The following is a 72,089-nucleotide window of genomic DNA, read 5'->3' on the forward strand; positions in this document are numbered from 1 at the left end:
ATGGACTCGAATGGAATGGATTCGAATGGAATAGAATCAAATGGAATGGTATTGAATGGAATCGAATGGAAAGGAATGGAATAGATTCAAATGTAATGGACTCGAATTTAAAGGACTCAAATAGAATGGACTCGAAAGGAATGGTCAGGAATGGAATTTATTCGAACAGAATGGAATTGAATGGAAAGCAATAGTATGGAATGGAATCGAATGGAATGGAATAGAAATGGAATTGACCGGAATGGAATGGAGTGGAATAGAAAGGACTTGAATGCAATGGATTGCAATGTAATAGATTCAAATGGAATGGGATCGAATGGAATGTAATCAAATGCAAGAGAATCAAATGCCATGGAATGCAATAGAATGGAACACAATGCAATGGAATAGAAGGGAATGCACTGGAATGGAACGGAGTGGAATCGAGTGGAGTGGAATCGAGTGGAATGGAATCGAATGGAATGGAATCAAATGTAATAGAATCGAATGGAATGGACTGGAATGGGATGGTCTCGAATGGAATGGACTGGAACAAAATGGAATCAAACGGATAGGAATGGAATGGAATGGAATGGAATGGACTCGAATGGAATGGAGTCGAAAGGAATTGAATAGAACGTAATGGAATCAAATGGAATGGAATTGAATGGAGACGAAAGGAATAGAATGGAATGGAGTGTAATGGACAGATATCGTATGGAATGAAAGGGAATGGACTCGAATGGAATGGTCTGGAGTGGAATGGACTGGAACAGAATGGACAGAAGTCGAATGGACTCGAATGGAATGGAAACAAATGGAATGGAATGGAATGGAATGGAATGCAAAGGAATAGAAGGCAATGGAAACAGATATAACGAAATGGAGTGGAATGGAGTGGAATTGGAATAGAATCCAATGGAATGGCATCAAGTGGAATGGAATGGAATGGAATGGAATGGATTCGAAAGGAATGGAATGGAATGGATTCGAATGGAATGGACTTGAATGGAATAGAATGGAATGGAATGGCATTGAATGGAATGGAACGGAATGGAATGGATCCAAATGTAATGGACTCGAATGGAATGGAAACGAATAGAATGGACTCGAAAGAAATGGCCTCGAATGGAATTTATTCGAATAGAATGGAATCGAATGGAATGAAATAGTATGGAATGGAATAGAATGGAATGGAATGGAATGGAATGCACCAGAATGGAATGGACTGGAAGAAAACGGACTCGAATGTAATGGATTGCAATGTAATCGATTCGAATGGAATGGAATGGAATGTAATGGAATAGAATTGAATGGACTGGAATGGAATGGACTGGAACAGAATGGTCTCGAATGTAAGAGATTGCAATGTAATTGGCTTGAATGGAATGGAATCAAATGGAATGTAATCCAATGGAATGAATGGAATTGAATGCAATGGAATGGAATAGAATGGAATGGAATGCAATGGAATGGAACGGAGTGGAATCGAGTGGAATGGAATCGAATGGCATGGATTTGAAAGGAATGGAATCGAATGGAATGGATTGGAATGGAATGCACTCGAATGGAATGGACTGAAAAATAATGGAATCAAAGAGTTTGGAATTGAATGGAACGGAAAGCAATGGAATGGAAGGGACTGGAATGGAAAGGAGTCAAGTGTAATGGAATTGAATGGAGTGGAATCAAATAGAATGGGATTGAATGGAATCAAAAGGAATAGAAAGGAATGGAGTGTAATGGAAAGATAACGAAAGGAATGGAATGGAATGGAATGGACTGGAATGGAATGGACTCGTATGGAATGGACTGGAGAGGAATGGACTCGAATGAATGGAAAAGAATGGAATGGAATGGAATGGAATGGAATGGAATGGAATAGAATGGCATGGAATGGGATAGAATGGAATGGAACGAAATGGAGTGGAATGGAGGCAAATGGAATAGAATCAAATGGAATGGCATTGAATGGAGTGGAATGGAATGGAATGGATCCAAATGTTATGGACTCGAATGGAATGGACTCAAATAGAATGGACTAAAAAGGAATGGTCTCGAATGGAATTTATTCGAATAGAATGGAATCAAACGGAATGCAATAGAATGGAATGGAATCGAATTGAATGGATTTGAATAGAATGGACAGGAATGGAATGGACTGGAATAGAATGGACTCGAATGTAATGGATTGAAATCTAATTGATTTGAATGGAATGGAATCGAATGGAATGTAATCAAAAGGAATGGAATGGAATGCAATGGACAGGAATAGAATGGAATGCAATGGAATCTAACAGATTGGAATCGAGTGGAATGGAATCGAATGGAATGGAATCGAATGGAATGGAGTCGAATGGAACGGACTGGAACAAAATGGAATCGAACGGAATGGACTGGAACAAAATCGAATCGAAAGGATAGGAATCGAACTGAAAGGAATGGAATGGAATGGAATGGAACAGAATCTAAAGGAATGGAGTCGAATGGAATGGAATCAAATGGAATGGAATTAAATGGAATGGAATTGAATGGAATCAAAAGGAATAGAATGGAAAGGAGTGTAATGGAAAGATATCAAATGGAATGGATTGGAATGGAATGGAGTCGAATGGAATGGATAGGAATGGAATGGACTAGTTGGAATGGAATGGAGGCGAATGGACACTAATGGACTGGAAACGAATGGAATGGAATGGAATGCAATGGAATAGAATGGAAAGGAATGGAATGGAATGGAATCGGATGGAATGGAAGAGAATGGAGTGGAAAGCAATAGAATCAAATGGAATGGCATCGAATATTATGGAATGGAATGGACTTGAATGTAATGTAATGTAATGGAATGGAATGGTCCCAAACGTAATGGACTCGAATGAAATGGACTCAAATAGATTGGAATCGAAAGCAATGGTCTCGAATGGAATTTATTCGAATAGAATGGAATCAAATGGAATGTAATAGTAAAAAATGGAATCGAATGGAATGGAATCGAATGGAATGGATCAGAATCGAATGGACTGGAATGAAGAGGACTCGAATATAATGGATTGCAATCTATTTGATTCGAATGGAATTGAATTGAATGGAATGTAATCAAATGGAAAAGAATTGAATGCAATGGAATGGAATAGAATGGAATGCAATGGAATGGAAAGGAATGGAGTGGAATCCAGTGGAATGGAATGGAATGGAATCAAAGGAAATGGAATCGAATAAAATGGACGTGGGACAAAACGGAATCGAATGGATTGGAATCGAAAGGAACAGAATGGAATGGAGTGTAATGGACTCAAATGGAAAGGAGTTGAATGTAATATAATGTAATGGAATGGGTTGGAGTGTAATAGAAGGATATCGAATGGAACAGAATGAAATGGAATGGACTCGAATGGAATGGACGGGAGTGGAATGGAAACGAATGGAATGGAATGCAATGGAATAGAATGGAATGGAATGGAATGGAATGAAAGCAATAGAACGGAACGAAATCAGATGGAACGGAATGCAATGGAATGGTGTCGAATGGAATAGAATCGAATGGAATGGCATCAGATGGAATGGAATGGAATGAACTCGAATAGAATGGACTCGAATGGAATAAAAAAGAACGGAATGGCATCGAATGGAATGGAATGGAATGGCATGGAATTGAATGGACCCAAATGTAATGGACCTAAATGGAATGGACTCAAAGAGAATGGACTCGAAACGAATGGTCTCAAATGGAATTCATTCAAATAGAATCGAATCGAATTGAATGAAATAGTTTGCAATGGAATCAAATGGAATGGAAGCGAATGGAATGGAGCAGAAAGGAATGGACTGGAATAGAATGGACTCGAATGTAAAGGATTGCAATGTAATAGATTCGAATGGAATGGAAACGAATGGAATATAATAAAATGGAAAGGATTGGAATGCAATGGAATGAAATAGAATGGAATGCAATAGAATGGAATGGAGTGGAATCGAGAGGAATGGAATTCAATGGAATGGAATTGACAGGAACAATATGGAAATGAACGGATTGGAATCACAAGGAACGGAATGGAATGAAATGGAATGGAATATACTCAAATGAAATGGAACATACACGAATGGAATGGAGTCAAATGGAGTGGAATCAAATAGAATGGAATCAAATAGAATGGAAATGAATGGAATCAAAAGGAATAGAATGGAATGGAGTCTAAGGGAAAGATATTGAATGGAATGGAATGGCATAGAATGGAATCAAATGGAATGGACTGGAATGGGGCGGACTCTAATGGAATGCACTGGAGTGGAATGGAATTGAACGGAATGGAAAAGAATGGAATGGAATGGAATGGAAGGGAAAACAATAGAATGGAAAGGAATCGGATGGAACGGAATGGAATGGAATACAGTCAAATGGAATAGAATCGAATGGAATGGCATCGAATGGAATGGAATGGAATGGATTCGAATGGAATGGACTCGAATGGAATAAAATCAAATTGAATGGCATCGAATGGAATGGAAATTAATGGAATGGACACAAATGTAATGTACTTGAATGGCAATAAATCAAATAGAATGGAATTGAAAGAAATGATCTCGGATGGAATTTATGCGAGTAGAATGGAATCGAAAGGAATTCAATAGTATGGAATGCAATTGAATGGAATGGAATCGATTGGAATGGACTGGAGTAAAAAAGAGTAGAATGCAATGGATTGCAATGTAATTGATTCGAATAGAATGGAATCAAATGGAATGGAAACGAATGGAATGCACCGGAATGGAATGGACACGACTAGAAGGACTCGAATGTAATGGATTGCAATGTAATTTATTCAAATGCAATGGAATCGATTGTAATGTAATCTAATTGATTGGAATGGAAATCAATGGAATCGAATAGAATGCAATGCAATGGAATGGAACAGAGTGGAATCGACTGGAATGGAATCAAATGGAATGGAATTGAAGGAATGGAATCGACTGGAACGGACTGGAATGGAATGGAATCGAATGGAATGGACAGGAACAAAATGGAATGGAATGGATTGGAATCGAATGGAACGGAATGGAATGGAATTGAATGGAATGGACTCGAATGGAATGGAGCCGAATGGAATGGAACCGAATGGAATGGAATCCAATGGAATGGAACTGAATGGAATCTAAAGGAATAGAATGGAATGGAGTGCAAAGTAAAGATATCGAATGGAATGGAATGGAGTGGAACGGACTCAAATGGAATGGAAATAAATGGAATAGATTTGAAAGGAATAGCATGGAATGGAATGGGATGGAATGGAATGAAATGGAATGGAATGGAATGCAATGGAGTCAAATGGAATAGAATAGAATGGGATGGCATTAAACAGAATGGAATGGAATGGACTCGAATGGAATGGACCCGAATGGAATAGAATAGAATGGAATGCAATCGAATTGAATGGAATGGAATGGTTTGGAATGGAATGGAATGGACCCAAAGGTAATGGGCTCGAATGGAATGGACTCAAATAAAATGAAATCGAAAGGAATGGTATCGAATGGAATTTATTCAAATAGATTTGAATCGAATAGAATGAAACAGTATGGAATGGGATTGAATGGAATGGAATCGAATTGTATGGACCGGAATAGAATTGACTGGAATAGATTGGAATGTGATTGATTCGAATGGAATGGAATCGAATGGAAAGTAATCAAATGGAATGGAATGGAATGCAAAGAATGGATTAGAATGGAATGCAATGGAATGGAACGGGACGGAGTGGAATTGAGTGGAATGGAATCGAATTAAATGGAATCGAATGGAATAGAATCAAATGGAATGGACTAGAATGGAATCAACCTGGGACAAAAAGGAATCCAACGAATTGGAATCGAATTGGAAAAAGTGAAATTGAATGGAATGGACCCGAATGGAATGGAGTCGAATGGAATGGGATGTAATGGAATGGAATCAAATGGAATGGAATTGAATGGAATGGAATTGAATGGAATTAAGTATAGTGGAAAGATATCGAATGGAATGAAATGGAATGGACTCGAATGGAATGGACTGGAATGGAATGGACGAGAATGGAATGGAGTGGAATTGACTCGAATGTAATGGAAACGACTGGAATGGAATGGAAAATAATATAATGGAATGGAATCGGATGGAACAGAATGGAATGTAATGGAGCCGAATGAAATAGGATCGAATGGATTGGCATCAAATGGAATGGAATGGAGTGGAAAGGACTCAAATGGAAAGGATTCGAATGGGATAGAATACACTGGAATGCTGTCAAATGGATTGGAATGCAATGGAATGGAATGGACCCAAATGTAATGGACTCAAATGGAATGGACTCAAATAGAATGGACATGAAAGGAATGGGCTCAAATGGAATTCATTCGAATAGAATCGAATCGAATGGAATGCAGTAGTATTGAATGGAATCGAAAGGAATAGAATCAGATGGAATGGACCGGAATGGAATGGACTGGAATAGAGCGGACTTGAATATAATGGATGGTAATGTAATTGATTCGAATGGAATATAATCGAGTGGAATGTAATCCAATGGAATGGAATGGAAACCAATGGAATGCAATGGAATGCAATAGAATGCAATGCAATGGAATGGAATGGAATTGAGGGGTATCATGTGGAAGGGAATCGAATAGAATGGAATTGAATAGAATGGAATCGAATGGAATGGACAGGAATGGAATGGACTCAAATGGAATGGACTGAAAAAAAAGGATTGGAATGGATTGGAATCAAACTTAATGGAATGGAGTGGAATGGATTGGAATGGACTCGAATGGAATGGAGTCGAATGGAAAGGAACCGAATGGAAAGCAATCAAATGGAATGGAATTGAATGGAATCAAAAGGAATAGAATGGAATGGGGTGCAAAGGAAAGTTATCAAATGAAATGGAATTGAATGGAATGGAAAGGAATGGACTTGAATGGAATGGACTGGAGTGGAATGGACTTGAATGGAATGGGCTGGAGTGGAATGGACTTGAATGAAAAGGAAACGAATGGAATGGAATGGAAAGGAATAGACTGGAATGGAATGGGACGGAACAGAAAGGAATGGAATAGAATAGAATGGAGTTGAATGGAATATAATCGAATGGAATGGCATCAAGGGAATGGAATGGAATGGACTCGAATGGAATGGAATCGAATGGAGTAGAATCGAAAGGAATGGCATTGAATAGAATGGAATTGAATGAAATGGAATGGACCCAAATGTAATGGACTCAAACGGAATGCACTCAAATAGAATGGACTCGAAAGCAATGGTCTCGTAAGGAATTTATTCAAATAGAATGGAATCGAATGGAATTAAATAGTATTGAATGGAATCAAATGGAATGGAATCGAATTGAATGGACCAGAATGGAATGGACTGGAATAGAACAGACTCGAATGTAATGGACTGCAATGTGATTGATTCGAATGGAATGGAAACGAATGGAATGGAATGGAATACAAAGGAATGGATTAGAATGGAATGCAATGTAATGGAACGGAATGGAGTGGAATCAAGTGGAATGGAATCGAATAGAATATAATCGAATGGAATGGAATCGAATGTAATGGATTTGAATGGGATGGATTTGGGACCAAGTGGAATCGAACGGATTGGAATCCAACGGAACAGAATGAAATGGTATGGAATAGAATGGACCCGAATGGAACGGAATCAAATGGAATGGAATCGAATGGAATGGATTTGAATGGAGTGGATTGAATGGAATGGAATTGAATGGAATGGAGTGTGATGGAAGGATATCGAATGGAATGGAATGGAATGGACTCGAATGGAATGGACTGGAATGGAACGGTCTGGAATGAAATGGACAGGAGAGGAATGGACTCGAATGGAATGGACTGGAGTGGAATGGAATCAAATGGAATGCAAACGAATGGAATGGAATGGAAAGAATTATAATGGAATGGAATCGGATGGAACGGAATGGAATGTAATGGAGTTGAAAGGAATAGAATCGAATGGAATGGCATCGAATGGAATGGCATCAAATGGAATGGGATGGAATGAAATGGAGTGGAATGGATTCAAATGGAATGGATTCGAATGGAATATAATAGAATGGAATGCCATCAAACGGAATGGAATGGAATGGAATGGAATTGACCCAAATGTGATGGACTCAAATGGAATGCACTCAAATAGAATGGACTTGAAAGGAATGGGTTCGAACGGAATTCATTTGAATAGAATTGAATGGAATGGAATGCAGTAGTATTGAATGGAATCGAATGGAATGGAATTGAATGGAATGGACAGGAATGGAATGGACTGGAATAGAGTGGACTCGAATGTAATAGATTGCAAAGTAAGTGGTTCAAATGGAATGGAATCGATTGGAATGTAATCCAATTGATTGGAATGGAAATCAATGGTATTGAATAGAATGCACTGCAATGGAATGGAATGGAGTGGAATCGACTGGAATGGAATCGACTGGAATGGAATCGAATGGAATGGAATTGAATGGAATGGAATCGAAAGGAATGGACTGGAATAGAATGGAATCGAATAGAATGGACAGGAACAAAATGAAATGGAATGGATTGGAATGGAATGGAATGGAATGGAATGGAATGGAAAGGACTCGAATGGAATGGAGTCAAATGGAATGGAACCGAATGGAATGGAATTTAATGGAATGGAAATGAATGGAATCTAAAGGAATAGAATGGAATGGAGTGCAATGTAAAGATATCCAATGGAATGGAATGGATTGGACTCAAATGGAATGGACTGGAATGGTCAGTAAAGGAATGGACTGGAGTGGAGAGGACTTGAAGGGAACGGTCTGGATAGGAATGGACTCGAATGGAATGGAAATGAATGGAATGGAATGGAAAGGAATATCCTGGAATGGAATGGGATGGAATGGAATGGAATGGAATGGAATGGAGTCGAATGGAATAGAATCGAATGGAATGGCATCAAGCTGAATGGCATGGAATGGACTCGAATGGAATGGACCCAAATGGAATAGCATAGAATGGAATCCAATCGAATAGAATTAAATGGAATGGATTGGAATGGAATGGAATGGAATGGGCCCAAAGAAATGGGCTCGAATAGAATGGACTCAGATAGAATGAACTCAAAAGGAATGGTCTCGAATGGAATTTATTCGAATAGAATTGAATCAAATGGAATGAAACAGTATGGAATGGGATCGAATGGAATGGGATCAAATCAATGGAATCGAATTGTATGGACTGGAATAGAATGGACTGGAATAGACTGGACTCGAATTTAATGGATTGCAATGTGATTGATTCAAATGGAATGGAATCGAATGGAAAGTAATCAAATGGAATTAAATGGAATGCAAAGGAATGGATTAGAATGGAATACAATGGAATGGAAAGGAACAGAGTAGAATCGAGTGGAATGGAATCGAGTGGAATGGAATCGAATTGAATGGAATCGAATGGAATGGACTCGAATGGAATTGATATGGGACAAAAAGGAATCGAATGGATTGGAATCGAATTGAAAGGAATGAAATTGAATGGAATGGACCCGAATGGAGTGGAGTCGAATGGAATGAGATCTAATGGAATGGAATCAAATGGAATGGAATTGAATGGAATGCAGTATAAAGGAAAGGAATGGAATGGACTTGAATGGAATGGACTGGAATGGAATGGACTAGAATGGAATGGACTGCTGTGGAATGGACTAAAATGGAATGGACTGGAGTGGAATGGACTCGAATGGAATGGAAACGACTGTAATGGAATGGAAAATAATATAATGGAATGGAATAAGATGGAACGGAATGTAATGTAATGGAGTCGAATGAAATAGAATCAAATGGAATGGCATCAAATGGAATGGAATGGAATGGAGTGGAATGGACTCGAATGGAATGGATTCGAATGGGATAGAATAGACTGGAATGCTATCAAATGGATTGGAATGGAATGGAATGGAATGGACCCAAATGTAATGGACTCAAATAGAATGGACTTGAAAGGAATGGGCTCGAATGGAATTCATTCGAATAGAATCGAATCGAATGGAATGCAGTAGTATTGAATGGAATTGAATGGAATGGAATGGACCAGAATGGAATGAATTGGAATAAAGCGGACTCGAATGAAATGGATTGTAATGTAATAGATTCGAATGGAATATAATCGAGTGGAATGTAATCCAATGGAATGGAATGGAAACCAACGGAATGCAATAGAATTCAATGCAATGGAATGGAATGGAGGGGAAACGTGTGGAATGGAATCGAATGGAATGGAATCGGATGGAATGGACTGGAATGGAATGGACTCAAATGGAATGGACTGAAACAAAATGGATTGGAATGGATTGGCATCGAATGGAACAGAATGGAGTGGAATGGATTGGAATGGACTCGAAAGGAATGGAGTTGAATGGAAAGGAACCGAATCGAAAGCAATCAAATGGAATGGAATTGAATGGAATTGAAAGGAATAGAATGGAATGGGGTGCAAAGGAAAGTTATCAAATGGAATGGAAATGAATGGATTGGACAAGAATGGACTTGAATGGAATGGACTGGAGTGGAATGGACTTGAATGGAATGGGCTGGAGTGGAATGGACTCAAATGAAAATGAAACGAATGGAATCGAATGGAAAGGAATAGACTGGAATGGAATGGGATGGAACGGAAAGGAATGGAATGGAGTGCAAAGGAAGATATCGAATGGAACAGAATGAAATGATTTGGAATGGAATGGAGTCGAATGGAATGGAATCGAATGGAATGGAATCGAATGGAATGGAATTGAATGGAATGGAATTGAATGGAATGGAGTGCAAAGGAAGATATCGAATGGAATGGAATGGACTCGAATGGAATGGACAGGAGTGGAATGGACTCGAATGGAATGGACTGGAGTGGAATGGACTCGAATGGAATAGAAAAGAATGGAATGGAATGGAAAGGATTATAATGGAATGGAATTGGAGGGAACTGAATGTAATGTAATGGAGTCAAAAGGAATAGAATCGAATGGAATGGCAACAAATGGAATGGAATGGAATGGAATGGACTCGAAAGGAATGGATTCTCATTTTATACAGTCGAATGCAATGGCATAGAATGGAATGTAATGCAATAGCATGGAATGGAATGGACACAACTGTAATGTACTCCAATGGAATGGACTCCAATACAATGGATTCTAAAGGAATGGGCTCGAATGGAATTCTTTCGAGTAGAATTGAATCGAATGGAATGCAATAGTATTGAATGGAATAGAATGGAATGGAATAGAATGGAATGGAATTGAATGGAATGGAAGGGAATGGAATGGACTGGAAAAGAGTAGACACGAATGTAATGAATTGCAATGTAATAGATTCGAAAGGAATGGAATCGAATGGAATGGAAACGAATGGAATGGCATTGAATGGAATGGAAAGGAATGGAATGGAATGGAATGGAATGGACCCAAATGTAATGGACTCGAAAGGAATGGACTCAAACAGAATGGACTCAAAAGGAATGGTCTCGAAGGGAATTTATTCGAATAGAATGGAATCGTATGGAATGCAATAGTATGGAATGGAATCGAATGGAATTGAATCGAATGGAATGGAATCGAATGGAATGGACTGGAATGGAATGGACTGGAATAGAATGGACTCGAAAGTAGTGGATTGCAAAGTAATAGATTTGAATGGAATGGAATTGAATGGAATATAATCAAATGGAAAGGAATGGAATACAATGGAATGCAATGGAATGGAATGGAGAGGAATCGAGTGGAATGGAATCGAATGGAATTGAATGGAATGGAATGCAATAGAATAGAATGGAATTGAATGGAATCGAAAGGAATAGAATGGAATGGAGCGCAATGGAAAGATATCCAATGGAATGGAATGGAATGGAATTGACTCGAATGGAATGGACTGGAATGGAATGGACTCCAATGGAATGGGCAGGATTGGAATGGACTCAAATGTAATGGAAACGAATGGAATATAATGGAACAGAAAGGAATAGAGTGGAATGGAATCTGATGGAATGGAAAGGAATGGAATGGAGTCGAATGGAATACAGTCAAATGGAATGGCTTCGAATGGAATGGAATGGAATGCACTCAAATCGAATGGACTCGAATGGAATAGAATCAAAAGGAATGGTATCGAATGGAATGGAGTGGAATGGTTTGGAATGGACCCAAATGTAATGGACTCGAATGGAATGGACACATATAGAATGGACTTGAAAGCAATGGTCTCGAATGGTATTTATTTGAATAGAATGGAATCGAATGGAATGCAATAGTATGGAATGAAATCTAATGGAATGGAAACGAATGGAATGGACCGGAATGGAATGGACTGGAATAGAACAGACTCGAATGTAATGGATTGCAATGTAATTGATACGAATGGAATGGAATAGAATGACATGGAATGGAAATGAATGGAATGGAATGGAATGGAATAGAATGGAATGGAATTGGATGGAACGAAATGGAATGCAATGAAGTCGAATGGAATATAATCAAAAAGAATGGCATGGAATGGAATGGACTCGAATGGAATAGACTCTAATGTAATAGAATAGAATGGAATGGCATTGAATGGAATGGTATGGAATGTAATGGACCCAAATGTAATGGAGTTCAATGGAATGGACTCAAATAGAATGGACTAGAAAAAAATGGTCTCCAGTGGAATTTATTCGGATAGAATGGAATTGAATGGAATGCAATAGTATGGAATGGAATTGAATGGAATGGAACCGAATGGAATGGACCAGAATGGAATGGACTGGAATAGAACAGACTCGACTGTAATGGATTGCTATTTAATAGATTCGAATGGAATGGAATCAAAAGGAATGTAATCAAATGGAATGGAATGGAATTCAATGGAAAGGAATAGAATGGAATTTAACGAAATGGAATAGAATGGAATTCAATGGAAAGAACGAATTGGCATGGGGTGGAATGGAATCGAATTGAATGGAATCAAATGGAATGGAATCGAATGGAATGGACTGGAATGGAATGGACACGAATGGAAGGGACAGGAACAAAATTGAATCGAACTGATTGGAAAAGAACCAAAATAATGGAATGGAATGGAATGGAATGGAATGGAGTCAAATGGAATGGAATCGAAAGGAATGGAACCGAAAGGAATGGAATTGAATGGAATCAAAAGGATTAGAACAGAATGGAGTGTAATGGAAAAATATCGAATGTAATGGAATGGAATAGAATGGCCTCGAGTGGAATGGACTGGAATGGAAAGCACTCAAATGGAATGGACTGGAATGGAATGGCCTCGAACACAATAGAAACGAATGGAATGGAATGGAATTGGACGGAATGGAATGGAATGGATTGGAAAGGAATAGAATGGAATGGATTCAGATGCAACAGAATGGAACGGAATGGAGTTGAATGGAATAGAACCGAATGCAATGCCATCAAATGGAATGGAATGGAATGGAATCGAATGGAATGGACTCGAATGGAATAGAAACGAAAGGAATGGCATTGAATGGAATGGAATGGAATGGACCAAAATGTACTGGACCCTAATGGAATGGACACAAATAGAATGGATTCGAAAGGAATGGCCTCGAAAAGAATTTATTGGAATAGAATGGAATCGAATGGAATGCAATAGTATGGAATGGAATCGAATGGAATGGAATCGAATGGAATGGACTGGAATGAAATGGAAAGGAATAGAGTGGACACGAATGTAATGGATTGCAATGTAATTGATTCGAATGGAATGGAATCAAATGGAATGTAATCAAATGGAATGGAATGGAATGCAATGGAATGGAATAAAATGGAATGGAATGGAATATAATGGAATGCAATGGAATGGAAAGAAGTGGAATCGAATGGAATGGAATCAAATGAAATGGAATCCAGTGGAATGGAATCGAATGGAATGGACTGAAATGGAATGGACTCGAATGTAATGAACTGGAAGAAAATGGAATCAAACGGATTGTAATCGAACGGAACAGAATAGAATGGAATGGAAGAGAATGGACTCGAACGGAATGGTGTCGAATGGAATGTAATCGAAAGGAATGGAATTGAATGGAGTTGAAAAGAATAGAATGGAATGGAATGGAATGGCATCGAATGGAATGGAATGGACTCCAATGGAATGGAGTCGAATGGAATAGAATGAAATGGAATGGAATGGCATCGAATGGAATGGATTGGAATGGACCCAAATGTAATGGACTCGACAGGAATGGTCTCAACTAGAATGAACTCGAAAGGAATTGTCTCGGATGGAATTTATTCAAATAGAATGGAAACGAATGGAATGCAATAGTATGAAATTGAATTGAATGGTAGGGAATCACATGGAATGGACCGGAATGGAATAGACTGGAATACAATGGACTTGAATGTCATGGATTGCAATGCAATTGATTTGAGTGGAATAGAATCGAAAGGAAAGTAATGAAATGGAATGGAATGGAATGCAATAGAATGGTATAGAATGGAATGCAATGGAATGGAATGGAGTGGAATCCAGTGGAATGGAATAGAATGGAATGGGATCAAATGGTATGGAATCGAATGGAATGGACTGGAATGGAAAGGACTCAAATGGAATGGACTGGAACAAAATGGAATCGAACGGAATGGAACAGAAAGGAATGGAATGGAATGGAATGGAATCGAATGGAATGGAGTTGAATGGAATGCAATCTAATGGAATGGAATCAAACAGAATGAAAGTGAATGGAATTGAAAGGAATAGAATGGAATGGAGTGTAGTGGAAAGACAATGAATGGAATGGAAAGGAATGGAATGGACTGGAAAGGAATGGACTGGAATGGAAAGGACCCGAATGGAATGGACTGGAGTGGAATGCCCACGAATAGAATGGAAATGAATGGAATGGAAAGAATTGGATGAGAATGGAACAGAAAGGAATATAATGGAATGCTATTGCAGAGAACGGAATGGAATGGAGTCGAATGGAATAGAATCGAATGGAATGGCAAGAAATGGAATGGAATGAAATGGAATAGAATGGAATGGAATAAAATAGGATGGAGCGAAGTGGAATGCAACTGAGTCGAATGGAATAGAATCCATTGGAATGACATCGAATGGAATGGAATGGAATGGACTTGAATGGAATGGAGTCAAATAGAATAGAATCAAATGGAATGGCATTGAAAGGAATGGAATGGATTGAGATGGAATGGACTCCAATGAAATGCACTCGAATGGAATAGATTCGAATGGAATGGCATCGAATGGAATGAATATGAATGTTGTGGAATGGACCCAAAAGTAATGGACTCGTATGGAATGGACTCAAAGATAATGGACTCGAAAGGAATGGTCTCCAAAGAAATTTATTCGAAAAGAAAGGAATCGAATGGAATGCAATATTATGGAAAGGAATCAAATGGAACGGAATTGAAAGGAATGGACCAGAATGGAATGGACTGGAATAGAACGGACTTGAAAGTAATGGACTGCAATGTAATTGATTCGAATGGAAAGGAATTGAATGGAATGGAATCAAAGGGAATGGAAAGTAATGCAATGGAATGGAATAGAATGGAATGCAATGGAATGGGACAGTGCAGAATCGAGTGGAATGGAATCGAATGGAATGGAATTGATTGGAATGGAATCGATTGGAATGGACTTGAATGGAGTGGACTCGAATGGAATGAACTGGAACAAAATGGAATCGAACGGATTGGAATCGAACAAAACGGAAAGGAATGGAATGGAATGGCCTCGAAAAGAATGGAGTCGAATGGAATGGAATTGAATGGAATGGAATTGAATTGAATGCAAATGAATGGAATTGAAAAGATTAGAATGAAGTGCAGTGTAATGGAAAGATATCGAATGCAATGGAATGGAATGGAATCAAATGGAACGGACTGGAATGGAATGGACTTGAATGGAATGGACCGGAGTGCAATGGACTCGAGTGGAATGGAAACGAATGTAATGGAATGTAATGGAATGAAATGGAAAGGAATAGAATGGAATAGAATCGGATGGAACGGAACGGAATGGAATGGATTTGAATGGAATAGAATTGAATGGAATGTCATCGAATGGAATGGAATGGAATGGAAAGGACTAGAATGGAATGGACTCGAAGGGAATAGAATAGAATGGAATGGCAGCGAAGGGAATGGATTGGAATGGAATGGAATGGACCCAAATTCAATGGACTCAAATGGAATGGTCTCATATAGAAGGGCCTCGAAAGGAATGGTCTCGAATGGAAATTATTCCAATGGAATGGAATCGAATGTAGGGCAATAATAGGGAATGGAATTGAGTGGAATCGATTTGAATGGAATTGACCCGAATGGAATGGAATGCAATAGAACAGACTTGAATGTAAGGGATTGCAATGTAATTGATTCGAATGGAATGGATCCAATGGAATGTAATCAAATGGAGTTGAATGGAATGCAATGGAATGGAATGGAACGGATTGGAATAGAGAGGAATGGAATCGAACAGAAAGGAATCGAATGGAATAGACTGGAATGGAATGTACTCGAATGAAATGGACTGGAATAAAATGGAATTGAAAGGATTGGAATGGAATGGAATGTAATGGAATGGACTCGAATTGAATGGAGTCGAATGGAATGGAACCGAATGGAATGGAATTGAATGGAATCAAAATGAATAGAATGGAATAGAGTGTAATGGAAAGATATCGAAAGGAATGGAATGGAATGGACTCGGGAGGAATGGACTGAAATGGAATGGACTCGAATGGAATTCACTGGAATGGAATGGACTCCAACGGAATGGAAACGAATGGAATGGAATGGAAGGGAATGGAAGTAATAGAATGGAATGGAATCGGATGGAATGGAATGGAATGGAGTCGAATGGAATAGAATCGAATGGAATGGCATCAGATGGAATGAATGGAATGGACTCGAATGGAATGTATTCGAATGGAATATAAAACAACGGAATGGCATCGAATGGAATGGGATGGAATGGTATGGAATTGAAAGGACCCAAATGTAATGGACATAAATGGAATGCACTCAAATAGAATGGACTCCAAAGGAATGGTCTCGAATGGAATTCATTCAAATAGAATCAAATCGAATCGAATGAAACACTTTGGAATGGAATTGAATGGAATGGACCAGAAAGGAATGGACTCCAATAGAACGGAGTTGAATGTAATGGATTGCAATGTAATTGATTCGAACAGAATGGAAAGGAATGGAATATAATCAAATGGAAAGGAATGGAATGCAATGGAATGGAATACAATGGAATGCAATAGAACGGAACGGAGTGGAATTGAGAGGAATTGAATCGAATGGAATGGAATTGAGTGGAACAAAATGGAAATGAACGGATTGGAATGGAATGGAATGGAATGGAATGGAATGGAATGGAGTGGAACATACTTGAATGGAATGGAAACAAATGGAGTGTAATTGAAAGGAATGGAATCGAATGGAATGGAATTGAATGGAATCAAAAGGAATAGGATGGAATGGAGGGGAATGGAAAGATATCGAATGAAATGGAATGGAATGGAGTCGAATGGAATGGACTGGAATGGAATGTACTCGAATGAAATGGAATCGATTTGAATGTAATCCAATGGATTGGAATGGAATAGAATGCAATGCAATGGAATGGAATGGAGGGGAATCGACTGGAATGGAATTGATTGGAATGAAATTGACTGGAATGGAATGGAATGGACTCGAATGAAATGGACTGGATCAAAATGGAATGGAATGGATTGGAATCGAAAGGAACGGAAGGGAATGGAACGGAATGGAATGGAATGCACTCGAATGGAATGGAGTCGCATGGAATGGAACCGAATGGAATGGAATCGAATGGAATGGAACTGAATGGAATCTAAAGGAATAGAACGGAATGGATTGCAATGTAAATATATCGAATGGAATGGAATGGAATGGAATGGACTCGAATGTAATGGACTGGAATGTACAGTAAAGGAATGGACTGGAGTGGAAAGGACTTAAAGGGGATGGTCTGGAGTGGAATGGACTCGAATGGAATGGACTCAAATAGAATGGACACGAAAGGAATGGTCTCGAATGGAATTTTTTCGAATAGAATGGAACCGATTGGAATGAAATAGTATTGAATGGAATGGAATGGAATGCAATCGAATTGAATAGACTGGAATGGAATGGACTGGAATAGAACAGACTCGAACGTTACGGATTGCAATGTGATTGATTCGAATGGAATGGAATCGAATGGAATGTAATCAAATTGAATGGAATGGAATACAAAGGAATGGAATAGAATGGAATGGAATGTAATGGAACGGAAAAGAGTGGAATCGAGTGGAATGGAATTGAATGGAATAGAATCGAATGGAATGGAATCGAATGGAATGGATTCGAATGGAATGGACTTGGGACAAAATGGAATCAAACGGATTGGAATTGAACGGAAGGGAATGAAAATGTATGGAATGGAATGGACTAGAATGGAGTGGAGTCGAATGGAATGGAATCGAATGGAATGGAGTTGAATGGAGTGGAATTGAATGGAATGGAATTGAATGTCATGGAGCGCAATGGAAAGATATCAAATGGAATGCAATGCAATGGAGTGGAATGGAATGGACTCGAAAGGAATGGACTAGAATCGAATGGACATGAGTGAAATGGACTCGAATGGAATGGACTGGAGTGAAATAGAGTCGAATGGAATGGAAACGAATGGAGTGGAATGGAAAGAAATATAATGGAATGGAATCGGATGGAATGGAATGGAATGCAATGGAGTCGAATGAAATAGAATCGAATGGAATGGAATCAAATGGAATGGAATGGATTGGAATGGCATGGAATGGACTTGAATGGAATGGATTCGAATGGAATAAAATAGAATGGAATGCAATTGAATGGATTGGAATGGAATGGAATGGACCCTAATATAATGGATTCAAATGGAACGGATTGAAATAGAATGGACTTGAAAGGAAGGGACTCAAATGGAACTCATTCGAATAGAATTGAATCGAATTGAATGCGGTAGTATTGAATGGAATCAAATAGAATTGAATCGAATGGAATGGACTGGAACGGAATGGACTGGAATAGAGTGGACTCGAATGAAATGGATTGCAATATAATTGATTTGAATGGAATGGAATCGAATGGAATGTCATCCAATGGAATGGAATGGAAACCAATGGAATGCAATAGAATGCAAGGCAATGGAGTGGAATCAGGTGGAATGGAATCGAATGGAATGGAATTGAATGGAATGGATTCGAATGGAATGGACTGGAATGGAATGGACTCGAATGGAATGGACTGGAATAAAATGGATTGGAATCGAATGGAACGGAATGGAGTGGAATGGAATGGAATGGACTCGAAAGGAATGAAGTCGAGTGGATTGGAACCGAATGGAATGCAATAGAATGGAATGGAATTGAATGGAATATAATGGAATAGAATGGAATGGAGTGCAATGGAAATTTATCGAATGGAATGAAATTGAATTGAATTGACTGGAATGGACTCGAATGGAATGGACTGGAGTGGAATGGACTTGAATGGAATTGGCTGGAGTGGAATGGATTCGAATGGAATGGAAACGAATGGAATGGAATGGAAAGGAGTAGACTGGGATGGAATGGAATGGAATGGAACGGAACGGAATGGAGTCAAATGGAATAGAATCGAGTGGAATGGCATCCAATGTAATGGAATGGAATGGACTCGAATGGAATAGAATCGAAACAAATGGCATCAAATGGAATGTTATTGAATGAAATGGAATGGAATGGACCCAAATGTAATGGCCTCGAATGGAGTGGACTCAAAGAGAACGGACTCGAAAGGAATGGTCTTGAATGGAATTTATTTGAATAGAATGGAATCAAATGGAATGAAATAGTATTGAATGGAAGCAAAAGGAATGGAATCGAGTTGAATGGACCAGAATGGAATGGACTGGAATAGAAAGGACTAGAATGTAATGGACTATAATGTGATTGATTCGAATGGAATGGAATCGAGGGGAATGTAATCGAATGGAAAGGAATGCAAAGGAATGGAATAGAATGGAATGGAATGCAATGGAACAGAACGGAGTGGAATCGAGTGGAATGGAATCAAATGGAATGGATTCGAATGAAATGGACTCGTGAAAAATGGAATCGTGACAAAATGGAATCAAATGGATTGGTATCGAATGGAACAGAATGAAATGGTTTGGAATGGAAGGGACTCGAATGGAATGGACTGGAATCAAAAGGATTCGACTGGCATGGATTGGAGTGGAATGGACTCCAATGGAACGGAAATGAATGGAATGGAATGGAACGAATAGAATGGAATGAAACCGGATTTAATGGAATGGAATGGATTGGAATCGAATGGGATAGAATCAAATGGAATGGCAGCAAATGTAATGTAATGAAATGTAATGGAATAAAACGGAATGGATTTGAATGGAATAGAATCGAATGAAATGTCATCAAGTGGAATGGAATAAAACGGAATGGATTTGAATGGAATAGAATCGAATGAAATGTCATCAAATGGAATGGAAATGAATGGAAATGAATGGAATGGAATGGACCAAAATGTAATGGACTTTAATGGAATGGACTCAAATAGAATGGATTCAAATGGAATGGTCTCAAATGGAATTTAGTCGAATAGAATGGAACTGAATGGAATGCAAAAGCATGGAATGGAATTGAATGTAATGGAATAGAATGGAATGGACCAGAATGCAATGGACAGGAATAGAATGGACTCGAATGTAATGGATTGCACTGTAATTGACTCGAATGGAATGGAATCGAATGGAATGTGGTCAAATGGAATGGAATGGAAAGCAATGGAATGGAATAGAACGGAATGCAATGGAATGGAACAGAGTGGAATCGAGTGGAATGGAATCAAAAGAAGTGGAATCAGACGGAACGGAATGGAATGGAATGGAGTCGAATGGAATAGAGTCGAATGGAAGGGCATCAAATGGATTGGAAAGGAATGGAATGGAATGGACTCGAATGGAATGGACTCGAATGGAATAGAATCGATTGGAATGGCATCGAATGGAATGGACACAAATGTAATGGACTCTAATAGAATGGTCTCAAATATAATGGACTCGAAAGAAATTGTCTCGAATGGAATTTATTCAAATGGAATGGAATCGAATGGAATGCAATAGAATGAAATGGAATCGAATGGAATGGAATCAAATGGAATGGAACGGAATGGAATGGAATGGAATAGAATGGACTCAGTTGTAATGGATTGTAATGCAATTGATTCGAATGGAATGGAATCGAACGGAAAGGAATGGAAAGGACCGGAATGGAATGGACTAGAATAGAACAGACTCGAACGTAATGGATTGCAATGTAATTGACTCGAATGAAATGGCATCGAATGGAATGTAATCAAATCGAATAGAATGTAATGCAATGGAATGTAATACACTGGAATGTAACAGAATGGAACAGAATGGGATGTAATGGAATAGAAAGGATTGGAATCGAGTGGAATGAAATCGAATGGAATGGACTGGAACGGAATGGACTTGAATGGAATGCACCGGAAAGAAATGGAATGGAAAGGAGTGGAATAGAACGGAATGGAATGGAATGGACTCGAATGGAATGGAGTCGAATGACATGGAATTGAATCTAAGGGAATCAAAAGGAATGGAATCAAATGGAATGGAATTGAATGTAATTGAAAGAATAGAATGGAATGGAGTGTAATGGAAAGATATCAAATGGAATGGAATGGAACCGAATAGAATGGACGGAAATGGAATGGACTCGAATGACATGGACTGGAGAGGAGTGGACTCGAATGGAAAGGAAATGAATGGATTGGAATGGAATGGAATGAATAGGAAGGAATGGAATGGGATGGAATGGAATGGAGTGGATTGGAATAGAATGGAATAGAATCGAACGGAATGGCATAGAATGGAATGGAATGGAATGGAATGGCCTCGAATTGAATGGACTCGAATGGAATAGAATAGAATGGAATGGCATCGAATGGAATGGAAAAGAATGGAATGGAGTGGAACAAAATGTAATGGACCCTAATGGAATGGACTCAAATAGAACGGATTTAAAAGGAAAGGTCTCGAATGGAATTTACTCCAATAGAATGTAATCGAATGTAATGCAATAGTATGGAATGTAATCAATGGTAAGGAATGGAATGGAATGCACTGGAATAGAACGGACTCGAATGAAATGGATGGCAATGTAATTGATTCAAAAGTAATGGAATCGAATGGAATGTAACCAAATGGAATGGAATGGAATGCAATGGAATGGAATACAATGGAATGCAATGGAATGGAACAGAGTGGAATCGAGTAGAATGGAATCGAATGGAATGGAATCTAAAGGAATGGACTCGAATGGAATGGAATGGAATGGAGTGAACTCGAATGAAATAGAATGGAGTGGAAAGGACACGAATGGAATGGAAACGAATGGAATGGAAAGGAAAGGAATAGAATTGAAAGAAATTTCATGGAACGGAATAGAATGGAATGGAATAGAATGGAATGGACTTGAATGGAATAGAGTAAAATGGAATGGAATGGAATCGAATGGAATGGAATTCAATGGAATCAAAAGGAATAGAATGGAATGAAGTGTAAGGGAAATTTATCAAATGGAATGGAATGGAATGGACTCCAGTGGAATGACCTGGAATGTAATGGACTCATAAGGAATGGGCTGGAGTGGAATGGACTCGAATGGAATGGAAACGATTGGAATGGAATGGAATAGAAAAGAATAGAATGGAATGGAATACGATGGAAAGTAATGGAATGGAATGGTGCCAAATGGAATAGAATCGAATGGAATGGCATCCATTCAAATGGAAAGGAATGGAATGGAATGGACTCGAATGGAATGGAATAGAATGGGATAGAATCAAATTGATTGGCATCAAATTGAATGGAATGCAATGGAATGCAATGGAATGCAATGGAATGGAATTGACCAAAATGTAATGGATTATAATGGAATGGAATGGAATGGAATGGAATGGACTCGAATGGAACAGAGTCAAATGGATTGGCATCGAATTGAATGGAATGCAATGGAATGGAATTGACCAAAATGTCATGGACTAGAATGCAATGGACTCAAACAGAATGGACTTGAAAATAATGGTCTGGAATGGAATTCATTCGAATAGAATGGAATCGAATGGAATGCAATAGTATGGAATGGAATCGAACGGAATGGAATATAATGGAATGGATCAGAATGGAATGGACTGGAATAGAATGGACTCGAATGAAATGGATTGCAATGTAATTGATTCGAATGCATTGGAATCGAATGGAATGTAATCAAATGGAAAAGAAAGGAAAGAAATCGAATGGAAGAGAATGGAATGAAATGGAATGGAATTTAGTGGAATGGACTGGAATGGAATCGAATGGAATGGAATGTAGTACAATGGAATGGAATCGAATGGAATGGACTGGAATGGAATCGAATTGAATCGTATGGACTCGAATGGAATGGAATAGAACAAAATGGAATCAAACGGATTGGAATTGAAAGGAACAGAAGGAACAGAATGGAATAGAATGGACTCAAATGGAATAGAGTCGAATGGAATGGAATCAAATGGAATGGAATAGAATGGAATGGAATTGAATGGAATTGAAAGGAATAGAATGGAATGGAGTGTAATGGAAAGATATCGAATGGAATGGACTGTAATGGAATAGCCTCCAATGGAATGGACTGAAGTGGAATGGACTCGAATGGAATGCAAAGGAATGGATTGGAATAGAATGTAATGGAATGGAAAGGAAAGGAAAAGAATGGAATGGAGTCTGATGGAACGGAATGGAATGGAAAGGTGTCAAATGGAATAGAATTCAATGGAATTGCATTGAATTGAATGGAATGGAATTGAATGGAATGGAATGGACTCCAATGTAATGGACCCGAATGGAATAGAATCAAAAGGAATGGCATCAAAAGGAATGGAATGGAATGGAACTGTCCCAAATGTAATGGACTAGAGTGGAATGGACTCAAATAGAATGGACTCAAAAAGAAAGGGCTCGAAGGGAATTTATTCCAATAGAATGGAATCGAATGGAATGCAATAGTATGGAGTGGAATTTAATGAAATGGAATTGAATGCAATGTACCGGAATGGAATGGACTGGAATAGAACGGATTCGAATGTAATGGATTGCAATGAAATGGATGCGAATGGAATGGAATCGAATGGAATGTAATCAAATGGAATGGATTGAAATGCAATGGAATGGAATAGAATGGAATGCAATGGAATGGAAGTGAGTGGAATCGAGTGGAATGGAATCGAATGAAATGGATTCGAATGGAATGGACTCGAATGGAATGGACTGGAACAAAATGGAATCGAACTGATTGGAAACGAAAGGAACTGAATGGATTAGAAAGGAATGGAATGGACTCGAATGGAATGGAGTCGAATGGAATGGAACCGAATGGAAAGGAATCGAATGGAATGGTATTGTATGCAATCAAAAGGAATAGAATGGAATGGAGTGTAACAGAAAGACATCGAATAGAAACAAATGGAATGGAATGGACTCTAATGGAATGGACTGGAATGGAATGGACTCGAATGGAATGGACATGAGTGGAAAAGACTCGAATGGAATGGAAATGAATGGAATGGAATGGAAAGGAATAGAATGCAATGGAATCAGATCGAACAGAATGGAATGGAATGGAGTTGAATGGAATAGATTTGAATGAAATGCCATCGAATGGAATGGAATGGAATGGATTGGACTCAAATGGAAAAGAATCGAATGGAATGGAATGGAACGGAATTGAATGGACTCGAAAGGAAAAGACTGGAATGGAATGGACTCGAATGGAATGAAGTGGAGTGGAATGGACTCGAATGGAATGGAAACTAATGGAATGGAATGGAACGGAATTGAATGGAATGGAAAGGAATGGAAAGGAAAAAATGGAAAACAATCTGATGGAATGGAATGGAATGGAAGCTACCAAAACGTAATGGACACTAATGCAATGGACACAAATAGAATGGACACAAAAGGAAGGGTCTCGAATGGAATTTATTCAAAAAGAATGGAATCGAATCGCATGTGATAGTATGGAATGGAATCGAATGGAATGGAATCAATTGGAATGGACCAGAATGGAATGGACTGGACTACAACGGACTCAAATGTAACGGATTGCAATGTATTTTATTCGAAAGGAATGGAATCGAATGGAATGTAATCAAATGGAATGAATTGCAGTGCAATGGAATGGAATAGAGTGGAATGCAATGGAATGGAACGGAGTGGAATCGAGTGGAATGGAATCGAATGGAATGGAATCAAATGGAATGCACTGCAATTCAATGGAGTTGATTGGAAAGGACTGGAACAAAATAGAATCGAACGAATTGGAATCGAACGCAATGGAATGGAATGGAATGGAAAAGAATGGACGTCAAGAAATGGAGTCGAACGGAATGGAACTGAATGGAATGGAATTGAATGGAATCAAAAGGAATAGAATAGAATGGAGCGTAATGGAAAGATATCGAATGGGATGGAAAGGAGTGGAAATGACTCCAATGGAATGGTCTGGAATGAAAAGGACTCGAATGGAATGGACTGGAAAGAAGTAGACTTGAATGGAATGGACTGGAGTGGAATGGACTTGAAAGCAAAGAAAATGAATTGAATGGAAAGGAATAGAATGGAAAGGAATATAATGTAATGGAATCAGATGGAACGGAATGGAATGAAATGGAGTCGAATGGAATGGCATTGGATAGAATGCAATGGAATGGAATCTAATGAACTTGAATGGAATGGACTCGAATGCAATAGAATAGAATGGAATGGCATCGAATGGAATGGAATGGAAGGGAGTGTAATGGAAAGATGTCAAATGGAATGGAATGAACTCGAATGGAAGGGACTGGAATGGAATGGACTCGAATGGAATAGATTGGAGTGGAATGGTCTCAAATGGAATGGAAACAAATGGAATGGAATTGAATGGAATGGAATTTAAAGGAATAAAATTGAAGGAATCGGATGGAATGGAATGGAACAGAAGAGAGTCCAATGGAATAGAATCGAATGGAATGACATTGAATGGAATGGAATGGAAAGGAATCGAAAGGAAAGGAATCGAAAGGAAAGACTCGAATGGAAAGGACTCGAATGGAATTGAACACAATGGAATGAGATCGAATGGAATGGAATGGAAGGGAGTGTAATGGAAAGATATCGAATGGAATGGAATGGAATAGAATGGAATGGCCTGGAATGGATTGGACTCCAATGGAATGGACTGGAGTGGAATGGACTCGAATGGAAAGGAAACGAATTGAACAGAATGGAATGTAATGCAAACAATATAATGGAATTGAATCGGATGGAAATGAATGGAAAGGAATGGAGTCGAATGGAATAGAATCGAATTGAATGACATCGAATGGAATGGAAAGGACTCGAAAGGTGTGGACTCGAATGGAATAGAATCAAAAGGAATGACATCCAATGGAATGGAATGTAATGGAATGGACCCCAATGTAATGGACTCGAATGGAACAGACTCAAATAGAATGGATTTGAAAGGAGTGGTCTCTAATGGAATTTATTCAAATAGAATGGAATCAAATGGAATTCAATAGAATGGAATGGAATTGAATGGAATGGAATTGAATGGAATGGACCAGAATGGAATGGAGTGGATAAGAACGGACTCGATTGTAATGGATTGCAATGTAATTGTTTCGAATGGAATGGAATCAAACGGATTTTAATCAAATGGAATGGAATGGAATAAAATGGAATGGAATAGAATGGTATGCAATGGAATGGAATGGAGTGGAATCGAGTTGAATGGAATGGAGTGGAATCAAGTTGAATGGAATGGAGTTGAATGGAATGGACTGGAATGGAGGGGACTCGAATGGAATGGACTGGAAGAAAATGGAATCAAACGGAATTGAATCGAATAGAAACGAATGGAATGGAAAGGACTCGATTGGAATGAATTCGAATGGAATGGAATTGAATGTAATGGAATCGAATAGAATGGAACTGAACGGAATTGAAAGGAATAGAATGGAATGGAGTGTAATGGAAAGATTTTGAATGCAATGGAATGGAATTGAAAGGACTTGATGGAATGGACTGGAATGGAATTGACTCGAATGGAATGGACTGGAGAGGAATGGACTTCAATGGAATGGAAACGAATAAAATTTAAATGGAATGGAATGGAATGGAATGGAAAGGAAAGGAACAGAATGGAATGGAGTCGGATGGAATGGAATGACATGGAATCGAGTCGAAAGGAAAAGAATCGAATGGAATGCCATCGAATGGAATGGAATGGAATGGACTCGAATGGAAAGGACTCAAATGGTATAGAATGGAATGAAATGGCAACGAATTGAATGTAACGGAATGGAATTTACCCAAATGTAATGTACTCAAATGGTATAGAATGGAATGAAATGGCAATGAATTGAATGTAACGGAATGGAATTTACCCAAATGTAATGGACTCGACTGGAATGGATTCAAATAGAATGGACTCGAAAGGAATGTTCTCAAAAGGAATTTATTCAAATAGAATGGAATCGAATGGAGTGCAATAGTATGGAATGGGATCAAATGGAATGGAATCGAATGGAATGGACCAGAATGGATTGGACTGGAACAGAACGGACTCGAATGTAATGGATTGCAATGTAATTGATTCTAATGGAATGGAATCGAAAATAATGTAAACAAATGGAATGGAATGTAATGCAATTTAATGGAATAGAAAGTAATGCAATGGATTGGAACGGAGTGGAATAGAGTGGAATGGAATTGAATGGAATGGAATCGAATGGAATGAACTGGAATGGAATGGACTAGAATGGAATGGAGTGGAACAAATTGGAATCGAACGGATTGGAATAGAAAGGAATGGAAAGGAATGGAATGGAATGGAATGGACTCGAATAGAATGGAGTCAAATGGAATGGAATCGAAAGGAATGGAAATGAATGGAATGGAATTGAATGGAATCGAAAAGAATAGAATGGAATGGAGTTTAAAGGAAATATATCGAATTGAATGGAATGGAATGGACTCGGATGGAATGGACTGGAATGGAATGGACGCGAATGGAATGGACTGGAGTGGAATGGACTCTAATGTAATGGAAACGAATGGAATGGAATGGAAGGGAAAAGAATAGAATGGAACGGAACCGAATGGAATGGAATGGATTCAAATGGAATAGAATCAGTTGGAATGGCATTGAATGGAATGGAATGGAATGGAATGAAATTAAATGGACTCGAATGAAATGGCCTGGAATGGAATAGAATCGAATGCTATGGCATGGAATGGAATGGAATGGAATGGACCCAAATGTAATGGACTCAAATGGAATGGAATCAAATAGAGTGGACTCGAAAGGAATGGTTTCGAATGGAATTTATTTGAATAGAATGGAATTGAATGGAATGCAACATTATGGAATGGAATCAAATGGACTGGAATAGAACGGACCCGAATGCCATGGATAGCAATGTAATTGATTCGAATGGAATGGAATTGAATGGAATATAATCAAACGGAATGGAAAGGAATGCAATGGAATGGAAAAGAATGGAATGCAATGGAAAGGAACAGAGTGAAATCGAGTGGAATGGAATCAAATGCAATGGAATCGAATGGATTGGAATCGATTGGAATGGACTGGAATGGAATGGACTCGAATGGAATGGACAGGAACAAAATGGAATCGAACGGATTGGAACCGAATGAAATGGAATGGAATGTAATGGAATGGCATCAAATGGAATGGAGTCGAATGGAAGGGAATCGAATGGAATGGAATCGAATGGAAACAAAAGGAATAGAATTTAATGGAGTGTAATCAGTGATATCGAATGGAATGGAATGGAATGGAATGGACCAGAATGGAATGGAACGGAATGGACTCTAATGGAATAGACTGGAGTGGAATGGACTCGAATGGAATGGAAACGAATGGAATGGAATGGAATGGAAAAGAATAGAATGCAATGGAATCGGATGTAACTAAATGGAATGCAATGGAGTCGAATGGAGAGGAGTTGAATGGAATAATATCGAATGGATTCGAATGGAATGGAATCGAAAGGAAAGAACTCGATTGGAACAGAATAGATTGGAATGGCATCAAAGGGAATGGAACAGAAGGTAGTGTAATGGCAAGATATCGAATGGAATGGAATGGAATGGAATTGACTCTAATGGAATGGACTCTAATGGAATGGACTCGGATGGAGTGGACTGGAGAGGAATGGACTCGAATGGAATAGACTGAAATGGAAGGGGCTAGAATGGTATGGACTGGAGTGGAATGGGCTCGAATGGAATGGAAAGGAATGGAACGGAATGGATTGGAATGGAAAGGAAAAGAATGGAATGGAATCAGAAGGAACGGAATGGCATGGAATGCAATCGAAAGGAATAGAATCGAATGGAATGCAATTGAATGTAATGGAATGTACTGGACTCGAAAGGAACGGACTTGTATGGAATAGAATTGAATGGAATGGCATGGAATGGAATGGAATGGAATAGAATGGAATGCAATAAAATGGAACGGAGTGGAATGGAGTGGAATGGAATGGAATGGAATGGAATGCAATTGAAAGGAATAGAAAGAATGGAAAGTAATGGAAATATATTGAATCTAATAGAACGGAATGGAATGGACTCAAATGGTATGGACTGGAATGGAATGAAATTGAATGGCATGGACTGGAGTGGAATGGTATGGAATGGAATGAAAAGGAATGGAATGGAATGTATTGGAATGGAAAGGAAAAGAAAGAATGGAAATGTAGGGAATGGAATGAAATGGAATGGAGTCAAATGGAATAGAATAGAATGGAATGCAATCAAATGGAATGGAATGCAATGGACTCGAATGGAATGGACTCAAATGGAATAGAATAGAATGGAATGGCATGGAATGGAATGAAATAGAATGGAATGCAATAAAATGGAATGGAGTGGAACCGAGTGAAATGGAATCGAACGGAATGGAATGGAATGGAATTGACCCATATGAAATGGAGACCAATGGAATGGAATCGAATGGAATGGAACTGAATAGAATGGAATTGAATGCAGTCGAAAGGAATAGAAAGAATGGAGAGTAAAGGAAATATGTCGAATGGAATAGAATGGAATGGAATGGACACGAATGGAATATACTGGAATGGAATGGAATAGAATGGAACGGACTGAAAAGGAATGGACAAGAATGGAATGGAAACAAGAATGGAATGGAATGGAATGGAATGGAATGGAATGGAAGGGAATGGAAAGGAATGGAAAGGAATAGAATGGAATGGAATCAGATGGAATGGAATAGAATGGAATAGAGTTGAAAGGAATAGAATCGAATGGAATGGCATGGAATGAAATGGAATGGAAGGGAACGGAATGGAATGGGCTCGGATGGAATGGACTGGAGTGGAATGGTCTCGAGTGGAATGGAAAAGAATGGAATGGAATGCAATGGAATGGGAAGGAATAGAACACAGCGGAATCAGATGGAATGGAATGGAATGGAATGGAGTCGAATGGAATAGAATCGAATGGATTGCCATCAAATGGAATGGAATGCAATTGACTCGAATGAAATGGACTCGAATGGAATAGAATAGAATGGAATTGCATGGAATGGAATGGAATGGAATAGAATGGAATGTAATTAATAAAATGGAAAAGAGTGGAATCCAGTGGGATGGAATGGAATGGAATGGAATGGACTAGAATGTACCCGAATTGAGTGGAGCCGAACAGAATGGAATCGAATGGAATGGAATTGAATAGAATGGAATTAAATGCATGTGAAAGGAATAGAAAGAATGGAAGATAATGGAAAGATATCGAATGGAATAGAATGGAATGGAATGGACTCAAATGGAATGGACTTTAATGGAATGGAATCCAATGGAATGGACTGGAGTGGAATGGACTCGAATGGAAAGTAAACGAATGGAAGGGAATGGAATGGAATGGAATGGAATGGAAAGGAAAGGAATAGAATGGAATGGAATCGGATGGAACGGAATGGAATGGAATCGAATCGAATGGAATGGACTCGAATGGAATGGACTGGAACAAAATGGAATGGAAAGGATTGGAATAGAAAGGATTGGAAGGGAATGGAATGAAATGGAATTGACTCGAATGGAATGCAGTCGAATGGAATAGAATCGAATCAAATGGAGTCAAATGGAATGGAATCGAATGGAAAGGTATGGAATGGAATCGAAAGGAATAGAATGGAATGGAGTGTAATGGAAATATATCACATGGCATGGAATCGATGGAATGGATTCGAATGGAATGGATGGGAATGGAATGTAATCAAATGGGATGGACTGGAGTTGAATGGACAGGAATGGAATGGAAAAGAATGGAATGGAATGGAATGAACTCGATTGGATTCTACTGGAAAAAAGTGGAAACGAATGGATTGAAATGGAATAGAACAGAATGGAATGGAATGGAATGGAATCAAATGGAATGGAGTCGAATGGAATGTAATCAATGGAATGAAAAAGAACGGAATGAAAATGAATGGAATTGAAAGGATTAGAATGGAATGCAGGGTAATGGAAAGATGTCAAAAGGAAAGGATTGGAATGGAATGCACTCGAATGAAATGGAATGGAATGGAATGGAACAGAATGGAATGGAATTGGATGGAACGGAATGGAACTGAATGGCGTCGAATGGAATTGAATCCAATGGAATGGCATTGAATGGAATGGAAAGGAATGGAATGGAATTGAAAGGAATAGAAAGGAATGGAAACGGATGGAATGGAATGGAATGGAGTCGAATGGAATAGAATCGAATGGAATGTTGTCGAATGGAATGGAATGGACTCGAATGGAATGGAAACGAATTGAATGGAATTGAATGGAATGGAATGGAATGGAAAGGATTAGAATGGAATGGAATTGGATGGAACGGAATGGAATGGAATGGAGTCGATTGGAATAGAATCAAATGGAATGGCATTGAATGGAATGCAATGGAATGGAATGGATTGGAATGGATTGGAATGGAATGGAATTGAATGGAATGGACTCGAATGAAAAAGAATAGAATGGAATGGCATCGAATGGAAGGGGATGAAATGGAATGGAATGGACGCAAATGTAAGGGATTCAAATGGAATGGACTCAAATAGAATGGACTCGAAAGGAAAGGACCCGAATGGAATTTATTCAAATAGAGTGCAATCGAATGGAATGCAATAGTATGGAATGGAATAGAATGGAATGGACCGGAATGGAATGGAAAGGAATAGAAAGGAATCCAGTGTATTGGATTGCAATGTATTTGATTCGAATGGAATGGAATGTAATCATATGGAATTGAATGGAATGCAATGGAATGGAATAGAATGGGATGTAATGTAATGGACCGGAGTGAAATCGAGTGGAATGGAATCAAATGGAATGGAATCAAATGGAATGGAATTGATTGGCATGGACCGGAATGGAATGGCCTCGAATGGAATAGACTGGAAGAAAATGGAATTGCACGGATTGGAACCGAACAAAATAGAATGGAATGAAATGGAATGGCCTTGAATGGAATGCAATCAAATGGAATGTAATCGAATGCAATTGAATGGAATCAAACGGAAAGGAATTGAACGGAATCGAAAGGAATAGAATGGAGTGGAGTGTAACGGAAAGATATTGAATGCAGTGGAATGGAATGGAATGGACTCGAATGGAATGGACTGGGATGGAATGGACTCGAATTGAATGGACTGGAGTGGAATGGGCTAGAATGGAATGGAAATGAAACGACTGGAACAGGATGGAATGGAACGGAATGGAATCGAATGGAAATGAATAGAATGGAAAGGAATCAGATAGAATGGAATGGAAGGGAGTGCAATGGAAAGATATTGAATGGAATGGAATGGAATGGAATTGACTGGAATGGACGGGAATGGAATCGACTAGAATGGAATGGACTGGAACAAAATGGAATCGAACGAATTGGAACTGAAAGAAATGGAATGGAATGAAATGGAATGGCCTCGAATGGAAAGGAGTCAAATGGAATGGAATCGCATGGAATGGAATGGAGTCGAATGGAATCGAAAGGAATAGAATGGAATGGAGAGTAAAGGAAAGATTTTGAATGCAATGGAATGGAATGGAACGGAATCGAATGGAATGGACTGGAAAGTAATGGACTCGAATTGAATGGACTGCAATGGAATGGGCTAGATGGAATGGAAACGAATGGAATGGAATGGAATGTTATCGGATGCAATGGAATGGAATGGAATGGAGTCGATTGGAACACAATGAAATGGAATAGCATCGAATGAAATGGAATGGAATGGAATGGACTCGCATGAAAAAGAACAGAATGGAATGGCATTGAATGGAATGGGATGGAATGGAAAGGGTTGGAATGGAATGGACCCAAATGTAATGGACTCAAATGGAATGGACTCATACACAATGGACTCGAAAGGAATGGTCTCAAATGGAATTTATTCGAATCGAATGGAATCGAATGGAATGCAATAGTATGGAATGGAATAGAATGGAATGCAATCGAATGGAATGGAATGGAATAAAATGGTCTGGAATAGAAAGGACTTGAATATAATGGATTTCAATGTAATTGATTTGAATGGAATTTAATTGAATGGAATGTAACCACATGGATTGGAATGGAATGCAATGGAATGCAATAGAATGCAATGCAAAGGAATGGAATGTATTGGAATCGAGTTGAACAGAATCGAATGGAATGGAATCGAGTGGCAAGGAATTGAATGCAATGGACTGGAATGGAAGGGACTCGAATGGAATGTATGGAAAAAAACGGAATCGAACAGATTGGAATCGAATGGAAAGGAATGGAATGGACTCAAAAGGAATGGACTCAAAAGGAATGGAGTTGAATGGAATGTAATCAATACAATGAAAACGAATGGAATGGAACTGAATGGAATCGAAAGAAATAGAATGGAATGGAGGGTAATGGAAAGATATTGAATGGAATGGATTGGAATGGAATGGACTCGAATGGAATAGACTGGAATGGAATGGACTGGAATGGAATGGACTGGAATTGAATGGACAGGAGTGGAATGTGCTAGAATGGAATGGAAACGAATGGAATGGAATAGAATGGAATGGAATGGAATGGAATCGAATGGAAAGGAATTGAATGGAAAGGAATCGGATGGAAAGGAACGGAAAGGAGTGTAATGGAAAGATTTCAAATGGAAACGAATGGTATGGAATGGACTCAAATGGAATGCACGGGAATGGAATGGACTCGAATTGAATGTACTGGAGTGGAATGGTATTGAATGGAATGGAATACAGTGGAATGGAAAAAAATAGAATAGAATGGAATCGGATGGAACGGAATGGAACGGAACGGAGTCAAATGGAATAGAATCAAATGGAATGCAATTGAATGGAAAGGAATGCAATGGACTCGAATGAAATGGACTCCAATGGAATAGAATAGAATGGAATGTCATGGAATGGGATGGAATAGAATTGAATGCAATAACATGTAACGGAGCAGAATCGAGTGGAATGGAATGGAATGGTACGGAATGGAATGGAATGTACCCGAATGGAATGAAGTCGAATAGAATGGAATCGAATGGAATGGAATTGGATAGAATGGAATTGAATGAAATCGAAAGTAATAGAAAGAATGGAGGGTAATGGAAAGATATCGAATGGAATGGAATGGAATGGAATGGACTCGAATGCAATGGACTGGAGTGGAAAGGACACTAATGGAATGGAAACGAATGGAAATAAATGAAATGGAAAGGAAGAGAATGGAAGGGAATTGGATGGAATCGGATGGAATGGAATGGAGTCCAATGGAATAGAATCGAATGGAAAGGCATCGAATGGAAGGGAATGGAATCAAATGGAATGGACTCAAATGGAATAGAATAGAATGGAATGGAATTTAATGAAAACGAAAGGAATAGAATGGAATGGAGTGTAATGGAAATACATCGAATGGAATGGAATGGAATGGAATGTACTTGAATGGAATTTACTGGAATGGAATGGACTCGAATGGAATTGACTGGAGTGGAAAGGACTCGAATGGAGTGGAAACGAATGGAAAGGATTAGAAGGGACACGAATAGAACGGAATGGAATTGGATGGAATGGAATGGAAAGGAATGGAGTCGAATGGAATGGACACTAATGGAATGGATTCGAATGGAAAGGACTGGTGTGGAATGGAATTGAATGCAATGGAAGCAAGTGGAATGGAATGGAATGGAAAGGAATGGAATGGAATGGAATGGAAAGGAATGGAATGGAAAGGAATGGACTCGATTGGAATGGAGTTGAATGAAATGGCATCGAAATTAATCAAATCAAATGGAATGGAACTGAATGCAATTGAAAGGAATAGCATTGAATGAAGAGTAATGGATAGATATCGAATGGAAAGGAATGGAATGGAATAGACAGAAATGGAATGGAAAAGAATGGAATGGAATGGAATGGAAAGGAATAGAATGGAATGAAATTGGATGGAACGGAATGGAATGGAATGGAGTCAAATGGAAGGGAATCGAATGGAATGGCAACGAATGGAATGGAATGGAATGCAAAAGACTCAAATGGAATGGACTCCAATGGAATAGAATCGAATGGAGTGGCATTGAATAGAATGGAATGGAAAGGAATGGAATGGAATGGAATGGACACAAATGTAATGGATTCAAATGGAATGGACTGAAAAAGAACGGACTCAAAAGGAATGGTCTCAACTGTAATTTATTCAAATAGAATGGAATTGAATGGAATGCAAGAGTATGGAATGGAATCGAATGGAATGGACTGGAATGGAATGGACTGGAATAGAACAGACTCGAGTGTAATGGATTGCAAAGTAATTGATTCGAAAGGAATGGAATCGAATGGAATGTAATCAAATGGAATGGAATGAAATGCAATGGAAAGGAATAGAATGGAATGCAATGGAATGGAATGGTATGGAATCGAGTGGAATGGATTGGAATGGAATGGAAACAAATGGAATGGAGTGAATTGGAATGGACTCGAATGGAATGCACTGGAAGAAAATGGAATGGAAAGGATTGGAATCGAAAGGAAAGGAATGGAATGGAACAGAATGGAATGGAATGGAATGCAATCGAACAGAATGCAGTCGAATGCAATGGATCCAACTGGAATGGAATCGAATGGAATGGAATTGAATGGATTCGAAAGGAATAGAATGGAATGGAGTGTAAAGGAAAGATATTGAAAGGAATGGAATGGAATGGAATGGACTCGAATGGAATGGACAGGAGTGGAATGGAGGCGAGTGGAAAGGACTGGAGTGGAATGGACACGAATGAATTAGAAAGGAATGGAATGGAATGAAATGGCATGCAAAGGAATAAAGTGGAATGTAATCGGATGGAACGGAATGGAATCAAATGCAGTAGAATGCAATAGAATCCAATGGAATGGTTTCAAATGGAATGGATTGAAATGGAATGGAACGGAATGGATTGGATTCAAATGCAATGGACTCGAATGGAATAGAAAAGAATAGAATGGCATCGAATGCAATGGAAAGGAATGGAATGGAAAGGAATGGAATGGAATGGGATGGAATGGACCCAAATGTAATGTACTCAAATGGAATCGACTCAAATAGAATGGACTTCAAAAGGATTGGTCTCGAATGGAATTTATTCGTATAGAATGGAATCGAACGGAATGCAATACTATGGAATGGAATCCAATGGAATGGAATTGAATGGAATGTAATCAAACGGAATGAAATGGAAGTCAATGGAAAGGAAGACAATGGAATGCAAAGGAATGGAAAGGAGTGGAATCGAGTGGAATGGAATCGAATGGAATGGAATCAAATGAAATGTAATCGATTGGAATGGACTGGAATATAATGGACTCGAATGGATTAGACAGGAAAAAAATGGAGTTGAACAGATTGGAATCTAATGGAACGGAATGGAATGGAATGGAATGGACTCGAAAGGAATGGAGTCGAACGGAATACAATCGAGTGGAATGAAATCGAATGGAATGGACTGGAATGGAATTGAAAGAATAGAATGGAATGCAGTGTAATGGAAAGAAATCGAATGGAATGGAATGGACTCGAATGGAATGTACTGGAATTGAGTGGACTCAAATGGAGTGGACTGGAGTGGAATGGACTCGAATGGAATGGACTGGAACAAAATGGAATAGAACGGATTGGAATCGAATCGAAAGGAATGGAAAGAAATTGAATGGAATGGAATGGAATGGACTCAAATGGAATGGAGTCAAATGGAATGGAACCAAATGGAATGGAATGGAATGGAATAGAATTCAATGGAGTGTAACGGATAGATATGGAATAGAATGGAATTTAATAGAATGGACTCGAATGGAATGGACTGGAATGGAATGCAATCGAATGGAAGGGACTGGAGTGGAATGGACTGGAATGCAATGGAAACGCTTGGAATGGAACTGAATGGAATGGAAAGGAATAGAATGGAATGGAATTGGATGGAACGGAACGGAATGGAATGGAGTCGAATGGAATAGAATCGAATGGAATGGCATGAAACGGAAAGGAATGGAATGGAATGGACTCGAATGGAATGGACTTGAATGGAATAGAATAGAATGAAATGGCATAGAATGGAAAGGAATAGAATGGAATGGAATGGACCCAAATGTAATGGACTCGAATTGAATGGACTCAAATAGAATGGATTCGAAAGGAATGGTCTCGAATGGAATTTATTCGAATAGAAGGGAATCGAATGGAATGCGATACTATGAAATGGAATTTACTGGAATGGAATCAGTTGTAATGGAACGGAACGGAGTGGAGTGAAATAGAACGGACTCGAATGTTATGGATTGCAATGTAATTGTTTCGAATCGAATGGAAACGAATGCAATGTAATCAAATGGAATGGAATGGAATGCAATGGAATGAAAGAGAATTAAATGCAATGGAATGTAACGGAGTGGAATCGAGTGCAATTGAATCGGATGGAATGGAATCGAATAGAATCCAATGGAATTTACTGGAATGGAGTGGACTCAAATGAAATGGACTGGAACAAAATGGAATAGAACGGTTTGGAATAGAACGGATTGGAATCGAACGGAATGGAATGGAAAGGAATGGAATGGAATGGAATCGATTGGAATGGAATCAAATGGAATTGAATGGAATTGAATGGAATCGAAATGAATAGAATAGAATGGAGTGTAACGGAAAGATATCAAATGGAAAGAAATGGAATGGAATGGACTCGAATGGAATGGAATGTAATGGAATGGACTCGAATGGAGTGGCCTGGATTGGAATGGACTTGAATGCAATGGAAACGAATGGAATGGAATGGAATGGAATGGAATGGAATGGATTGGAATGGAAAGGAATAGAATGGAATGAAATCGGAGAGAACGGAATGTAATGGAATGGATTCGAATGGAATAGAATCGAATGGAAAGGCATCAAATGGAATGGAATGGAAGGAATAGACTCGAATGGAGGGGAATCGAATGGAACAGAATCGAATGGAAAGTCCTCGAATGGAATGGAATATAATGGAATGGAATGGAATGGACACAAATGGAATGGACACAAATATAATGGACTCGTATGGAATGGACTCAAATAGAATGGAATTGAAAGGAATGAACTGGAACAAAATGTAATCGAAAGGATAGGAATCAAACAGAATGGAATGGAACGGAATGGAATGGAATGGAAAGGACTCAAATGGAGTGGAGTCAAATGGAGTGGACTGTAATAGAATGGAATGGAATTGAATTGAATCGAAAGGAATAGAAAGGAATGGAGTGTAATGGAAAGATATCGAATGGAATGGAATGGAATGGAATGGAAAGGATTCAAATGGAATGGACTGGAGAGGAATAGACTTGAATGGAACGGAAATGAGTGGAATGGAATGGAAGGGAAAAAAAGGAATGGAATAGAAATGAAAAGAAAGAAATGCAGTCGGATGGAATGGATTGGTATAAAATGAAGTAGAATGGAATAGAATCAAATGGAATAGAATCAAATGGAATGGCATTGAAAGGAATGGAATGGAATGGACACAAATGCAATGGACTCGAAAGGAATGGATTCAAATAGAATGGAATAGAAAGACTGGTCTTGAAAGGAATTAATTCGAATAGAATGGAATCGAAAAGAATGCAATAGTATGGAAAGGAATTGAATGGAATGGAATCGATTGGAATGGAATTGAATGGAATCGAATAGCATAGAATAGAATGGACTGTAATAGAAAGACATCGATCGGAATGGAATGGAATGGAATGGACTCAAGTGGAATGGACTGGAATGAAATGGACTCAAATGGAATGGACTGGAACAAAATGGAATCGAACGGATTGGAATCGAATGGAACAACATGGAATGGAATGGAATGGAATGGAATGTACTCAAATGGAACGGAGTCGAATGGAATGGAACCAAATGTATTGGAAGTGAATGGAATTGAAAGGAATAGAATGTAATGGAGCATAATGGAAAGATATCGAATGGAATGGAATGGAATGGACTCGAATGGAAAGGACTGGAATGGAATGGACTCGAATGGAAAGGAAACGAATGGAATGGAAAGGAATGAAATGAAATGTAAAGTTATAGAGTGGAATGGAGTTGGATGGAATGGAGGGAACTGAATGGAGTCGAATGGAAAACAATCGAGTGGAATGGCATCAAACGGAATGGAATGGATTGGAATGGAATGGGCACAAACGTAATGGACTCGAATGGAATGGAAATAAGTGGAATGGAATGGAAAGGACTAGAATGAAATGGAATCAGATGGAACGGAATGGAATGGAATGGCGTCAAACGGAAGAGAGTTGAACGGAATGGCGTATAATGGAATGTTATGGAATGGAATGGACTCGAATGGAATGTACTGGAATGGAATAGAATCGAATGGAAGAGCATCGAATGGAATGGAATGGATTGGATAAAAATGTAATAGAATCGAATGGTATGGAGTCAAATAGAATGACCTCAAAGGAAAGGTCTCGAATGGAATATATTCGAAAAGAATGGAATCGAATGGAATGTAGTAGTATGGAATGGAATCAAATGGAATGGTGTCCAATGGAACGGACCAGAATGGAATGGACTGTAATAGAAAGGACCAGAATGTAATGGATTGCAAAGTAAATGATTTGAATGGAATGGAATCGAATGGTAAGTAATCAAATGTAATGGAATGGAATGCAATGTAATGGAATAGAAAGGAAAGCAATGGAAGGGAATGGAGTGGAATCGAATGGAATGTAATCGAATGAAATGGAAACGAAATGAATGAAATAAAATGGAATGGAGTGTAATGGAATGGCCTAGAATGTAATGGACTGGAACAAAATGGAATCGAACAGATTGGAATGGAATGGAATGGAAAGGAATAGAAGAGAATGGACTTGAATGGAATGGTGTCGCAGGGAATGGAACCGAACGGAATGGAATTGAATGGAATCGAAAGTAATAGAATGGAATGGAGTGTAATGGAAATATAACAAATGGAATGGCATGGAATGGAATGGAATCGAATTGAATGGAAACGAATGGAATGGAATGGAAAGGAATAGAATGGCATGGAATAGGATGGAAAGGAATGGAATGGAATGGAGTCAAATGGAATGGAATCGAATGGAACGGAATGGAATGGAATGGAGTCGAATGGAAAGGAATCGAATGGAATGGCATCGAATGGAATGCGATGGAATGGAATGGACTGGAATGGAATAGAACCAAATGGAATGGCATCGAATGGAATGGAGTGGAATGGAATGGAGTGGAATGGAATGGACCCAAATGTAATGGACTCGAATAGAATGGAGTCAAATAGAATGGACTTGAAAGGAATGGTCTCGTATGGAATTTATTTGAATAGGATGGAATCGAATGGAATGCAATAGTGTGGATTGTTATCAAATGGAATGGAATCGAATGGAATGGACTGCAATGGAATGGACTGGAATAGAACAGACTTGACAGTAATGGATTGAAATGTAATTGAATCGAATGGAATGCAGTCAAATGGAATGTAATCAAGTGGAATGGAATGGAATGCAAGGAAATGGAACAGAATGGAATGCAATGGAATGGAATGAAGTTGAATCGAGTGGAATGGAATCGAGTGGAATGGAATCGAATGGAATGGAATAGAATGGAATGGACTGGAATGGCAAGGACTCGAATTGAATGTACTGGAACTAAATGGATTCGAACGGATTGGAATGGAATGGAACGGAACGGAATGGAATGGAATAGAATGGACTCGAATGGAAAGGAGTCGAAAGGAATGGAACCAAATGGTGTGGAATTGAATGGAATCGAAAGGAATAGAATGGAATGTAGTGTAATGGAAAGATATCGAATGAAACTCTATGGAATGGAATGGACTCGAATAGAATAGACTGGAATGGAGTGGAATCAAATGGAATGGCCTGGAGTGGAATGGACTCGAATGGAATGGAAACGAATGTAATGTAGTGTAATGTAATGGAATGGAATGGAAAGGAATAGACAGGAAAGGAATTGGATGGAATGGAATGGAAAGAAATGAGTTGATTGGAATAGAATCGTATTGAATGGCATGGAATGGAATGGAATGGAATGAAACGTACTCGAATGGAATGGACTCAAATGGTATTGAATGGAGTGGAATGGCACCGAATGGAAAGGAATGGAATGAAATGGAATGTAATGGAATGGACCAAAATGAAATGGACTGGAATGGAATGGACTCCAATAGAATGGACTCGAAAGGAATGGTCTTCAATGGAATTTATTCGAATAGAATGGAATAGAATGGAATGCAATAGTATGGAATGGAATAGAATGGAATGGATCACAATGGAATGGACTGGAATAGAATGGACCTGAATGTAATGGATGGCAATGTATTTGATTTGAATGGAATGGAATCGAATGGAATGTAATCAAATGGAATGGAATGGAATTCAACGGAATGGAATAGAATGCAATGCAATGGTATGAAACGGAGATGTATTGAGTGGAATGGAATCGAACGGAATGGAATCGAATGGAATGGAATAGAAGAGAATGGAATGCACTCGAATGGAATGGACTGGAACAAAATGGAATTGAACGGATGGGAATCAAACAGAAGGGAATGGAATAGAATGGAGTGGAAAGAAATGGAATCGAATGGAATGGAGTCGAAAGGAATCGAGTCGAAAAGAAAGGAATCGAATAAAATGAAATCAAACGGAATGGAGTCGAGTGGAATGCAATCCAACAGAATGGAATTGAATTGAATTGAAAGGAATAGAATGGAATGGAGTGTCATGGAAAAATATCAAATGGAATGGAATGGAATGGACTCGAATGGAATGGACTCGAAAGTAATGGACACGAATGGAATGGACTGCATTGGAATGGATTCGAATGGAATGGAAATGAATGGAATGGAATGGAACGAGTAGAATGGAACGGAATCGCATGGAACGGAAAGGAATGCAATGGAGTCGAATGGAAAAGCATCGAATGGAATGGCCACGAAAGAATGGAATGGAATGGAATGGAATGGAATGGACTCGAATGGAATGGACTCGAAAGGAATAGAGTCGAACGGAATGGCATCGAATGGAATGGAAAGGAATGGAAAGGAATGGAATGGAATGGACCCAAATGTAATGGACTCGAGTGGAATGGACTCAAATAGAATGGATTAGAAAGGAATGGTCTCGAATGGAATTTACTCGAATAGAATGGAATCGAATGGAATGCAATAGTATGGAATGGAATCAAATGGAATGGAATCAAATGGAATCGACTGGAATGGAATGGACTGGAATAGAAGCAAATCGAATGCAATGGAATGCAATGTAATTGTTTCGAATGGAATGGTATTGAATGGAATGTAATCAAATGGAATGGAATGGAATGCAATGGAATGGAATAGAATGGAATGCATTGGCATGGAACAGAGTGGAATTGAGTGTAATGGAATTGAATGGAATGGAATCGAATTAAATGGAATCGAATGGAATGGACAGGAATGGAATGGACTACCATGGACTGGACTGAAACAAAATGGAATGGAACAGATTGGAATGGAACAGAACAGAATGGAATGGAATGGCATGGAATGGAATGGACTCCAGTGGAATGGAGTAGAATGGAATGCAATCAAATGGAATGGAATCAAACAGAATGGACAGAAATTGAATGGACTCGAATGGATTGGACAGGAACAAAATGGATTCAAATGGATTGTAAACGAAAGGAACAGAATGAAATAGCATGGCATGGAATGGAATGGTATCGAATGGAATGGTATCCAATGGAACGGATTGAAACGAAATGGAATCGAATGGAATGGAATAGAATAGAAGGGAATTGAATGGAATCAAAAGGAATAGGATGGAATGGAGGGTAATGAGAGATATCGAATATAATGTAATATAATGTAACGTAATGGAATGGAATGGACTGGAGTGGAATGGACTTGAAAGGAATGGAGACGAATGGAATGGAATAGAAAGGAAATGAATAGAATGGAATGCAATTAGATGGAATGAAATGGAAGGGCACGAAGTAGAATGGAATAGAATCGAATGGAATGGCATCAAATGGAATGGAATGGACTCGAGTGGAATGGACAAGAATGGAATAGCATCGAATGGAATGGCATTGAATATAATGGAATGGACTGGAATGGAATGGAATCGAATGTAATGGATTGCAATGTAATTCATTCGAATGGAATGGAATCGAATGGAATGTAATCCAATGGAATGGAATCAAATGGAATTTAATCCAATGGAATGGAATGGAATGCAATGGAATGGAAAAGAATGGAATGCAATGGAATGGAACGGAGTGGAAACGAGTGGAATGGAATCGAATGGAATGGAATGGCATGGATTCAAATGGAATGGACTGGAATGGAATGGACTCGAATGGAATGGACTGCAACACAATGGAATGGAACCGATTGGAACTGAAGGGATTTGAATAGAATGGATTCGAATTGAATGGACTCCAATGGAATGGAGTCTAATTGAATGGAACCAAATGGAATGGAATCGAATGGAATGGAATTTAATAGAATCAAAAGGAATTGAATGGAATGAAGTTTTATGGAAACATCGAATGGAATGCAATGGACTCGAATGAAATGGCCTAGAAAGGAATGGACTCGAATGGAATGGACGGGAGTGGAATGGACTCGAATAGAGTGTAAACCATTGTAATGGGAAGGAATTTAATGGAATGGAATGGAAAAGAATAGAATTGAATGGAATCAGATGGAACGGAATGGAATGGAATGGAGTCAAAAGAATAGAATCTTATGGAATGGCATTGAATGGAATGGAATGGGATAGACTCGAATGGAATGGACTCAAATGGAATAGATTCGAATGGAATGGCAATGAATGGAAGGGAATGGAATGGGTAAAAACTAATGGACTCGAATGGAATGGAATAAAATAGATTCGACTCGAAAATAATGATCTCGAATGGAATTTATTCGAATAGAACGGAATCGAATGGAAGGGAATCTAATGAAATGGAGAGGAATGGAATGGAGTGGAATAGAACGGACTTGAATGTAATGGATTGAAATGTAATTGATTCGAATGGAATGGAATCGAATGGAATGTAATCAAATTGAGTTTATTGGAATGCAATGGAATTGACTAGAATGGAATGCAATGGAATGGAACGGAGTGGAATTGAGTGGAATGGAAACCAATGGAATGGAATCGAATGGAATTGAATGGAATGGAATGGACTCCAATGTAATGGACTGAAACAAAATGGAATCGAACCGATTGGAATCGAATGGAACAGAAAGGAATGGAATGGAATGGACTTTAATGGAATTGAGTCGAAAGGAATGGAATCGAAAGGAATGGAATCAAATGGAGTGGAATTTAATGGATTCGAAAGGAATAGAATGGAATGGAGTGTAATCGAAATATCGAATGGAATGGAATGGAATGGACTCCAATGGAATGGACTGGAATGGAATGGACTCCAATGGAATAGACTGCAGTGGAATGGAATCCAATGGAACAGAAAAGAATGGAATGGAATGGAAAGGAGAACTATGGAATGGATTCGTTTGGAACGGAATGGAATGGATACGAATGGAATAGAATCAAATAGAATGGCATCAAAAGGAATGGAATGGAATGCAATGGACTCGAACGGAGAGGCCTAGAATGGAATGGACTCGAGTGGAATGGCATCGAATGGAATGGAATGGAATGAAATGGAATGGAATGGACCCCAAAGTAATGGACTCGAATGGAATGGACTCAAATAGAATGGACTCGAAAGCAATGGTCTCCAATGGAATTTATTCGAATAGAATGTAATCAACTGGAATGCAATAGTATGGAATGAAATCGAATGGAATGGAATCAAATGCAATGGACTGGAATGGAGAGGACTGGAATAAAACGGACTGGAAAGTAATGGATTGCAATGCAATTGATTCGAATGGAATGGAATTGAATGAAATGTAATCAAATGGAATGGAATGGAATGCAATAGAATGGAATAGAGTGGAATGAAATGGAGAGGAATCGAGTGGAATAGAATCGAATGGAATGGAATAGAATGGAATGGACTGGAATGGAATTCATTCGAATGGAGTGGACTGGAGTGGAATGGAATTGAACGGAATGGAAACGAATGGAATGGAATGGAATGGAAAGGAATAGAATGGAATGGTATTGGATGGAATGGAATGGAATGGAATGGAGTCGAATGGAATGGAATGGAATGGAGTCGAATGGAATAGAATCGAATGGAATGGCATCGAATGGAAAGGAATGGAATAGAATCGAATAGAATGGACTCAAATGGAATAAAATAGAATGGAATGGCATTTAATGGTATGGAATGGATTGGAATGGAATGGAATGGAATGGAACCAAATGTAATGGACTCGAATGGAATGTACTCAAATAGAATGTACTCGAAAGGGATGGTCTCAAAAGGAATTTATTCGAATAGAATGGAATTGAATGGAATGCAATAACATGGAATGGAATCGAATGGAATGGAATCGAATGGAATGGACCAAAATGGAATGTACTGGAATTGAACAGACTCTAATTTAATAGATTGCGATGTAATTGATTTGAACGCAATGGTATTGAATTGAATGTAATCAAATGGAATGTTATGAAATGCAATGGAATGGAATAGAATGGAATGCAATGGAATGGAAGAGAATGGAATGCAATGGAATGGAACAGAGTGGAATCAAGAGGAATGGAATCGAATGGAATGGACTGGAATGGAATGTACTCGAATGGATAGGACTGGAACAAAATGCATTCGAACGGATTGGAATGGAATGGAATGGAATGGAATAGAAGGGAATAGAATGGAATGGATTCGAATGGAATGGAACCGAACTAAATTGAATTGAGTGGAAACGAATTCAATGGAATCGAAAGGATTAAAATGAAATCGAGTGTAATGGAAATATATCGAATGGAATGGAAAGAAAAGGAGTGGACTCGAATGAAATACAAGGAATGGAGTGGAATCGAATGGAATGGACTGGAGTGGAATGGACGCCAATGGAATGTAAATAAATGGTATGGAATGGAATGGAATGTAATGGAAAGGAGAAGAATGGAATGGAATCGGATGGAAAGAAATGGTATGGAATGGAGTCGAAAGAAATAGAAGCGAATGGAATGGCATCGATTGGAATGGAATGGAATGGAATGGACTCGAATGGAATGGACTTGAAAGGAATCGAATGGAATGTAATGGCATCGAATGGATTGGAATGGAATCGAGTGGAATGGAATGGAATGGAACGGAATGGAACCAAATGTAATGGACTTGAATGGAAGGGACTCAAATAGAATCAATTGGAAATGAATGGTCTACAATGGAATTTTTTCGAATAGAATGGAATCGAAAGGAATGCAACAGTATGGAATGGAATAGAATGGAAAGGAATCAAATGGAATGGAGCGGAATAGAATGGATTGGAATAGAACGGACTCGAATGTAATGGATTGCAATGAAATTCATTCGATTGAATGGAATCCAATGGAATGCAATTCAATGGAATAGAATGGAATGTAATGTAATGGAATGAAAGAGAATGGAATGCCATGGAAAGGAATGGAGTGGAATCGAGGGGAATGGAATCGAATGGAATGGAATCGAATAGAATGGACTCGAATGGAAGGGAATCGAATGGAATGGACTCGAGAGAAATGGTATGGAATGGAATTTATTCTAATAGAATGGAATCGAAGGAAATAAAGTAGTATGGAATAGAATCGAATGGAATGGACGGGAATGGAATAGAATGGAATAGAACAGACTTGAATGTAATTAATAGCAAAGTAATTGATTCGAATGGAATGCAATAGAAAGGAATGTAATCTAATGGATTGGAATGGAATGCAATGGAATGGAATAGAATGGAATGCAATGGAACGGATCAGAGTGGAAATGAGTGTAATGGAATTGAAAGGAATGGAATCGAATGGAATGGAATCAAATGGAATGGAAACGAATGGAATTGACTGGAATGGAATGGAATGGAATGGACACGAATGGAATGGATTCAAATGTAATTGAAACTAATTTAATAGAATGGAATGAAATTTAACAGAAAGGGATAGAATGGACTGGAATCGGATGGAATGGAATGGAGTCAGATGGAATAGAATCGACTGGAATGTCATTGAATGGAATGGAATGGAATGGAAAGGAATGGAATCAAATGTAATGGAAAAGAAATTAATGGAATGGAGTGTAATGGAACGGAAAGGGATAGAATGGAATGGAATCGGATGGAATGGAATGGAATGGAATGGAGTCAGATGGAATAGAATCGAAGGGAATGTCATGGAATGGAATGGAATGGAATGGAATGGAATGGAAGGGAATCGAATGGAATGGACTCAAATGGAACAGAATCGAATGGAATGGCATCAAATTGAATGAAATGGAATGGAATGAAATGAAATGGAATTTAATGGAATGGACCCAAAGGTAATGGACTCAAATGGAATGGACTCGAAAGGAATGGACTCGAATGGAATTTATTCGAATAGAATGGAATCGAATGGAATGCAATTGTATGGAATGGAATCGAATGGAATGGCATCCATTGGAATGGAACTGAATGGAATGGACTCGAATGGAATGGTCTCTAATGGAATAGAATCGAATGGAATGGAAATAAATGGAATGGAATGGAATGGAATGGATTAGACCCAAATGTAAAGGAATCGAATGGAATGGACTCAAATAGAATGGACTCGAAAGGAATGGTCTCAAATGGAATTTATTCGAATACAATGGAATCGAAAGTAATGCAGTAGTAATGAAAGGAATTGAATGGAATGGAATTGACTGGAATGGAACGGAATGGAATGGACTGGAATAGAACGGACTCGAATGTAATGTATTGAAATGTAGGGGATTTGGATGCCTTCAAATTGAATGGAATGTAATCACATGGAATATAATGGAATGCAATGTAATGGAATAGAATAGAATGCAATGGAATTGATCCAAGTGGAATCAAATGTAATGGAATCGAATGGAATGCAATCGAATGGAATGAACTGGAATGGAATGGACTCGAACATAATGGCCTGGAACAAATTGGAATTGAACGTTTTGGAATTGAACAGAATGGAATGGAATGGACTCGAATGGAATGAAGTCGAATGGAATGCAATCGAATGGCAAGGAATCAAATGGAATGGAATAGAATGGAATCACAAGGAATAGAATGGAATGGAGTGTAATGGAAAGATATTGAATGGAATGGTATGGACTCGATAGGAATGGATTAGAATGGAATGGACTCGAATAGAATTCACTAGAGTGGAATGGACTCAAATGGAATCGAAACGAATGGAATGGAATGGAACGGAATGGAAAGGAATATAATGGAATAGAATCGGATGGAATGGAATGGAATGCAATGAAGTTGAATGGAATAGAATCCAATGGAATGGCCTCAAATGGAATGGAATGGAATGGACCCGAATGGAATGGACTGGAGAGGATTGGACTCAAATGGAATGGAATGGAATGGAGAGGAATAGAATGGAATGGAATCGGATGTAACAGAATGGAATAGAATGGAGTCGAAAGGAATAAAATAAAATGGAATGGCATCGAATGCAATGGAATGGAATGGAATGGAATGGACTCGAATGGAATTTGTTCAAATGGAATAGAAGAGAATGGAATGGCATTAAATGGATTGGAATGGAATGGAATGGAATGGAATGGAACCAGATGTAATGTACTGGAATGGAATGGACTCAAATGAACGGATTCGAAAGGAATGGTCTCGAGGGGAATTTATTCGAATAGAATGGAATTGAATGGAATACAATAGTATGGAATGGAATCGAATGAAATGGGAATGAATGGAATGTACCGGAATGGAATGGACTGGAATAGAGCAGACTCAAATGTAAAGGATTGCAATGTAATAGATGCAAATGGAATGGAATCAAATGGGATGTAATCAAATGGAATGGAATGGAATGCCATGGAATGGAATAGAATGGCATGCAGTGGAATGGAATAACATGGAGTGGAATGAAATCGAATGGAATGTAATCAAATGGAATGGAATGGAATGCCATTGAATAGAATAGAATGGAATGTAATGGAATGGAATAGAATGGAATGCAACGGAATGGAATGGAGTGGAGTCGTGTGCAATGGAATTAAATGTAATGGAATCGAATGGAATGGATTCGAATCGAATGGACTGGAATGGAAAGGACTTGAATGGAATGGACTGCATCAAAATGGTTTCGAGTGGATTGGAGTCGAACGGAACAGAATGGAAAGGAGTGGAATGGATTGGAATGAAATGGAATGGACTCGAATTAATGGAGTCGAACGGAATGGAATCAAATGGAATGTAATCGAATAGAATGGAACTGAATGGATTTTTTTTTTTATTATACTCTAAGTTTTAGGGTACATGTGCATATTGTGCAGGTTAGTTACATATGTATACATGTGCCAAGCTGGTGCGCTGCACCCACAAATGAGTCATCTAGCATTAGGTATATCTCCCAATGCTATCCCTCCCCCCTCCCCCGACCCCACCACAGTCCCCAGAGTGTGATATTCCCCTTCCTGTGTCCGTGTGATCTCATTGTTCAATTCCCACCTATGAGTGAGAATATGCGGTGTTTGGTTTTTTGTTCTTGCGATAGTTTACTGAGAATGATGGTTTCCAATTTCATCCATGTCCCTACAAAGGTTATGAACTCATCATTTTTTATGGCTGCATAGTATTCCATGGTGTATATGTGCCACATTTTCTTAATCCAGGAATTGAAAGGAATATAATGGAATTGAGTCTAATGGAAAGATATAGAATGTTATGGAATGGAATGGACTCGAATGGAATGGCCTGGAACGGAATGGACTCGAAAGGAATGGACTGGAGTGGAATGGCCTCGAATGTAATGGTAACGAATGGATTGGAATGGAATGGAATGGAACGGAAAGGAATAGAATAGAATGGAATCGGATGGAATGGAATGGAGTCGAATGGAAGAGAATCGAATGGAATGGCATCAAATGGAATGGAATGGAATGCAATGGAATGAGATGGAATAGACTCGAAATGAATGGACTCGAATGGAATAGAATCGAATGGAATGGCAACGAATTCAATGGAATGTAATGGAATGGAATGGACCCAAATGTAATGGACTCGAAAGTAATATACTCAAATAGAATGGACTTGAAAGGAATGGTGTTGAATGGAATTTATTAGAATAGAAAGTAATAGAATGGAATGCAATAGTATGTAAAGCAATCGAATGGAATGGATTCGAATGGAATGGAATGGACTGGAATAGAATGGACAAGAACGTAATGGACATCAATCATATGGATTTGAATGGAATGGAATCGAATGGAATGTAATCAAATGAAAGGGAATGGAATGCAATGGAAAGGAATGGTGTGGAATCAAGTGGAATGGAATCCAATGGAATGGAATCGAATGGAATGGAATCAATTGAAAGGTACTGGAATGGAATGGACACCAATGGAATGAACTGGAGCAAAATGGAATTGAACGGATTCGAATAAAACCGCACGGAATGGAATGGAATGGAATGGACTCGAATGGAATGGAGTCGATTGGAATGGAATCGAAGGGAATGGAATTGAATGGAATGGACTTCAATGGAATCGAAAGGAATAGAATGGAATGGAGTGTAATGGAAAAGTATCGAATACAATGGAATGGAAAGGAATGGACTCGAAAGGAATGGACAGGAATGTAATGGAATTGAATGGAATGGACTGGAGTGGAATGGACTCAAATGGAATGGAAATGAATGCAATGGAATGTAATGGAATTAAATGGAAAGGAATAGAATGGAATGGAATTGGATGGAATGGAATGAAACGGAATGGTGTTGAATGGAATAGAATCCAATGGAATGACATCGAATGGGATGGTATGGAATGGACTCGAATGGAATGGACTCAAATCGAATCGAATAGAATGGAATGGCATCGAATGGAACAGAATGGAGTGAAGTGTAATGGAAAGATATCAAATGGAATAGAATGGAATGGAATGGGCTCGAATGGAATGGACTGGAATGGAATGGACTCAAAAGGAATGGACTGGATTGGAATGGACTCGAATGGAATGGAAACGAAAGAAATGTAATGTAATGTAATGGAATGGAAAGGAATAGAATGGAATGGAATCGGATGAAATGGAATGGATTGGAATGTAGTCGAATGGAATAGAATTGAAAGGAATGGCTTCGAACGGAATGGAATCGAATGGACTCGAATGGAATGGACTCGAATGGATAGTATAGAATGGAATGGCATCAAATGTAATGGAATGGAGTGGATTGGAACGGAATTGCATGGAATGGACCCAAATGTAAAGGGCTAGAAAGGAATGGAATCAAATAGAATGGAGTAGATAGGAATGGTCTCGAATGCAATTTATTCTAATAAATTGAATAGAAAGGAATGCAGTAGTATGGAATGGAATCGAATGGAATGGAATCCAACGCAATGGACTGGAATGAAATGGACGAGATTAGAATGGACGTGAATGTAATGGATTGCAATGTAATTGATTTGAATGGAATGGAATCGAATGGAATATAAACAAATGGAAAGGAATGGAATGCAATGGAATGGAACAAAATGGAATGCAATGGAATGGAACGGAGTGGAATCCAGTGGAATGGAATTGAATGTAATGGAATCGAATTGAATGGACTGGAATGAAATGGAATCCAATGGAATGGACTGGAATAAAATGGAATCGAATGGATTGGAATCGAGCGGAACGGAATGGAAGGGAATGGAAAGGAATGGACTCGAATGGATTGGAGTCCAATTGAATGGAACCCAATGGAATGGAATTGAATGGAATCAAAAGGAATAGAATGGAATGGAGTGTAATGGAAAGATATCAAATGGAATGGAATGGACTCAAATGGAATGGACTGGAATTGAATGGACTCGAATGGAATTGACTGGTGAGGAATGGAAACGAATGGAATGGAAAGGATTAGAATGGAATGGAATCGGATGGAACGGAAAGGAATGAAATGGAGAAGAATGGAATAGAATCGAATGGAATGGCATCGAATGGAATGGAAAGGAATGAATCGAATCGAATGGAATGAACTCGAATGAAATAGAATCCAATGGAAAAGAGTAGAATGGAATGGCATCGAATGGCATCGAATGGAATGGAATGGAAAGAAATAGAATGGAATGGACCCAAATATAATGGACTCGAATGGAATGGACTCCAATAGAATGGACTCGAAATGAATGGTCTCGAATGGAATTTATTCGAATAGAATGGAATCAAAAGCAATGCAGTTTTATGGAATGGAAACGAATGGAATGGAATCCAATGCCATGGATCGCAATGGAATGGAATGGAATAGAATGGATGCGAATGTAAAGGATTGCAATGTAATTGATATGAGTGGAATGGAATCGAATGGAATGTAAAGAAATGGAATGCAATTGAAGGCAATGGAATGGATTAAAATGAAATGCAACGGAATGCAACGGAGTGGAATCAAGTGGAATGGAATTGAATGGAATGGAATTGAATGTAATGGAATCGAATGGAATGGACTGGAATGAAATGGACTCGAATGGAACGGATTGGAACAAAATGGAATTGAACGGATTGGAAACGATCAGAACAGAATGTAATGGAAAGGAATGGAATGGACTCGAATGGAATGGAGTCGAATCGAATGGAACCCAATGGAATGGAATTGAATGGAATCGAAAGGAATAGAAAGGAATGGAGTGTAATGGAAAGATATCGAATTGAATGGAAAGGAATGGAACGAAGTCGAATGGAATGGACTGGAATTGAATGGACTCGAATGGAATTGACTGGTGTGGAAAGGAAACAAATGGAATGGAATGGATTGGAATGGAAAGGATTAGAATGGAATGGAATCGGATGGAATGGAATGGAATGAAATGGAGAAGAATGGAAAAAAATCGAAAGGAATGGCTTCGAAAGGAATGGAAAAGAATGGAATGGACTCGAATGGAATGGACACGAATGGAATAGAATAGAATGGAATGGCATTGAATGGAATGGAATGGAATGAAATAGAATGGAATGCACCCAAATGTAATGGACTCGAATAGAATGGACTCAAATATAATGGACTCGAACGGAATGGTCTCGAATGGAATTTATTCAAATAGAATGGAATCAAATGGAATGCAATTGTATGGTATGGAATCGAATGGAATGGAAATGAATGGAAAGGACAGTAATGGAATGGACTGGAATAGAACGGACTCGAATTAAATGGATTACAATGTAATTGATTCGAATGGAATGGAATCAAATGGAATGTAATCAAACGGAATGGAATGGAATGCAACAGAATGGAATGCAATGGAATGGAATACAATGGAATGCAATGGAATGGAACGGAATGGAATGGAGTGCAATGGAATCAAATGGAATGGAATCGAATGGAGTGGACTGGAATGGAATGGACTCGAATGGAATGGACTGGAAAACAATGGAATCAAACGGATTGGAAAAGAATGGAATAGAAAGGAATGGAAAGGAACGGATTGCAATGGAATGGAATAGACTCGATTGGAATGGCTTCGAATGGAATGGAATTGAAAGAAATGGAATCGAATAGAATGGAATTGAATGGAATTGAAAGGGATAGAATGGAAGGGAGTGTAATGGAGAGAAATCGAATGTAATGGAATGGAATGGACACGAATGGAATTGACTGGAATGTAATGGACTCGAATGGAATGGACTGGAGTGGAACGGATTTGAATGTAATGGAAACGAATGGAATGTAATGTAATGAAACGGAAAGGAATACAATGGAATGTAATCAGATGGAACGACATGGAATGGAATGGAGTCAAATGGAAGAGAATCCAAAGGAATGGCATCAAATGGAATGGAATGTAATGGAATGAAATGGAATGGACTAGAATGGAAAGGACTAGAAAGGAATAGAATCAAACGGAATTGCATCCAATGGAATGGAATGGAATGGAATGGAATGGAATGGACCCAAATGTAATGGAGTCGAATGGAACATACTGAAATAGAATGGACTCGAAAGGAATGGAATCTAATGGAATTTATTCGAATGGAATGGAATCGAATGGAATGCAATAGTATGGAATGGAATCGAATAGAATGGAATCAAATAGAATGGAATGGAATGGAATGGACTGGAATAGAATGGACTCCATTGTAATGGATTGCATTGTAATTGATTCAAATGGAACGGAATCGAATGGAATGTAATCCAATGGAATGGAAAGGAATGCAATGGAATGGAATAGAATGGAATGAAATGGAATTGAATGGAGTTAATTCAAGTGGAATGAAATCGAATGGAATGGACTGGAATGGAATGGAGTGGAATAGAACGGACTCGAATATAGCGGATTGCAATGTAATTGATTCGAATGGAATGGAATCGAATGGAATGTAATCAAATGGAATGGAATGGAATGCAGTGGAATTGAATAGAATGGAATGCATTGGAATGGAAATGAACGGAGTGGAATCGAGTGGAGTGGAATCGAATGGAATGGAATCGAATGGAATGAAATCGAATGCAATGGACTCAAAAAAATGGACGAGGGAGAAAAAGGAATCGAACGGATTGGAATCAAACGGAATGGAATGGAATGGAATGGAATGGAATGGAAATGTCTCGAATGGAATGGAGTAGAATGCTAGGGAATGGAATGGAATTGAATGGAATGGAAAGGAATGGAGTGTAATGGAAGGATATCAAATGGATTAGAATAGAATTGAATGGACTCGAATGGAATGAATTGGAATCGAACGGACACGAATGTAATGGACTGGAGTGAAATGGAGTTGAATGTAATTGACTGGATTGGAATGGACTCGAATGGAATGGACTTGAATGGAATGTACTCGAATGGAGTGGACAGGAATAAAATGTAATCCAACAGATTGGAATGGAATGGAATGGAATGGAATGCAATTGAATGGCTCGAATGGAATGGAGTCGAATGGAATGGAACTGAAAAAATGGAATTGAATGGAATCGAAAGGAATAGAATGAAATGGAGTGTAAAGGAAAGATATCGAAAGAATGGATGGAAAAGGACTCGAATGAAATGGACTGGAAAGAAATGTACTCGAATGGAATGGACTGGAGAGGAATGGACTCGAATGGAAGGGAAAATAATGGAATGGAATGGAAAGGAATGGAATGGAATGAAATCGTATGGAACTGAATGGGATGGAATGGAGTCAACAGGAATAGAATCGAATGGAATAGCATCGAATGGAATGGAATGGACTCTAACGGAATGGAAACAAATGGAATGGAATGGAATGGAATAGAAAGGTATCAAATGGACTCGAATTGGATGGAATGGAATGCAATGAAATGGAATCGAATGGAATAGAATCGAATGAAATGGCATCGAACGGAATGGATTGGAATGGAATGGAAAGGAATGGAATGGAATGGACTCGAATGAAAAGTACTCGAACGGAATAGAATAGAATTGAATGGAACTAAATATAATAAACTCGAATGTAATGGACTCAAATAGAATGGAATCAAAGGGAATGGTCTTGAATGGAATTTATTCGAATAGAATGGAATCGAACGGAATGCAATAGTATGGAATGGAATAGAATGGAATGGAATCAAATGGAATGAACTGGAATGGAATGGACTGACATAGAACGGACTCGAGTATAATGGATTGCAATGTATTAGATTCGAATGGAATGGATTCGAATGGAATGTAATCAAATGGAAGGGAACGGAATGCCTGGAATGGAATAAAATGTAATGCAATGGAATGGAATAGACTGGAGTGGAATGGAATAGAATGGAATGTAATCAAATGTAATGTAATGGAATGCCATGGAATGGAATAGAGTGGAATTCAATGGAATGGTATAGAATGGAATGCAATGGAATTGAGTGGAATGGAGTCAAATGGAATGGAATGGAATGGCATTAAATGGAATGGAGTGGAATGGACTCGAGTGGAAAGGGCACAAAAGGAATATATTATAATGGAACGGCAACCAATGGAATGGAATGGAGTAAAATGCAAAGATATCAAAAGGAAAGGAATGGTATGGACTCAAATGGAATATACTGGAATGGAATGGACTCGAATGGAATGGACTGGAGTGGAATGGACGTGAATGGAATGGAAAAGAATGGAATGGAAGGGACTGGAATGGAAAGGAATAGAGTGGAATGGAATGGAATGGAAAGGATCTAAAGGAATAGAATCGAATGGAATGGCATTGAATGGAATGGAATGGAATGGAATCTGATGGAACAGAAAGGAATGGAATAGAATCGAATGGAATGGCATCGAATGGAATGGAATGGAAAGAAATGGAATCAAATGGAATGGCATCGAATGGAATAGAACAGAATGGAACGGGATCGAACGAAATGGAATGAAATGGAATGGAATGGAATGGAATGGATGCAATAGACCCAAATGAAATGGAGTCGAATTGAATGGACTCAAATAGACTGCACTCCAAAAGAATGGTCTGAAATGGAATTTATTCGAATAGAATGGAATCGAATAGAATGGAATCTAATGGAATGGAGCGGAATGGAATGGACTGAAATAGAACAGATGCCAATGTAATGGATTGCAATGTAATTGTTTCAAATGGAATGGATTCAAATGGAACATAATCTAATGGAATGCAATGGAATGCAATGGAATGGAATAGAGTGGAATGGATTGGAACAAAAGGAATCGAAATGATTGGAATCAAATGCAACGGAATGGAATGGAATCGAATGGACCCAAATGGAATGGAGTCGAATGGAATGGAATCGAATGGAATGGAATCTAATGGAATGGATTTGAATGGGATCGAAAGGAATGGAATGGAATGGAATGGAATATAATGGAAAGATGTCAAATGGAATGGAATGGAATGGATTGTAATGGAAAGATATCGAATGGAAAGGAATGGACTCGAATGGAATGGACAGGAATGGAAGGGACTCGAATGGAATGGACACGAAAGTAATGGAAACGAATAGAATGGAATGGAATGGAAAGGAATAGAATGGAATGGAATCGGATGGAACGTAATGGAATGGAACAGAGTCGAATGGAATAGAATAGAATGGAATGGCATCAAATGGAGTGGAATGGATTGGACTGGAATCGAATGGAATGGACTCAATTTTAATACAGTAGAATGGAATGACATCGAATGGATTGGAATGGAAATGAATGTAAGGAACTCGAAAGGAATAGAATCAAATGAAATGACATGGAAAGGAATGGAAGGGAATGGAATGGAAGGGAATGGAATGGAATGGATTTAAATGGAATGGACTCGAATGAAGTAGACTCAAATAGAATGAACTCGAAAGATATGGTCTCGAATGGAATTTATTCGAATAGAATGGAATCGAATGGAATGCAATAGTTTGGAATGGACTCGAATGGAATGGAATAGAATCGAATGGGGTGAAATGGAAAGATATTGAACAGCATGGAATGGAATTGAATGGACTCAAATTGAATGGACTATAATGGAATGGACTCTAATGGAATGGACTGGAGTGGAATGGACTCAAGTGGAATGGACTCTAATGGAATGGAAACGAATGGAATGGAATGGAATGGAATCGGATGGAATGCAATGGAATGGAAATGAGTGGAATGGAATAGAATTGCGTGTAATGGCGTCGAATGGAATGGAATGGACTCAAATGGAATGGACTCGAATTGAATAGAATAAAATGGAATGGTATACAATGGAATGGAATGGACCCAAATGTAATGGACTCAAATGGAATGGACTCAAATGGAATGGACATGAAGGGAAAGGTCTCTAATGGAATACATTCAAATAGAATGGAATCGAAAATAATGCAATACTATGGAATAGAATCGAATGGAATGGACCGGAATGGAATGGACTGGAATACAACGGACTCAAATGTATTGGATTGCAATCTAATTGACTCAAATGGAATGGAATCGAATGGAAAGTATTCAAATGGAATTTAATGTAATACAATGGAATGGAATAGAATGGAATGCAATGGAATGGAATAGAATGGAATGCAATGGAATGGAACGGAGTGGAATTGAGTGGAATGGAAGCAAACGGAGTGGAATCGAATGGAATTGACTGAAATGGAATGGACTCGAATGGAAGGGATTGGAACAAAATGGAGTCAAAAGGATTGGAATCGAACGGAAATGAATGGAATGGAATGGAATGCAATGGACCCGAATGGAATGCAGTCAAATGGAATGGAATCGAGTAGAATGGAATTGAATGGAATTGAATGGAAAGAATGGAATGGAGTGTAATGGAAAGATACCAAATGGAATGGAATGGAATGGAATGGACTTGAATCAAATTGACTGGAATGGAATGGACTCGAGTGGAATGGACTGGAGTGGAATGGACTCAAATGGAATGGAAACGAAAGGAAAGGAATGAAATGGAAAGGAATGGAGTGGAATGGAATGGAATGGAATGGAATCGGATGGAATGGAATGGAATGGAAAGGAGTCAAATGGAATAGAATCCAATGGAATGGCATCGAATGCAATGGCATCGAATGGAATGGAATCAAGTGACATGGACTCGAATTTAATGGACTCGAATGGAATAGAATCGAATGGAATGGCATGGAATGGAATGGAATGGAATGGACTGAAATGTAGTGGAACGGAATGGAACCATGTGAAAAGAACTCGAATGGAATGGACACAAATATAATGGACTCAGAATGAATGGTCTCGAATTGTATTTATACGAATAGAATGGAATCGAATGGAATGTAATACTATGGAATGTAATACTATGGAATGGAATCGAATTGAATGGACCTGAATGGAATGGACTGGAATAGAATGGACTCGAACGTAATAGACTGCAATGTAATAGATTAGAATGGAATGGAACCGAATGGAATGTAAACAAATGGAATTGAATGGCATGCAGTGGAATGGAATAGAACAGAATGCAATGGAATGGAATGGAGTGGAATCGAGTGGAATGGAATCGAATGGAATGGAGTCGAATGGAATGGATTTGAATGGAATGGAGACGAATGGAGTGGAATCGAATGGAATGCAATCTAATAGAATAGAATTGAATGCAATCGAAAGGAATACAATGGAATGGAGTGTAATGGAAAGATAACGAAAGGAATAGAATGGAATGGAACGGACTCAAATGGAATGGACTCGAATGGAATGGACTGGAGAGGAATGGACTGAAATGAAATGGAAACGAATGGAATGGAATGGAATTGAAATGAATAGAATATAATGGAATCGGATGGAACTGAATGGAATTGAATGGAGTCGAATGGAATACACTATAATGGAATGGCTTTGAATGGAATGGAAAGGAATGGAATGGAATGGACTCGAATGGAATTGACTCGAATGGAATAGAACAGAATGGAATGGTAAAGAATGTAATGGAATGGAATGGAATTGACCCAAATGTAATGGACTCGAATGGAATGGAATCAAATAGAATGGGTTCAAAAGAAATGGTCTCGAATGGAATTTATTCAAATAGAATGGAATCGAATGGAATGCAACAGTATGGAATGGAATTGAATGGAATAACGCACAATGGAAAACACTGGAATAGAAAGCACTTGAATGTAATGGATTGCAATGTATATGATTCGAATGGAATGGAATCGAAAGGAATGTAATCAAATGGAATGTAATGGAATGCAATTGAATGGAATAGAAAGGAATGCAGTGGAATGGAACGGATTGGAATAGAGTGCAATGGAATCGAATGAAATGGAATCAAATGGAATGGACTGGAATGGAATGGACTCGAATGGAATGGACTGAAAAAAATGGAATCGAACGGATTGGAATCGAATGGAACGGAATGGAATGGAATTGAATGGAATGGACTCAAAAGGAATGGAGTCAAATGGAATAGATTCGAATGGAATGCAATCCAATGGAATTGAATTGAATGTAATTGAAAGGAGTAGAATGGAATGGACAGTAATGTGAAGATATAGAATGGAATGTAATGGACACGAATGGAATGGATTGGAATGCAATGGACGCGAATGGAATGGACTGGAGTGGAATTGACTCAAATGGAATGGAAACGAATGGATTGGAATGGAGTGGAATGGAATGGAAGGGACTCCAATGTAATGGATTGCAATATAATTGATTTGAATGGAATGGAATCGAATGGAATGTAATCAAATGGAATAGAATGGTATGCAATGGAATGAAATAGAATGGAATGCATTGGAATGGAATGGAGTGGCATGGAGTGGAATGGAATTTAATGGAACGGAATCGAATAGAATGGACTGGAATGGAAGGGACTCGAATGGATTGGACTGGAAAAAAATGGAATTAAATGGATTGGAATTGAACGGAAAGGAATGGAATGGAATGGAATGGACTCGAATGGAATGGAGACGAATGGAATGGAAACGAATGGAATGGAATAGAATAGAATGGAATTGAATGGAATCAAAAGGAATAGAACGGAATGGAGTGTAATGGAAAGAAATCGAATGGAATGTAATAGAATGTAATGGAGTTTAATGGAAAGTTATCGAATGGAATGGAATGAATCCGAATGGAATGGACTAGAATGGAATGGATTCGAAAAGAATTTACTGGAATGGAATGGAAACGAATGGAATGGAATGGAACGGAATTGAATGGAAAGGAATAGAATGGAATGGAATCAGATGGAATGGAATGGAATAGAATGGAATGGAATGGAGTCGAATGGATTAGAATCGAATGGAATGGCATTGAATGGAATGGAATGGAATGGAAAGGAATGGACTCAAATGGAAAGGACTCGAATTGAATAGAATAGAATGGAATGGCACCTAATGGAAAGGAATGAAATGGACCCAAATGTAATGGACTCGAATGGAATGGGCTCAAATAAATGGACTCGAAAGGAATATTCTCGAATGAATTTATTTGATTAGAATGGACTCGAATGGAATGCAATTGTATGGAATGGAATTGAAGGGAATGGAATCGAATGGAATGGACCAAACTGGAATGGACTGGAATAGAATGGACCCAAATGTAATGGATTTCAATGTAATTGATATGAATGGAATGGAATTTGTTGGATTGTAATCAAATAGAATGGAATGCAAGGCAAAGGAATGGAAACAAATGGAAGGCAATCGAATGGAACGGAGTGGAATCGAGTTGAATGGAATCGAATGAAATGGAATCCAATGGAATGGAATCGAATGTAATGCACTCGAATGGAATAGAATGGAAAAAAATGGAATCAAAAGGATTGGAATTGAACGGAATGGAATGGAATGCCATGGAATGGAATCGAATGGAATGGAGTCGAATGGAATAGAATTGAATGGAATGGCTTTGAATGGAATGGAGCGGAATGGAATGGACTCAAAAAGAATGGATTCGAATGGAATAGAATCGAATTTAATGGCATCGAATGGAATGGAAAGGAATCGACCCAAATGTAATGGACTCGAAACGAATGGAATCAAATAGAACGCACTTTAAAGGAATGGTCTCGAATGGAACTTATTTGAATAGAAAGGAATCGAATGGAATGCAATAGTATGGAATGGAATCGAATGGAATGGAATTGAATGGAATGGACCAGAATGGAATGGACTGGAATAGAAAGGACTCGAACGTAATGGATTGCAATGTAATTGATTTGAATGGAATGGAATCGAATGGAATGAAATCGAAAGGAATGGACTGGAATGGAAATGAATGGAATAGTATGGACAAAAATGGAATGGATTGCAATGTAATTGATTCGGATGGAATGGAATCAAATGGAATGTAATACTATGGAATGGAATGGAATACAATGGAATGCAAAGGAATGGAACGGAGTGGAAATGAGTGGAATGGAATCGAATGGAATGGAATCCAATGGAATTGACTGTAATGGAGTGGAATCGAATGGAATGGACAGGAATAAAATGGAATCGAATGGATTGGCATCGAATGGAACTAAATGGAATGGAATGGAAGAATGGAATGGACTCGAACAGAATGGAGTTGAATGAAATGGTATCGAATGGAAAGGAATCTAATGGACTGGAAATGAATGGAAACGAAAGGAATAGACTGCAATGGAGTGTAATGGAAAGATATCGAATGGAATAGAATGGAATGGATTCAAATGGAATGGTCTGGAATGCAATGGACTCGAATGGGAAGGACTGGTGTGGAACTGACTCAAATGGAATGGAAAAGAACTGAATGGAATGGAATGGAATGGAAAGGAATGGAATGGAAAGGAAGAGTATATAATGGAATCTGATGGAAACTAATGGAAGGGAATGGAGTCGAATGGAATGGAATCGAATGTAATGGCTTCAAAAGGAATGGAATGGAATGGACTCGAATGGAATGGAATGGAATCGAATGGCATCGTATGGAATGGAATGGAATTGAATGGAAGGGAACGGAATGGACCCAAATAGAATGGATTTGAAATTAATGGACTTTACTGGAATGGACTCGAAAGCAATGCTCTTGACTGGAATTCATTCAAATAGAATGGAATCTAATGTAATGCAGCAGTATTGAATGGCATCAAATGGAAGTGAATCGAATGGATTGGACCAGAATGGAATGGACTGGAATAGAAGGGACTCAAATGCAATGGATTTCAATGTGATTGATTCAAACGGAATGGAATCGAATGAAACATAATCAAATGGAATGGAATGGAATGCAATGGAATGGAATAGATTGGAATGCAATGAAATGGAACAGAGTGGAATCGAGTGGAATGGAATAGAATGGGACGGAATCAAATGGAATGGACTGGAATGGAATGGAATCGAAAGGAATGGACTGGAAAAAAATGGAATGGAATCGATTGGAATCTAATGCAATGGAAAGTAATGGAATGGAATTTAATGGACTTGAAAGGAATGCAGTCGAATGGAATGGAATCAAATGGAATGGAATAGAAAGGCATGGAATTGAATTGAATCACAAGGAATAGAATGGAATGGAGTGCAATGGAAAGACACTGAATGTAATGTAATGGAATGGATTCAAATAGAATGGAATGGAATGGAATGGACTCGAATGGAAAATACTGGAGTGGAATGGACTCGAATGGAAAGGAAACGAATGGAAGGGAAAGGAATGGAGTGGAAAGGAATACAAGGGAATGAAATCGGTTGGAACGGAATGGAATGGAACGGATTCAAAGGAAGTAGAATTGAATGGAATGGCAATGAAAGTAATGGATTCTCACGGAATGCACTCGAATTTAATAGAATTGAATGGAATGGCATCGAATGGAATGGAATGGAATGGAACGGAATGGACTGAAATGTAATGGACTTGAAAGGAAATGTCTCAAATAAAATGCACTGGAAAGGAATCGTCTCTAATGGAATTTATTCGAAAAGAATGGAATCAAATGGAATGCAATAGTATGGAATGGAATTGAATGGAAAGAAATCGAATGGAATGGACCTGAATGGAATTGACTGGAATAGAAAGGACTCGAATGTAATGGAATGCAATGTAATTGATTCGAGTGGAATGGAATGGAATCAAATGGAATGGAATAAAATGCAATGGAATGGAATAGAATGGAATGCAAAGGAATGGAACGGAGTGGAATCGAGTGGATTGGAATTGAATGGAATGGAATTGAATGGAATGGAATCAAATGGTATGGATTGGAATGGAATGGACTCGAATGGTTTGGAATGGAAAATAATGGAATCCAACGGATTGGAATCAAACGCAACAGAATAGAATGGAATGGAATGGAATGGAGTCAAATGGAATGGAATCGAATGAAATCGAATTGAAAGGAATAGAAAGGAATAGAATGGAATGGAGTGTAATGGAAAGATATCAAATGGAGTGAAATGGAACTGAATGGACTCGAATAGAATGGACCGGAATGGAATGGACAAGAATGGAATGGACTTGAGTGGAATGGACTCAAATGGAATTGAATCGTATGGAAAGGAATGGAATGGAAAGGAATAGAATGGATTGGAATCGGATGAAATGGAAGGGAATGGAATGGAGTTGAATGGAATAGAATCAAATGGAATGGCACTGAATGGAATGGAATGGAATGGAATGTAGTAGAATGGAATGCAATGGAATGGACTCGAATGGAGTGGACACAAGTGGAACAGAATCGAATGGAATGGCATCGCATGTAATGGAAAGGAGTAGAATGGAATGGAATGGAATGGAATGGAAACAAATGTAATAGACTCAAAAGGAATGGACTCAAATTGAATGGTGTCGAAAGGAATGGTCTCGAATGGAATTTATTCGAAAAGAGTGGAATCGAATGGAATGCAATAGTATGGAATGGAATCGAATGGAATGCAAAAGTATGGAATGGAATTAAATGGAATGGAATTGAATGGAATGGATTTGAATGGAATGGACTGGAATGGAATGGACTGGAATAGAATCTACCCGAATGTAACGAATTGCAATGTAATTGATACAAAAGGAATGAAATCGAATTGAATGTAATCAAATGGAATGGAATGGAATGCAATGGACTGGAATAGAATGGAATGCAATGGAATGGAACGGAGTTGAATCAAGTGAAATGGAATCGAATGGAATTGAGTGGAATGGAATGGACTCGAATGGAATGGAGTGGAACAAAATGGAAAAGAACGGATTGGAATCAAACGGAATGAATGGAATTTAATGGACTTGAATGGAATGGAGTCGAATGGAATGGAACCGAATGGAATGGAATTGAATGGAATGGAATTGAATGGATTGGAAAGGAATAGAATTCAATGGAGAGTATTGGAAAGATATCGAATGGAATGGAATTGAATGGAATCGAAAGGAATAGAATTCAATGGAGAGTATTGGAAAGATATCGAATGGAATGGAATGGAATGGAATGGACTCGAAAGGAAAGGACTGGAATGGATTGGAACCAAATGGAATGGAATGGAATGGACTCGAAAGGAAAGGACTGGAATGGATTGGACATGAATGGAATGGACGGGAATGGAATGGACTCGAAAGGAATGGAAACGAATTGAATGGAATGGAATGGAAAGGAATATAATTGAATGGAATTGAATGGAATGGAATCGAATGGAATGGATTCGAATGGAATAGAATCGAATGGAATGGCATCGAATGGAATGGAATCAAATAGAATGGTCTCGAATGGAATGGAATCCAATGGAATAGAATAGAATGGAATGGTTTCGAATGGAATGGAATGGAATGGATTGGATTGGAATGGATTGGAATGGAATGGATTGAATTGGAATGCACCCAAATGTATTGGGCTCAATGGAATAGACTCAATAGAATGGATTCAAAAAGAATGGTATCGAATTATATTTATTCGAATAGAATGGAATCAAACGGAATGCCACTGTAAGGAGTGGATTTGAATGGAATGGAATCGAATGGAATGCACTGAAATGGAGTGGATTGGAATAGAATGAACAAGAATGAAATGGATTTCAACGTAATTGATTTCAATGGAATGAAATTGAATGGAATATAATCAAATGGAATGGAATTGAATGCAATGGAATGGAATTAAATGGAATGCAATGGAATGGAATGGATAGGAATCTAGTGGATTGGAATTGAACAGAATGGAATCGAATTGAATGGACCGGAATGGAATGGACTGGAATAGAACAGACTCGAATGTAATGGATTGCAATATAATTGATTCGGATGGAATGGAATCAAATGGAATGTAATCAAATCAAATGGAACGGAATGCAGTGGAATGGAATAGAATGGAATGCAATGGAATGGAACAGAACAGAGTGGAATTGACAGGAATGGAATCAAATGGAATGGAATCGAACGGAATGGAATCGAATGGAAAGGACAGGAATGGAATGGACTCGAATGGATTGGATTGGAACAAAACGGAATTGAACGGACTGGAATCGAACAGAATGGAATGGAATGGACTCGAATGGAATGGAGTCGAATGGAATGGAACCGAATGGAATGGAATTGAATGGAATAGAAAGGAATAGAATGGAATGGAATGGAGTGTAATGGAAATATATCAAATGGAATGGACTGGAATGGAATGGACTCGAATGGAATGGACTGGAATAAAATGCAATAGAATGGATTGGAATCGAACGGAACACAATGGAATGGAATGGAAAGGAATGCAATGCAACGGACTCGAAAAGAATGTAATGTAATGGAATGGAATGGAATGGAAAGCAATGGACTCGAAAGGAATGGAGTCGAATGGAATGGAATCGAATGGAATGCAATCGAATAGAATGGAATTGGACCGAATCGAAAGAAATAGAATGGAATGGATTGCTATGGAAAGATATTGAATGGAATGGTTTGGAATTGAATGGACTCGAATGGAATGGACTCCAATGGAATGGACTGGAGTGGAATGGACTTGAATGGAATGGAAACGAATGCAATGGAATGGAATGGAAACAATAGAATGGAATGGAATCGGATGGAATGCAATGGAATGGAATGGAGTCGAGTGGAATAGAATCGAATGGAATGGCATCGAATGGAATGTAATTCAATGGAATGGACTCGAAAGGAATGGAAACGAATTGAATGGAATGAAATGGAAAGAATAGAATGGAATGGAATCAGATGGAATGGAATGGAATGGAGTCGAATGGAATAGAATCGAATGGAATGGCATCAAAAGGAATGGAATGGAATGGAACGTACCCAAATGTAATGGATTCGAAAGTAATGGACTCAAACAGAATGGACTCGAAAGGAATGGTCTCGAATGGAATTTATTCAAATAGAATGAATTTGAATGGAAAGAAATTGTATGCTATGGAATCGAACGGAAAGGAATCGAAAGGAATGGACTGGAAGGGAATGCACTGGAATAGAATGGACTCAAATATAATGGATAGCAATGTAATTGATTCGAATGGAATGGAATCGAATGGAATGGAATCAAATGGAATGGAATGGATTGCAATGGAATGGAATAGAATGGAATGCAATGGAATGGAATGTAGTGGAATCGAGTGGAATATAATCGAATGGAATGGAATCAAATGGAATGGAATCAAATGAAATGGACTGGAATGGAATGAACACGAATGGAATGGAATGGAACAAAATGGAATTCAATGCATGGGATACAAACTGAATGGAATGGAATGGAAAGGAATGGAATGGAATGGATTCGAATTGAATGGATTCGAATGGAATGGAATCCAATGGATTGGAATTGAATAGAATGGAATTGAATGGAATCGAAATAAATAAAATGGAATGGAGTGTAAAGGAAAGATATCGAATGTAATGGGATGGAAAGGAATGTACTCGAATGGAATGGACTGGAATGGAATGGACTCGAATGGCATGGACTGGAGAGGAATGGACTCAAATGGAATGGAAACGAAAGGAATGGAATAGAATGCAATAGTATGGAAAGGAATAGAATGGAATGGAATAGGATGGAAAGGAATAGAATGGAATGGAGTTGAATGGAATACAATCGATTGGAATGGCATCAAATGTAATGAAATGGAATGGAATAGACTTGAATGCAATGGAAACGAATTCAATGGAATGGAATGGAATGGAAAGAAATGGAAAGGAAAGGAAAGAATAGAATAGAATGGAATGGAATCGGATGGAATTGAATGGAATGGTATAGAATTGACTCGAATGGAATGGACTCGAATATAATAGAATCAAATGGAATGGAATGGAATGCAATGGACTGGAAAAGAATGGAATCGAATGTAATTGATTGCAATGTAATTGATTCTAATGGAATGGAATCGAATGGATTGTATCCAAATGGAATGGAATGGAATGCAATAGAATGGAACGGAGTGGAATAGAGTGGAATGGAATCGAATGGAATGGACTGGAATGTAATGGACTGGAATAGAATGGACTCGAATATAATGGATTGTAAACTAATAGATTCGGATGGATTGGAATCGAAGGAATGTAATCAAATGTACTGGAATGGAATGCAATGGAATGGAATAGAATGGAATGCAATGAAATTGAATAGAATGGAACGCAATGGAATGGAAAGGAGTGGAATCGAATGGAATGGAATTGAGTGGAATGGAATCGATTGTACTGGAATCGAATGGAATGGAAACGAATGGAATCGACTGGAATGTAATGGACTTAAAGGGAATGGACTGGAACAAAATGGAATCGAACGGATTGGAATCGAATGGAATGGAACGGAATCAATTGGCATGGAATGGACTCGAATGGAATGTAGTTGAATGGAATGGATCCGAATGGATGGAATTGAATTGAATCAAAAGGAATAGAATGGAATGGAGTGTAAAGGAAAGATACCGAATGGAATGGAATGGTACGGAATGGACTCGAATGGAACGGACTGGAATGGAATGGACTCCAATGGAATGGACTCGAGTGGAATGCACACGAATGGAATGGAAACGAATGGAATGGAATTGAAAGGAATGCAATGGAATGGAGAGGAATAGAATGAAATGGAATCTGAGGGAACAGAATGGAATAGAATGGAGTCGAATGGAATAGAATCAAATGGAACTGCATCGAATGGAATGGAATGTACTCGAATGGAATGGAAACAAATGGAAAGGAATGGAAAGGAATTGAATGGAATGGAATTGGATGGAAGGGAACTGAATGTAATGGAGTCAAATGGAATAGAATCGAAGGGAATGGCATCGAATGGAATGGAAAGGAATGGAATGGAATGGAATCGAATGGAATGAAGTCAAATGGAATAGAATAGAATGGAATGGCATTGAAAGAAATGGAATGGATTGGAGTGGAATGGACCCAAATGTAATGGACTCCCATGGAATGGACTCAAATAGAATGAACTGGAATTGAATGGTCTCTACAGGAATTTATTAGAATATAATGGAAACGAAAGGAATGCAATTGTATGAAAAGGACTCGAATGGAATGGAATCAAATGAAATGGAACGGAATGGAATGAACTGGAATAGATTGAACTCAAATGTAATGGATTTGAATGGAATGGAATTGAATGGAATGGAATATAATGCAATAGAATGGAATTGAATGGAACGGAACGGAATGGAATGGAGTGGAATAGAGTGGAATGGAATCGAATCGAATGGAATCGAACGGAATGGAATCGAATGAAATGGACTGGAATGGATTGGACTCGAATGGAATGGACTTGAAAAAATTGGAATCGAACGGATTGGAATAGAACGGAATGGAATGGACTCAAATGGAATGGAGTTGAATGGAATGGAACCGAATGGAAGGAAATCAAATGGAGTGGAATTGAATAGAATCGAAAGTAATTGATTGGAATGGAGTGTAATGAAACATATCGAATGGAATGGAATGAAATGGAATGGACTCAAACGCAATGGACTGAAATGGAATGGTCTTGAATGCAATGGATTAGTGGGTAATGGACACGAATGTAATGGAAATGAATGGAATGGATTGGAATGGAATGGAATGCAATGGAATGGAATGGAATAGAATGGAATGGAATAGGATGGAATGTAATGCAATGGAATGGTGTTCAATGGAATAGAATCAAATGGATTGCCATCGAATTGAATGGATTGGAATAGAATAGAATGAAACGAATGGACTCGAATGGAATGGACTCGAATGTAATAGAATCAAATGGAATGGACTCGAATGGAATGGACTGCAATGGAATGGACTCAAATGGAATAGAGAAGAGAGGAATGGACTCGAATGGAATGAAAACGAATGGAATGGAAAGGAATAAAATTGAAAGGAATAGAATGGAATGGAAGCAGATGGACTGGAATGGAATGGACTGCAGTCGAATGGAATAGTATCGAATGGAATGACATCAAATAGAATGGAATGAAATTTAATGTAATGGAATCGAATGGAATAGAATCCAATGTAATGGCTTCGAATGGAATGGACCCAAATGTAATGGACTCTAATGAAATGGAGTCAAATGGGATGGACTCAAAAGGAATGGACTGAAATGAAATTCATTCGGATAGAATTGAATTGAATGGAATGCAATAGTATGGAATGCAATCGAATGGAATGGACCGGAACCGAATGGACTGGAATAGAATGGACTCGAATGTAATGGATTGCAATGTAATAGATTCGAATGGATTGGAATCAAATGGAATGTAATCAATTGTAATGGAATGGAATGCAATCAAATGGAATAGAATGGAATGCAATGGAATGGAACGGAGTGGAATTGAGTGGAATGGAATTGATTGGAATGGAATCGAACAGAATGGAATCGAATGGAATCGACTGGAATGTAATGGACTCGAATGGAAGGGACTGGAACAAAATGGAATCGAACGGAATGGAATCGAGTGGAACACAATGGAATCGAATGGAATGGAATGGACTCAAATGGAATGCAGTCGAATGGAAAGGATCTGAATGGATGAAATTTAATGAAATCAAAAGGATAGAATGCAATGGATTGTAATGGAATTATATCGAATAGAATGGAGTAAAAGGGAATGGACTCGAATGGAACGGAGTGGAATGAAATGGACGCGAATGGAATGGACTGGAGCGGAATGGACATGAATGGAATGGAAAAGAATGGAATGGAATAGAAAGGAATGCAATGGAATGGAGCGGAATAGAATAAAATGGAATCGGAGGGAATAGAATGGAATGGAATGGAGACGAATGGAATAGAATTGAATAGAATTGCATTGACTGGAATGGAATGGAATGGAATGGACCCGAATGGAAAGGAAACGAATGTAATGTAATGGAATGGAATGGAAAGGAATTGAATGGAATGTAATTGGATGGAAGGGAACTGAATGGATGGAGTCAAATGGAATAGCATCGAATGGAATGGCATCGAATGGATTGGAATGTAATGGAATGAAATGGAATCAAATGGAATGGAATCGAATGGAACAGAATAGAAAGGAATGGCATCAAATGGAATGGAATGGATTGGAATGGAATGGACCCAAATGTAATGGACTCTCTGGCATGGACTCAAATAGAATGGACTCGAATGGAATGCTCTCCAATGGAATTTATTCGAATGGAATGGAATCGAAAGGAATACAAGAGTATGGAATGTAATTGAATGGAATGGAATCAAATAGAATGGAGGGGAATGGAATGGACTGGAATAGATCGGACTCAAATGTAATGCATTGCAATGTAATTGATGTGAATGGAATGGATTCGAATGGAATGTAATCAAATGGAATGGAATAGAATGCAATGGAATGGAATAGAATGGAATGCAACGGAATGGAACGGAGTGGAATCGAGTTTAATGGAATCGAATGCAATGGAATTGAATGGAATGGACTGGAACAAAATGGAATCGAA

This window comes from Homo sapiens, chromosome 17, assembly GCF_000001405.40.
Source record: "Homo sapiens chromosome 17, GRCh38.p14 Primary Assembly".
NCBI lineage: Eukaryota > Metazoa > Chordata > Mammalia > Primates > Hominidae > Homo > Homo sapiens.